This window comes from Phyllostomus hastatus, unplaced genomic scaffold (assembly GCF_019186645.2).
Source record: "Phyllostomus hastatus isolate PE091 unplaced genomic scaffold, TTU_PhHast_1.1 phas_scaffold_216, whole genome shotgun sequence".
In the NCBI taxonomy this organism is placed as follows: Eukaryota; Metazoa; Chordata; class Mammalia; order Chiroptera; family Phyllostomidae; genus Phyllostomus; species Phyllostomus hastatus.
This window is the reverse complement of record NW_025334018.1, coordinates 21,653,587-21,725,675: the sequence shown is the minus strand read 5'-3', so window position 1 is coordinate 21,725,675 and position 72,089 is coordinate 21,653,587.

The following is a 72,089-nucleotide window of genomic DNA, read 5'->3' as shown; positions in this document are numbered from 1 at the left end:
CTGCAAACATTTATGTGCAAGTGTTATGTGACCGCACGATTTCATTTCTCCCGGGTCCATACCCAGGAGTGGAATTACTGGGTCACGCGGGGACTCTACATTTCGCTCTTCGCAGAACTGCCCGAGTTTCCCAAAGCAGTCGCACCACTTTAAATCCCCACCGGCAATGTGGGAGAGTTTCAGGTTCTCCAATCTTCCCCGGCGCCTGCTGTTGTCCGTGTCCCACGTTGTAGCCATCCGGTGGGCTAAAGTGTCTCTTAGGAAGCTTCCAGTTTGCGTTCTCTAGTGACTAATGACACTGAGCATCTTTCCAGGGTACGGTTTTGCCTGAACATGGTTTTCCCATCCATTTGCTAAACACTTGTAAGCTCTATGGTTGAAATACATGTAAAGACAATGATCTCTTTATTTTTGTTCAATCAAATGGATATGATACAAATTGCAAGTGGTATGGGTGAATCAACTCCTCCTCTTACACGCTGTGACCGCCAGCAGCAGCTAGCCAGCAGGAAGGCGGAAAGCTCCTATCTCACCGTGGGGTTCTTCCCTGAGGGTGGAAGGAGAGATAAAGCCCTCTAGGCGGGTTTGGCTGAACGTTGGGGTGCCTTGGGTTGTCACCGTGGCCAGGGTGCGCCACAGCTGAGGCCCTATCAGCGCTGTGTAGTGTGTGAATCTGGTGTCATTAAGAAATGCCCTATCTCAAATGTCACAGATAAAAAGTAATAGCCAGATGTGTGAGTCAGCAGAAACCCAAAGATAGAAAAGAAAAGGGCAGAGTTCAGAATCTGCAAGTGATAAAGAAGGAACCGGTGGTTTTCTGGGATGGAGAGGTGGTAAGACGCCTTCCCGGAGGTGTCTTGAGTGTTGACTCATCACCACGGCTGGGGATGGTGTGGTCTCTATGGCAGGCCTGGTGCCTTGGGATTCTTGTCTCCCTGATCTATATTCGTGTCTTCACCCGCACTTCCTAACATCTCTGAGAACACCTGACCGCCTGGTTTTCGCAATCACAATGTGCTGACATGCATTTTCTCCCGTAAAGGTAGGGACCGGGTGGAGTTTGGGGAGGGGAGGTTCCGTTCCTCTGATATCTGCACTGTGGCTACCGCATTATAGGTAATTGTGGTGTCTTTAAATATTTACCTAGCAAGCTCATTATTTGGGATACCCTGAGTAGTTTTTTTTTCCCATGCGATGCTAATAAGTTGGTTTCTGAGGACGCTGCATATTACGAAATTGAAGCCAGCTTCAAATTAAATATTTGGGTAGGAGGAAAAAAAGGCAGTCCTTTGCAAGTGTACACAACCTGGGTGATATATTATTTTAGAGGGCTTAGTATTTTGCTCACGTATCCAACATTACGAACCGGGAGTTAACATAGAAAAGAGTAAAAACGTTTCACTCTGTGATGTAGTGGAACTTGGCCAAAAGAATAACCAAGGCACGTTCTGTGCAAAGTCCAGCATTTCATTTCCACATACTGGAATTGCGCCACAAGTGCTGGACTCATTTTACTCCTGGTGGTTGGAGACGAGAACACATGGTTCTGTGTTCGGGCCTGTGGGTCTCCTCCATTGGTGGCCCCGGGGCTCGCCTGCTGGTATCCGGCCCCTCATGTCATCCTCTGCCCCTGACCTGGCTGGAAGAACCAAGTGGTGCATTGAAAGACTATGTCTAACGCGACACTGTGACAGTCCCCAAGCCTTCAAGAGTCTGCAGCTCCCACTTCTGCACCCCTTGCTCCTCCAGACAAGAAAAACAGCTCTACTTCCAGAAAGACCGCGTGAAGAAGCGACAGCAGAAACAGAGGCCCTGAGGCTACGTGGAGAGAGGGGCCTGGGCCTCCGCCTCCTCGCTGCCCACAGCGGGCCTCCCGCTGATTCCACCCACAAAAGTGAGCAGCAGTGGGCGCCGCAGAAGAATCTGAAGCTGAGCCTGGCAGGACCGTAGACCTTGAGCAAACAGAACAGCTGAGTCGAGCCAGCCAGCTTTGAAGCAGGCAGGGCGGGGGGTGGGGATCACCAGAAAAAGTGCCTTCTGCGTACCCGGGTCTGCGCGATTTTGCCAAGGGAGGTACATAGAATCGGCACCAGGGTGATGCATGTTTGACTCCTTTCTTGGTTTTTGTCATCCTCACCTGAGGACATTTTTTTTTCATTGCTTTTAGAAAGGAGGGGAGAGAGAACGAAAGAGAGGAAGGGAGAGATAGGAATGATGAGTTGCCTCCCGTGTGCACCCTGACCAGGGATTGTACCCACCCGAGGCAGGGGTGCAACCCGCCCCCTTCGTATGTGCCCTGGCCAGGGATTGAACCTACAGCCCCTCAGTTACGGGATGACGCTCCTGCCAGCTGAACCAGGCCAGCTAAGGCTTGTCTGACCTGGTGTTATTTCACATTTGATGTCATCGTGGTCAGACCACGGAACATGCGGTGAACTCTCACAGCTCACTCTTCACCACGCGGTGCCTTACCGCTGACTGCAGGTGCGACGTCATAGAGACTCCTAGAGTTTGTTCATCCTGCTGAACTTGTTCGACGTCATGCCCACTGCCTAGCAACTCCCAGGCCCCCCTGCACCATCCCCGCTCCCACCATTCTGCTCTGAGTGGGTGAACTGGGCCGTTTTCGAGACCTCCTACAGCCGACGTGTAGCGTCGGAGCTGGAGTATGGTGGTGCGCATGTCGGCGCTGGCGTTTTTGGGAATTATGCTTTTGTTAGCAACATGTGCGGTCCAGCAGAAGGCCTGCTTGAGTGTGGTTGGGGCAATAATAGGGGTGTAATAATTCATAGTTTTAATCTGAATATTACACCTAAAATGTCACATGGTGTGCTTGAGTGTGGTATTGTCATGTTGCAGAATTATGTGCTTATGATTTTGTAATAAAATAGGTTTTGGAATAAAACGGGGGCATTATTTGTGCCATACCCCGTATTTCAGCTCATCATCCAAAAATTGATCATCCAAAAACATACTATGGAATATTAATTATATTTAGCACTTTTGTGGGTGAATGAATTTTTACCCTCTAATACAGGACTTATGAATAAAAGAATTTTTGGAGCGCATTCATTGGCTGGGCCCTGCCCGTCATCACGTGCAGACCTTCCAGGCATTATTTCCAATTATCACAGTAATTGGAGTGAGCGAGGCATTCGGACCTGGCCGAGCGGGGCCAGAGAGAGGGAGCGCTTCGGTGTCGGAGCCCGAGAGGAAGGCAGGGTCGGCACGGCCAGGCGCAGAGGGCAGGGCAGATGTTCCGGGTGAGGTGCGGCCTGCGGGATTGTGAGGACTGGCTTTCCCATCCCATGGGGCGGGTGAAACGGATTTTTTAAAAAGATTTTATGTATTTATTTTTAGAGAGGGAAGGGAGGGAGGGAGGGAGGGAGGGGGGAGAGAGAGAGAGAGAGAGAGAGAGAGAGAGAAACATCAGTGTGCAGTTGCTGGGGGTCATGGCCTGCAACCCAGGCGTGTGCCCTGACTGGGAATCGAACCTGCAACACTTTGGTTCGCAGCCCGCACTCAATCCACTGAGCTACACCAGCCAGGGCTCTGGTGAAGCGGATTTTAAAGAAATCACCCAGAAATAACTTCACCAGGTGTCGCATGATGAAGCCGTGCTTTAGGCATGACGAATTTGGCGAGAATCCCAGGGGACAAAGAGAAGAGGGGAGGGGTTTAACAAAATCATGAGAAATCTAACCGACCTCCAGCATTTTTGCAACTTTTTCCTGGTACTCAAAGGAGGTTTTTTAAAGGCAGAAATAGAAAATAATTGCAATCAATGTCACTAACTACTTTTCTTCAGCAGTCTTATGAAGTATTTTCACATTATGTCATAACAACAAATTTCAAAGACCACCGTGTCTTCTGAGAAGTAAGAAAGCCAGTTCTTGGGTTACGTCACTTTGATGATCATCCTAGGAAGTTTCGCGATACCTCACATGAAGAGACATCTGGATTTGATGGGCATCACCTTTGTCACTGTGGAACAGTGTTGTCCGTGTTGACTTTCCTCAGCAATTTTATTAATTGTTTCCTTAGCAATTTTATCGTGCATGTGTGTGGATATATGTATTTTTGTCATTTCCGTCTGTCATTCTGGAGAAAATTTTTCATGTTCGACTGCACATTAAACAGCAGAGCTTTCTTACATACTTAACTGTCGCTGAAACAAACGTGAACGTCTCTCCTTATGAGGAGAAACACATTCAAGAGAAAAAAAACCAGCCAGGCACTGAAGGAATAATTAAGCCAGTATGAAAAACAAAACAAAACACATTCTGCCCAATTTTCAGTTTAGTTCACAATTTCCCTGGAGTCCCCTATATGCGTACTTCATACTGTGATTTATAATTGCACGGAGGGTAGCCCAGGTACTAAGAGACAGACCTGTTGTCGGGATTTATTACCTGGGTAAGCTTTGTAACCAAAGACTTTGTTTGTGCAGCAGGCCGGCCTCGCGTGTACTGTGCAGTGTGGCTCGAGTCAGTGCTGCAGAAATGGGTCGGCAAGCTCTGGCCGAGTCATATCTCTAGGAGGATGGGCGGGGCCAGGGCTCCTTCTAGAACAGCACCCGGACACTCTGTTCTACACAACTTCGGAGGAATCGATGGGGGGCTTTCCAAAGTAGGCAAACGCTTTTCAGAGGGCTGAGTGCTTAGCTGTACTCCCTGGCGTGGTCTCAGAGCTCATTTAGGGTTCAGTGACGTGGGGTCACCGCACGAGATGTTTCCTGTGGCCCGAACTGACGCGATGGGTGCTTCTGTCACGTTTAGAGTGGGCTGGCAGGTCCCTGGGTCACAGGCACTCTGTTTCCCATGAGGATATGAAGCCGCAAACCTAACTGAATAAAGCGGGTCAAATAGGAATCACAGCAAATGTTTCTAAAACGCTGCATGTATACTTAGGTTTGTCTGCATTGCCATCTATACTATAAAAGGTGGAGATTCTCTTAAAATCCGGAAGTACTGCGTGTTTCTCAACAGCGTTACTCTAAGTGGATCTAATTTCGGCTTTCCGTGTTGTTTGTGATAAAATATTAAAGGTAGTTTTCGACTTGAATTATTTAAATTAGAGATGCCTGTAGATTAATTTCAAAAATTAAAACTCGTAATCAGATGTTAATTCTAATTCTTTTTCCTGTCATATAAGTGTAAGATTGTGTTTTTATCTCTAAGGTAACATAATGAACCGTGAATCTAAGATTTGAAAAACTGTATACTAATGAACTTATAATTCCCTTGTGCATATTGGGAGAGCTTTTTTTTTTTCAAAGCATATCTGAAAGTATAAAGAATCTCTTTTTAGTGTTTGATTAGCAGCAAAATTAGCGAGCTAGAAACATTATTCATAATACAATAGAGACGTTAGAGAAGTTGGAGGCACTCCAACGGGGTATTTGAAAACAGGGACAACTTAATTGTTCTGAGGTTGAGAGACAAATTATTGATTACATTTTCCCGCTGAGGTATTCTCTTTAAAATTAAACTGAAATTGTTTGTACCCTTTGCTAAGAAAACGCTCATCCTGTGCTGTATAAGGCTTGGCACATAGTAGGTGCTCAATGAATATGTTAAAAATGTATGCTACATACAGATATGTCCTCTAATTATAAGCAGCACTGAGCATGCTGCATATTTGAATTTAATGAAAATTATGGTTTACTTGTCTATCTTACGGATTAGACGCAATAAGGAAATATGAATTTTGACACCATCTTTGGTGATTTTATGAAGCAGGTTTTGGATATGTAACATTTTCATTTACTATTTCTATTCTTAGGTGCAAATGTCCGATCTCTAGAAAGTTGAAGGCAATTTTGGGGTGTCAAATGCTGTGTTCTTTTCAATGATGCCTCGTGAACATGTATTTTTAAAACATAAACCTGAGCAATGTAAGGAACAGTATAAAATTGTTTAGATATTAAATGAAATATCCAGAGGAATAATTATCTAGCTCTATTTAGTCCAGTTGATGGTAAGGATTTTCTAGGCAGCATGAGAAATTAGGCTAAAATGTGTTTGTTCTGTGTGTATGAGGAGGAATATACATTTGGGTTAGTGTTCTGTATGTCTTACAATCGATGGAAAAATAAATGATACTTCCTGTGGCTGAGTAAGAGTTTTAGTGTCCCGAGTAGTGTGTGTAGTAGATGAGAAAATGTTCTTGAATTTTCAAAACCAGTCCTGTGGTTGTATAAAGCCAGGAAGTTCTCCATTGGGAGGTGGAAGCATGCTTACAGCAGCCATGGCCGGTTGGCTGATTTGGTTGGAGCGTCCATCTGTACGCCAGAAGGTTGCAGGTTCAATCCCTGGTCAGGGCACATGCCTGGGTTGTGGATTTGAACCCCAGTCAGACAGAGCGTGCTGTGGGAGGCAACTGGTTAGTGTCTCTCTCTCTCTTACCGATGTTCTCTCTCCCCCCCCCTCCCTCTTTCTCTCTCCCCTTTCTCTCTCTCTCCCTAAAGTCAATAAAAACACGTTTCCAGGTGAGGGTTAAAGACAAGAGTGCTCCCAGCCAGCCTGGAGTCGGCCGAGGACCAAAGAGGAGTAGGGATGTCAGTAAGGACAGCCGGGAACTGGCCCGCAGTGCGAAAATGCTTTTATCATTCACTGGACAAGAAAATTACAGAATCAGCGGTGCAGAAAACCCACGCATTTTGTCATGAGTTTAAAAGACGCTGCTAACGAGAAGCAGGGAAAGAGGTTCCGCTTTTCCCAAATAAAGCTTGCCTCGGGAAGAAGGGGCAGGCACCCCGGCTTCTCCCCACCCTACCCCCAAATCTGGGTGCGCCCCTCTTCGAGTGTCTGTCCCTAATCCCACATTCACGCATGTGCAACACCACGGCAAGCGGCGAGAAGGCAGAGAGCCAGTTTCTCCAGGTTCTCAGTCTTGCGAGAAAGCCAGGAAATAACCGCAGAAAGCGAACGAGCACTGATGACCTTTGCCAAATCCCAGCTATCGGGAACAAACAGTGAGTGCTATTATGCGCGGCCGCGATGTAAGGTACACTGTGGGAAGTGTCAAGAACTGGAGCCGCAGAGGAGCGTACAAGGTGCAGAGAATAAAATTTGGGAAGGAGAACTATGATGTTAACAGGCTAAGATTTCATGTAGGTCAGGGGTGTCAAAGTCATTGTCACCAGGGGCCACATCAGCCTCGTGGTTGCCTTCAAAGGGCCGAGTGTAATGTTAGGACTGTGTACATGTAACTGCTCCCTAACTGGCAGCAAGGAGCTGGGCACTGCCACTGGGTAGAAACAAGGTGCCAGGCCAGGTTTCACCCATGGGCCTTGTGTCTGCCTCCTGTGGTCGAGGGAGCCGCACAGCAAAGGCACGGCCGCCAGGAAGAAGGGCCAGATGACGGGGTGGCCCCAACGGAGCCCTCGTGGTGCACAGTGGCCGGAGAGTCCAGACAAGTAGGTTGACCGCAGCGACGGAGAATGGAGGTGCTGCGACATGCGTCAGTCGTTGTCTCCTTAAACCTGTGAAACCACCGGAGTCTCGCCCTCCGCTCCCGGAGTGACACAGTGAGACGTCGGCTTCAGAAGAAAACTCTGGGGGGCGGGGTGGGCGGTGACAATAAAGGCCCGCGGGTGCGGGGACGAGCTGGGGAGTCAGGTGGTAACGACCCCGGCGGTCGGTGTCGAGAATCTGAAGTAGGGCAATAGTGGGAAGGACGGGAAGGAAGCGGTAGGTAGGGTTGCAAAGACAGAACTGAAACTACTGTGTGAGCTATTTGGTGTTAGGACAGAGAACAGAAATAACATTAGTAACTGCTGTTTGTTGCATATTTTTACATCTGTAGGCATGGGGACCATGGTCTGAAATTTTTATTTTTTTTAATGTCATTGCCTAGTATATGTTTCAGAGTAACGCCAACCTTATAATTTCTACAAAGCTGTTTGCGTTAGTTTGAAGCATCAGATGACCAGCCATGAGTATAAAAGGATGTTCTGTCAAATGAGGGAGGAACCATGGCCAAAATCTGATAGAAATCGTTCAGTGTATGGGAAATGTCTAAGCACCATTCTCCCCAGCGGCTTTACATCTGAAAAGGCTGTCGAAAATCCCTGTTGGAAAATGTGCCGGAAGAGCGTTTACTCACCATCGAAACCGACTCACGTGAAGTGGGGTGACATGGTCTCTTGCTGAAGAACGGGGAAAATAAGACAGAGGCCTCGCCTGCATGCAGGGAACACAGAGCAGTGAAAGGAAACAGCCCGTGCACGAGCCGGTGAAGGGGCCGCTTCTGAAACATGACTTTCTGGAGGAACCCAGAGGCACGGTCCAAAGACAATTAGCATTCAGCAACGTGTGCGGGAGTCATTGCCTTTTCCACAACGGGAGGAGCAAGTCGCTCGGAGACACAACCTTCGGATGAAATGGTAAAGGGGATGGCTTAAAATAAGAAAGGTCGTAAAGACGGTAAAACTTATATTAAAAGAGTATAAATCCACTGATGCTCCTGAAAAGATTCACGGAGGCACAGGGGATAGAAACTTGAGAAGGTCAACAGCCAAGAGAAGAAACTGTTCACAAAGCAGCGGAAGACAAGCAATACCGTTTTTAGCTCCTACTGTTTCCGCGAAGCCTGCAAACACATACAAAGAAATCCGAGAATCAGGTCGGCTCCAAGGACCTTTTCCCCAACATGCGAGCGCAGGCGCAGACACACGAAACTCCTATTGACCTCCAGAGGTTTGCAGACTTCCCCAGACTGCACCAGTGCGCAATGCCGTGGATCTGAATGAGCCAGCGCCTCGTTTCAAAAACCGACATTCTATGGGACACGTTCCCCCCTCCCCCCGTCCCGTCACCGGCTGTGACCACAGAATCCCACACGCAAGTCAATGTGGGAAATGCTGAGATGAGCAGTATTAGGCAGATTCCATTACTTCCTTAATCCCCATCCGTATGCAGTGTACCTAACACTTAGCCGCTTAAAAAAAAATGCTTCTTCTCTGCCAGGCACTGTTCTAAGTCGGTGTTCGACACGAACCCATTGAGTAATCCCCATAACAACCCCACGGGGTGGCTTCTGTAGTTTTCCCTGTTTGACTGACACAGACTAAGGAAATGCAGGTTACACAGCCTGCCCAAGTTCACGCCGCCCGTAAACCAGGGGAGCTGGGATTCGAACCATCCGACCCAGTGGCTGTGTTGTTATGAACCACTACAATAAAGAAGGGAAGCAACATATACGTGGACCATGAAACTTTTTATTCTGAGGTGAGCCAGTTAATGTGCCATGGAAGTAGTTTTAGCAAGCCCAGTATGGAAAGTGGAAATGCGGTTAATCAGGCAGATTGAATAATATGTATACGTAAATATGTAACGCTTGTACAGACACACATAGTTACATAGCTTTGAAGACTAATAAACAATACAGGAAATACTTACAAAACTCAATTATTTATTGGGCCACTAAGAACATGTCAACATAATTGTGGGCAGAAAGGGTACATTCTATATTGCTTGACAACAATTCAGTGAAACTAAAAATCATCAAGTACATTAAGTGTATTTAATCATATTATGATATGGTTATAGCCGCTGATGCAGAACCTCAAAATCACAGTTCTTCAGAGAGACAGAAGATGACCTCTCTGTCATAAACAGTCGTGTCCCAAACCATCGGGGTAGGCAGGGCAGCTCCTGGGCGTCGGGACCCTAGCACCTTCTCTTTGCTTATCCCGCACACCGCCGCCCATCCCTTCTGCCCTGTGGGCCGAGGGAGCCGCTCTGTCCAGCTCCCCGCTCCTCCCAGTCTCCGTGTGGGGCCCTGAGCAGAGGAAGACACACCGACGCGTTTTCAGAGGAAGAGTCGGCATCTCGTCCTCCGTCCATCTCTTCCTCTCACATCTCCCGTGGGATTCAGTGTCGTGGGAGCACCTAGCCACCAGAGTGGCGAGGGAGCGGTCTTCAGGTGGGGGACCGTGGGCTCAGCTGAAAACCCTATCACCATATTAGAAGGGGTAACGGCTATCGGGGCCTGGGCCATCCAGAAGTTTCGGCCACTCTAAAAGGAAGAATCCTCTCCACTCAGATAAAAGGTGAAATCAAAACTGTAATCACTGAGGGTTTCAAATGGGGGGGATGCTGCCAGACCTGTTCTCAGAAGAAGATGTTTTGCCTAAATCATTTTATATTGAACAAGACAGAACGAAAATAAGCACATGAATCATTCCCACAAAACATCTAGAAATAATTCTTCAAAATGAGTATAAGAAAAGCATGAAAGAATTAATTAAAGATAACATTGGAGGTTAACGATTTATAAATGAGGAAAAGCAGTTGGATACGAGACAAATGTAAATGCTGGTGCCTTCAAAAAGACCGTTCAGAAAGATAAACTGAAGAAAATACCAGCCAATAAGAAAGAAGCCCTTTACATTGTGTACCAACGAGACACTGTAACCACGGACGCGAAGGAAGGTTAATAATCGCAGACGTATGTCATCCCCAGGCACAGCCGGCAGCAGGGCCCCTGACACAAATAATCAGGACCTTCATTTTCGTCCGTTCACAGGCCCCGGCCGCCCAGAGTGCTCGTCTATACAGTAATTAATATGTGAGTCAGTGACAACAGCAGCAGTGTATCCTGTAGGACGCTGGAAATGGGAACTGCCAGGAGGAGCGGAGGAAGGGACCCGATGTGTCCGTAGCACATTCTACGTCCCGGCGGCTTTCCATCATTTTCTCTCAGTCATGTCAGCTTCGGGGTCCTCTCAGGGGGGGTGACCCAGTTGCAAAGTCAGGGACATGGCCATGCAGGGGGGGTGAGCGGTTTGCTCCGTGTCTGTGAGCTCTTCGTGTAACGTAGTCCCCCTCTGCGTATTTGCTGAAAATGTTGATCAGTCCTTCATTCACATGCATAAGCGTGTGATTTCTAACTTGGGGACCTGGTAGGCAGATACAGAGTTAATGCTCCCTTTTTAATACATTGATCCCTGCAAGGAATACTTCTCAGGCGGCCCATCCCCTTGTTGGTATAATGGACACCTATTTGCAGTAGGCCAACATTCCTGGTGCAAGCAACAAACAAACAAAAAAAGGTTTTAAAAATGCACATGAGCTCCGTGCGTAGACCGTCTGATCTTTCTCTGCTCTGCACTCTGCAGCCCGTGAGGGAATCTCCTCCCCTCCCAGGAGCAGGCCTTTCCCAGGGGCTCCCACCCGGGAGCTGCCCGGGGCCCCTCCTCGGCTGGGAAGGAAGGGACACGGCTCTGGAGTGGGCAGCAAACGCTCCAGCAGAAGCGGGGGAGACCACAGACCGATGACACGGCCACGGCTGTTCCCACTGTCCTGTCATCCCACCTGATGAAAATGAACTCTGGACGGTCTGGCTCTTCCTGCCGGCCGGCACCCTCTGGGCATGCACATGTCATCAGTGTCATTAACCTGTCTTCCGAGGCTCTGCTCTGGCGCAGGTTCGGGTGGCGGACGCCGCCGTTCAACAAGCACCGCACCTCTCGCCCTCCCAGCGGCCTCGTGAGGCGTCTCGGGAGCCAGGCCTGGGTTCTCCGCACCGTCCTCCCAGGGTTCTGCTTCGCTGTCCCCTCCCTGGCTCCCCGCTCCCTCCGTCCCTCCCAGCGCTGGAAGACTCCCACTGAACTGTGGGATGCGGTCTTGCCGTAAAATGGGAATACCCACTGTCTCTTTCAATGAGGCTATTTGTAAACATATTTACCCCCCCTTTCCTCTCTCCCAGTACTGAGTTATATCCCATCGGGATGTCCCTGGAAAACACTGTTGGTTAGCATTTCAGAGTAATTTTGTAACAATGATACGCTCTCCACAGGGTCCCGAGCAATCAGCTTTCTGTTCTGGTTTTGCATTTTTACAGTGTCTTAACTGCCCCGCCCCTCGCAGTGTCCAGTGGGATCGTGAGAAACGTCTCGCCCTGATGGACCCTGGAGTGTGCGGTGCGGCCCGCACGGCCCAGCCGGCCTCAGAAACCACACCGCACACCCACTGCGGCCGCGCTGAGGAGAGGTTAACAAATACATTTTTCATTCTCAAAGTACCCGTGAAGGGGTAAATGTTAAAAAGATCAATTCCATAATAAGCGGAGATGTTTGACATCTGGTTCGTGGGAGGGGATGAAAGTAAGGAAAAACTAGACATGATGTGATTCTGAATTCTTACAAGTTTTCAATATTTTAAACCTAGCATAATTCCATTTTTCCCTTCTCTCTGAATTTCTATTACTCCCTGCAGTTTTTATTCCTTAAATCCTTTAATTATAGCGCTGGACCAGCTGCAGCAACGCGGGCTGCCACCACGGCTGGCCACAGTCCTTCCGGTGTCAGTTTCCCACAATTCCCGGGCCCTCGCCGGGCCGGACTTGCCTGTGACCTTCAGAGAGACAGGGTGGGCACCTGGATGCACTTGGGGCTGGGTGCAGGCGTGGCCTAGACTGGGCTCCGTTTGTGCAGTAACTGAGTTGCACATGAACTTGGCCACTTGCCTTCCTGGGGAGAGGCGGAGTGGGGGAGGCCCCAGCAGATCCTCACACCTTCCACAGCCACGCAGCCTGGGCCACGGGCGCTAGCACCGACGCCCCCACCACCGTGGATTCAGGAGCCGCGGTGGCACCCGCCGTTGGCTGTGCTGGACACTGCTGGGCTCCGGCTTCCGCAGCCTTTACCTGGAGGGTGCAGCTAGCACAGCCCAGAAATGCAGGCAGTGAGTGGGACTTGGGGTGACTATAACCACTAAAAGGAAGGAAAGCCAAGGAGCCAGAAAAGGAAAGTGTGCCTGCTTCCCCCGCCCCTCAGTGGACTGTTCCAAGTAGCAGTAGTGACACGTGGCCCCGCCAGAGGGTCCCTGCCACGGGAAACAGCCAACCCCGATGCAAAGCTGGGCCCGGCTGAGAAATGTCCCCCAGCGGAGCCCAGTCTGTCCGCCTCGCCTGCCTCCCGGGCTGCACCCCCAAGGAAGTGGCGGCCTGGGGTCTGTTTTCGGGGGGTGCTTATCAAAACCACAGGCTGAACCTCTGCTAAAAAGACGTTTCTAAATTCCTTCTCAACTGGTACTGCTAAAACATAAGGATGGATAAAAAAACATTGAGAGAATGTAGAAAAATGTATAGCAGACAAAATTAATTTTTCAACTTACTGTAGTTCCATTAAAGACAGATAAGATACCTTGTACTGAAGAAAGCAGCATAATTAGGAGTGAAGTCGCTATATATGCATGATGACAAAAGAATGAACTTATCAGGGAGTTCTAATAGTTCTTAACTCATACGCACCTAAAAAAAATCTTCAAAATATCTACATCAAATGTGGCCAAAACAAAACAGAGCGACCAATCCCCAGTCAGAGTTGGAGACTCCCATTCCCCTTTTAATTGTTGATACATTAAGCAGAAAGAAATTTTAAAATAGACGTAATTTGAACACACAATTAACATACATTTCCAATAGCAACTTAACAACTTGAAAGAAGCCCAAATGTTCTCTGATTAGGTTTGAACTAAAACCTAGGGGGAAAAATCACTTTGTGGAACACCGTGCGGCCATGATAACGAACAAGTTACAGCCTCACGCAGCAGCGCGACGGGTCGCGGACACACAGCCCTGGGTGAGAAGAGCAAGCTGCAGACCACACAGAAAATGATCCCGCATCACAGACTTCCAAACCTAGAGAGAAATCCATGTGTGACGGAAACTGTTGGAAAAAGTGAAGGAACGACAAACCCACATTCACGATGTTGGTTACCTTCAGGGGTCGGAAGGTGGATAGGGTTTAGGGTAGAGCGCAGGCACAGCCTCAGTGATACTCTGCCTCCTGAGCTGGCTGGAGGGCTCCTGGCTGCTTTGTTTTTATTTTAATCTTCACTCCAGGATATGTTTAAGGAAAGGAGAAGAAGAGGGAAAGGGGAGGGGGAAGGAGAGAGAGAGAGAGAGAGAGAGAGAGAGAGAGAGAGAAACATTGATGTGAGAAAGAAACATTAATCAGCTACCTCCTGCACACATCCCAACTGGGCTCGAACCCAAACCCCACATGTGTGCCTGGACCAGGAATCGAACCGGCAACCTTTAGGTGTGCAGGCAATGCCCCAACCAACTGAGTCACCCAGCCAGGATGGTTCATGGCTTCATCATTATTTTCATGCTTCATGCTTTTATGTATGAAATATTCTTATTGATATATATATATATAATCAAATTTGTGTATATCAATGTTATAGATCACATATTACATAATAAAATATATAAACTTTAAAAGTTGGTTTATAATGTCATGCCTATTCAGCACAGCAAAGTGCATCATTAGTTGCTGATAAGCTTATTTACGAAAATGAGTTTCAACAATTTCATTACCAGGGTTTATTCACTGTAGGTCTTGAGTTTACGTTTGTTTAGTAGTGTATGAGAAAAGATCACATACTACTATTCCGAGCCTCCTGGATTTCAATCAATTAGTTCTTTTTGAAATGATCAACTCTGACTCAACTTAATGGTCTGCTTCCCACTTCACTTCCCCGTTTTCGTCAATACAGAAGGGCTGTAGAGTGTGTCTAGGGAAATCCGGCATATTTTATTTGTTTGTGTTCAGTGGTCCAACTCTCACTTTGAAACTCCCAGTGAACGTGTACAATTTTCTTAATATGGAGGAATATCAGCATGGCTAACATTGAAGTATTCTTTCTTGAATTACGTGTGCTCTCCGTATAGCTGGAGAGCACACCCGTGCTGGCTGCACACCTGTGCCTGCGAACCACCGGGGCAGTCCGTGCCCACAGCTGCTACGGTGTGGGGGATGAGCTCAGGACCCAGAACAATTGCCGGTCTGTTATGCACCCTTGCATCAAGGATATCATAACGATTACTGGCTGACTCCGATCAGACCTTGAACTTGTTCAATTATTAGCTGCGGGACCTTGGCAGGTTACCTATTATCGTTGGCCTCATTTTCTGCATTTTAAACATAGCGGTCATGTTACTGCCCAATTCAGAGGTTCATTGTGAAGCTACAATAAATTAATGCACGTGAAGTTCACGGCACAGTGTGCTTCTTGCTCTTTGGAAACTGTCAGCTGTTGTCATTATTGTGTATGCTTGGGGGAGTGCTTACCACGGGGCACGTTGTTTTATGTGGCGTTTCAGATGAGGTGGTCGCAGTGAAGAGATCCCGTTTATAGGCGGGGAGATGAGACATAAAGAAGCAACGACGGTATCCTTTTCAGCTGCAAGGAACCTAAGATCCAACCAAAAGTGGCATCAATGATAAAGAAAGTTGACGAGGTCGAGGTCAAGTTCAGGAATTCTTTTCTCAGGGTGGGGCGGTGCAGGCGTGGCTCTGAATCCTCTCTGCCACCCTCAGGCCACCTGCTTTCTCCCCGGCTCCCCTGGGTGAGCCCAGCAGTTGCCTGTAGCTTCTCCCACGGATGTCCAAAGGTTGGCTGAAAAGGCATCTCTTTGCCTGAAGGGTGCAGAGAAGTCTTCCCGGAAGATGCTGTCTTGTCCCCCACCTTGGCCTCCCAGGACCCCAGAAGCCACGGGGTGGAACGCTGCTCAGGTAGGTGAGTGACGGACGGCATTTGTCACACTGAGGATGGGAAGCAGGTGTGGGAGGCAGCCTTGGAAAGGTTGGTCGGTAAATAAATATTTACTGTACAACACCTAGTACAGAGACCCATTCTATGAATCTTTGAGGAAACTGCCTCCTAAGAAAGATGGCATTAAGAAGAGAAATAAGTGATCATTTTTATTAAAAAGTAAAAATACTAGTAGGGACATAGGACTGAATGAAATAAGATAAATGTGCATAATTATGAAGTAGTATCCCATGATTTATGGGTAAGCAAATGCTCTTATCTATACATATCTTCTTTTTATCCTTAATTATATTCCCCTCCAGGGAAATCCACTCATTTTATTTTCGGTGTTAGCATACCACATGGTTTGGGGGAGTTCCTTTCTGTGGTTGTTGCCGGGACACTAATATTTGAAAAAATAAGTGGGGGACCCGGAAAAAGTTACACAATTTGCCACGCAGAGGGAAATTGTAATGGTAGGCACGTGGCAGGTGTCGGGAATGTCCTCAGATCCCGCGGCTCGCTGACAGATGACAAGCCTTAGCCACTTCCACACACCAGAGAATGTATCATGCTTCACTTCAAAGCCTCGCAGAAGCTCCAAAGCAGCACTGTGCACATTTTTGAATTGTGAAACTATTGATGATTTATGCCTGTGATATATTGAATCAAAACGGTCATCAAGAGAGAAACCAGTAAATATTTAATGGATTCGTGAACATTAGGCCTATTATTTTTAACTTGTTTCCATTATAGATAAAAGGAATATTGTAAAAACGTTCACAGACATGTTTGTGTGTGTGTGTGTGGGGGGGGTTGTGGCTGAAGACGTCATGCTTTAAAAGGCTGCGAGCTCATAAAAGCTGCAACGCTAACAGCAGCCTCATGCATTATCTCCTCCGACCTCCTCATTGCACGAACCAGGCCCAGGCAGAGCGGAGGGTGAGGGACTCGCCTCGCGCGGTAGCTGCCGCTGCTCCGGGCCCGGCTCTGCGTTCCCGTCTCTCCACCTCCTCCTCTAGGCTATTAGTGTCCTTTTCTTTTTTTTTTTTTTTTTTTTTGCCTCTTCCACTGTTGGAATACACAGCACCCGAAATTTTAAAGCAGGCAAACGATACATCGGACTTGCATTTACAGCAATTCTGTCTGGAATAAAACCTGGAGGGATGGATTATGTTTTAAGTCAGTTGAGCATTTTCCCCCCAGGTTTAGTGGGGTATCATTGGCAAATAAAAACTGGGCATGGTTAAGGTGGACAACGTGATGGTTTGATGCACGGCAGTCCCGTTGTATCTGGGGGACTGGTGGGTGCAGAGCCCCTTGCGGCACCAACACCACGGACGGCTGGGTGCCTTGTGGAGGGCGGCACTGCGCCTGCGGGGTGCGGCCTGTTCCCGCGGGGGGGGTCGCCTCCAGGGCGCCTGCGCGGCACTGCGCCTGTGCGTGGTCTCAGCGGAAGGCGCTGCGCACGGCAAATTCAAGTTTCACCTTTGGAAGTTCCTGGGATTTCTTTGTTCGAATATTTCTGATCTATACCCTTGAGCAAATGTTGTAGATGCAGAACCCAGATATGGAGGGCAGGCCGCGCGTACACACCGTGATGTGGCCTCCGCAATCAAGCTAAGGAACGTTTACCCCCCCCCCCCCCATAGTAGCTGCTGGGATGGTTGTTGGTTTCTTTATTTGTAGAGAAAACAAGGCCTGTGGGCCAACTGTAAGCACGCGATACAGTGTCGTTACCCACAGGCACTATCTGTACGTCAGATGCTCGGAACTCACTCAACTTACAGCGTCAAGACTGCACCCTTGACCCACGCCTCCCCCTCCCCCCCCACCACCCCACGTCCTCTCTGCTCCTAGGAGTTTGACTGTCTCCGAGTCCACGTTTCAGCTGCGCCTCTGTATCTGCTCAAGTTGCCCTGCAGTGAGTGAGGCAGCCGCGCATCTGAGAGCTGGGGGGTCCCAACACCAGCCGCGCTCTGCACCCTCCCCGCTGTTACCCGACAGGGCAGCAAATCGCCCAGAAGAACAGCCGCAGGGACAGTAGAAGAAGAACAGCACGGAGCTCGTGGTTCCAAACCCTTCCCCCAAAGTGCGTCCCGTCCCGGTAGGATCGCCAGTCCCGGACCCCCCCGCCCCCAACGGCAATGCCCACATCATCCTCCGAGTGTGCCCCCACTGGGCTGCTGTGGCTGGGGTCACGACCTGTTTGATGTAAACACGCCCCTTAGGCAATCTCCGCCCGGCCTCCTTACTGCTCGAGCCCATTTTCTGAGTGAGACCGACCAGCTCCTGTCCGCTCGGGGAGCCCTTCCTGCGGTGAACACTGGCCGAGCACGGGGCGTGGCTCTGGCATTCTAGGCAGCTCTGGGGACGCTCCGGCGAGCCAGAGACAGTTTCTTTCCTCGCTGAGCAGTTAGTCCAGCAGAGGAGACAAGCCCCTGGAGGACCCAGCCCAGCAGGCTCGTGGCTCTGATCCAGGAGCTTCGGGGCACGGCAGGCGGATGCGGCAGAAGCACGGACATGACCTCCAGGCCCGGCTACTCCTCCCCTGGACGCTGAGCGCCCAGTAGGAGGTTCGCACGCAAAATGGGCCAGTTTCATTCTTGTCGTTGGGTTCGGTCACCAGTCTTTAGTGTGTCAACAAATTGATTTAAAAGGAAATTTTAAAATCTAGAAGCCTTTCTTCTGGAAACCTTGATTTAACTCTTTTTCTTCTCTACATTTCTGTACTTCCTGGAGTGAGTCTTCACATCTGAACCTAGCTCCCACTGTGGCTGTGGTGCCTCAGAGCATCACTGGCTCCCTGCCCTGGAGTCCCGTAGGGCAGTGCCGACACACGGACACTCTTCCTGCGGAAGCCTGATCCCCGGGTCCGTGAGGAGAGGAAGGAGAACCCGCATCTTCGTGCTTAGCCAGTGCCCTTCACACGCATGACAACTGAACCCGTCATTGCGAGTATATTCCATTCTCCTCCCCTTGCCTCAAAAAGGGGTACATGTGTCTTTTCGTGCTAAAACTATCCTTCACTGCCCAAGTGCCAGGAACTCACCTAACTCCCTAGTGTATTGCCCACGGCACTGTGATGGTGTGTAAGCATTCCTGCGGACTGAAATGGCACACGCCTAGAGCAATCCCTAGTTACTGGGACACTCTACCTCGGGAGAGGTAGGCATGAGGAAGGCCAGTTTTCAAAATTCCGGCTTACCCCTCCAGAGTTGCATATTTTTACCTTGGGAAACCAGATCACAGTTACTATCAGGGACTAGCCTCTGGCCAGTTCAGCCAACTGGGGCAAAGTTTCATCAAAGTGCCCTAGAGTTTCGGACCCAAGAGCCCACGTTCTACCAACCAAACCATTTTAGGTGGCAAGGTGTGTCGCACAAAACTAGTAGTTTGGGTAGGACAAGCCTGCTGCATGGAAGACACCCAGTGAAAAGTCAGTGCCTCAAGGAAGAGTCAAGTTTCAGCCGCCCTCCAGGTCAGAGTCCAAGGTGAAGGGTCCACATTGAGCGTTGACTCTGCTCCACCTAGTTTTTAAGTGACGACGGTCCTTTCGCCGAGCACTCCTCCATTCTCTAGAACGTTCTGCCCGTCTGCATGGTGAATCAGGTGGTCACGGGCCACAGCTCGTGGGAAGGGGAGTGAGGAGCGTGCGGAGGAGGCCCAAGAACAGCGCCCATTGCTTCCCGTCACAGCCCGGAGGTGACAGCCTGCCCTGCGGCCACATGTGTCACCGTGTCACCGCCCCCTCCCGGGAGCTGCGCGACGAGCCCCCACGGCGTTGGCAGGGAAGAGTGGCGCACGGCCACAGGGGCACAGCCAGCGCTGTCCCTGACTCTACTTCAGAAACACCAGAGGGCCTCCCTTTTGCCCCAACGGAAATGACTGACCCTGAACACAAAAAGGGCACGTATTTTTTTCAGGAGCCCAGGACTTCATGAATTTAATAAGCAATGAGGCATATTCCCTTTTTGAAAATAAGTCTGTACCTTTGTTCTGCTGCTACTTAATGAACTGCCCCAAACCTTGGAGGCTTAACCCGGGGGAGCAGCAGACTTGCCCGTGCGGGGGAGATCGTAGGTATTTTAGGTCGAGCAGGGCATGCGGTCTCTGCGGCAACGACCCACCTCCGCCTTTGTGATGAGAAAGTGGCCCTGGACAGTCCGTAAACAAAGGAGCGTGGCTGTGACTCCATAAAACGTTATTTTCAAAGGCACGTGGTGTTCTGGGTTTGGCCCACGGGCTGTAGTTTGGCTGACCCCCAGCTTAAACACAACAGCTACTCTCGTTTTGCTTGTGATTTTGTGGGTGATCAGCTGCTTGCCCAGCTGCAGACAGGTTGTCTGAGACGAAATCCTCTAGAATGGCCTCTCTCGCGCGCCTGGTGTTTGGCTGAGTGTTCGGTGCAGGGGGGCTCAGCTGGGGGGCGGTTCCGCACCCCACGTGGTCTCTCATTCTCCAGGAAGCCCCGCTCGAGCTTCCTCACATGGTGGCCTTGGGACAGCAGGGACCGTGAGCCCTGGGGCGCCCACCGCAGCCTGTGTCGTGCTTGCGAGTGTCCTGCTGGCCACAGCCCGGATCGAAGGGGTAGATGCACTTCTGCTCTTGGTGGGAGAGCAGCCAGGTCACACGGCAGAGGCGTGTGCCTCGGGGACAGGAGGAGTTACTCCGGTCACCTCCGTAAACTGGCCGCCACACAGTCTTTGAAGGAATACAGGACATTGCAATTCAACTCCGGTAGTTTCCTTTCCTACTACAAAGTTACTTAAATACATTTAGAAGTATTTTGAACAATCAAATGATCTTTTACTTTGGGAGCTGCAGAGGAAAATGTGTATGGATAACTTACTTTAAAATACTATAAAGAGCGACACTCCAAGGGCATGGAAATGAAACAAGGATCTTAGGAATAAATAATCCACATTGAAGACGATGTAGGTGAGAGTTGTTAGCTAGATAACCACGCGGAGTTATCTCTGGCCTGTTTAATCTTTTCCTAAATTCCTTTTTCCTGCGGCACCTGCCTTTGAAGTTTCAGGTTGTAGAGACTGCCTGTCATCTTGATAGACGTGGTGGCCTCTGGCCCACAATTTTCTGTCCGAGCTGTCTGAGCAGTGGGGTGTATAGCCGCTGTCAGTCCTTGCATTAACTTATCAAGAAGTTTCAAGAAACTGAATCCCTGGATTTAATCTAATTTAGTGGGTGGTGGGTGAAATCCCCTTGAGCGTTTATACATGAGTCACCGTAGGAAACAGTTTTCCTAAACCAATCATGTACAAGAAATTTACTATCTAAGTATTAGTCCTTATTTATTTTCCTTACAAAAATCTAATCATGTGTTGGAGAAACCATTTCATCTGCAATGTCAGTAAAACAATTTTTACAGATCCCCCTCTCCTGGCATTTTGATGAACTAATTGGAGTGCTTTCCAGTGTGTTGGAAAAGCGAAATTGTTTGATGTTCTGTGTAATATGCTGAATTAAATTACCAGCGTGCTGCCGTCATCGACGTTTCCCGGGTGCTGGGCGTCGTATGAAATCCATCACCATTGAAAGGTCTGCAGCATCCCATGAGGACCTGTCATGTCTGTTTTTTTATTTTCAGATGAAGAAAAAAAAAAGGCCCAACCTAATGCTCAGAAAGGTTAGGGAATTTGCCAAGGTCTAGTGGTGTGCCGGTAAGCTGACACATGGGAAATTAAACCCTGACTTATAGTGCTGGCCAGTTGGGGGGGCTGTAAATAATCACAGCTGGGCGGATTGCAAGCTACCAGCGTGATGTCAGTGCACGCGACGTCGGGAAGAGATGCACTTGATCGGCTATCGTGAGCCGCTGGGCGGTGGCTCTGGCTCGCGGCTGCCACGGTCAGGTGCACAACAGGACGTCAGACAGCCGGGATTGGAGCTTCTGGTTGCCTACAAAGTCCGTCTTCTAAATCGTCATGTACAGCCAGGCCTTCTGCCGTTAGAAACAATTCACCTGACAGGCCACAGGAGTCACCAGTGTGAGTGGCATCTGTCATCCCAGAGATGGGGATGCTTCCCTGCTTTATTTTTGGAAGCTAATCCGGGAAATACCCTCTCACAATCACGCTGTGACCCTGTTGTTGGCCGACCCTGTGTGAGAGGTGCTCCATCACCATTTCCATCCTTCTCCCCTGTCCGTTTTCATCTGCCGCGCCCACAGTTTATGCTAGTGGCATTTCTCATTCATATTTCATTGCCACTGTTCATCTTAAATCTTGGTACCTGGGCCCCAACACATTTCTTTGCTGTTTCATTTTGTTTGCTGCTTTTTTTTTTGTCCTTTTCAGAGTTTCCCACCTGCGCGGCCTTACCTCATGGCATGACTTGTCACAGCCCCTCTTTCCGGTTCTCCCGCACTCGGGATAGGAGTCTCATTACTAAAGGAAGGTGGGCTCACACTTGAAGAGTTATTCAACTGCTCCAACCAGAGTATGCTCATCTGCACACAGAATAATTACAGTACTCACCTGATCAACTTAAAAAACAGGAACTCCAGAAGAAATAAATATGGGCGGTCTCCGATGAGAGTACGGACGATACCTTTGAGAGCGGGTGAAATCCAACATTATTTTCTGCTGATGAAAAACATCATTTGCTGTTTGATGGGAACACATCTCAAAGACTTGGAAACAACAGGGCTTTTGCAAGTGACAGTATTTTTCCACCACACGCAATAAAACTATACTTAGGTACTTTCTTCACATAACACGTTTTATACCAAATATTGTATTTTTTTACCTAAAATAAAGATACTTAAGAATACCATTTATAAGGACCATGAGTGAAAGAATGACAAATGAAAAAATCCATATTTTACTAAATACTTGTATCTGTGTTAAGCTTTTAATTTTATAAATTTTAATTTTAATTTTGCAAATGGGTATGAATGTATATCTGATTGGTAAGAGGGAATTTTGAAAGCATACCTGTGATGGCGTATCAGTGTATGTTTGCCTAAACCAGCCCCAGTGAGAGTTTTAAAACTCATGAGAATTTTCATAATTACATTACATGGCTGAATTGAAGTGAGTGGCTACCCAGCAAAAAATTGTTCTCATACACTTTTATAGAAAAATAACGGAAGACATTAGGTTGATTTTTCTTTTTACAAAACGAGCCCCCTTGAACGTTTCCTTGCCGTGTAAAGACGGAAGGTAGGCCGCAACAGGGGTCACCGGAAGTGGAAGTCCTCACTGTGGATACAAGTAAAGCAGAAATCTTACCTTCTGTCTGCTCCCTCCTGCTGCGGCTCTGTGGCACAGCTCAGCGGTGTCTTGATGTTCTGTGGAAATTATTTTTGTTATGTAGCACATGCTACAGTCTTGAAGAGAGCACAGGATGGTGGATAAGGACATTTTCTTTCTCGGCCTGATGCATTTCCAAGGGCATCCGGGCACATGAGAGTAAAGAGATAAAAAACCCCAGCTAATTGAAAAGACTGAAGTTCCAACGGAATACAGCCCCCAACAGAAACAGCGTTGAACCCTGAATCAGGAGGTAAAGCCAGGAGCCAATGCGGTTTTAAATAGTGGTTCATGATAATTAAACGTCAAACCTAATCTGTAAATCTCGAATCAGCCCGTTAAATGGCACATCGCTGTTATACCCTGGAAAGAAGGCCCGGTTTCCCGTGATCGCGAGAGGACTCTCGGGCTGTGATACGTCGCAGGCTAGAAGGAGATTCTGGGGAGAAAAACCACTCCAAGTTCAAACAGTATTCTTATAAATTCTGAAACAGTATTCCAATAAATGAAACGGACTGACGACGGCACAAACACTGCTTTGGCCTAAAGAAAACAATCTGTTTAACATGATACCTTGTTCCTTGCAGAGCCGAATGGTTCTCCTCACTCTTCCCATGGCTGCCCTCGTTCCGTCTCATCACTTAACTGACACTGTGCAGGTTGGCAAAAGTATGGGCACGTTGGCGTGTTCCCCCTACGATCCCAGAACTCGTGTTTCTTTTCCTCCGCAGAGACTTACATGTTGTTTCTCTTCAAACTTCGGTGTTGCCATAAGGTGTGAGCTCCACTTATTAAAACATGGTAATCGAGAGCTTCAATTTTATTTTATTTTGAGACTGTGGGAGGGGGTTAGATTTGAGTAAAGCTTCGGACAGCCACAAATCTTTCTCTCCTAATTCTGGGCTAGATTATGATCTACCAGGAAAAGAACTTTTGAAATTTTATGATGATTTATTTCATATGCAAAAAAAAGCATTGCTGGTGAATATTAAGCCAAAACATACCCTGGCTTAAACAGATTGTAAAGCAGAAGTGGTGAGAAAGCTAAATAAATAAGAAAGAAAGTACAGAGGAGTCAGGATTCGTCACGAAGTGAAAATGAAAGCTCTAATAATGACAAGATTGTGAACAAAACATTTAGGGCAAATGCAAGATGCATCTCTTGGCTTTCTAAATTTCTGCTTTCTTAAATTTTTTTCTGGGCTTCTCTTTATGTTTAGATTATGCAATCCATCCTAATGAAGGGAAAGCACACAGAATTTATCAGGACGTCTACCCAAATTACGATGCAACACGAACGTTCATTTTACAGACCCTTTGTAGAACCACTGTGTTGTCAGGGTGTTGCATTGAATCGTTTTAGTTTTTCAGTGTAGGCTGCTATAATTCCTCCAACCCTTCTTTATGTAAGCAACCCATTTCCTTACTAAACCTTGCTTTTTATCTCGAATATTTTTATATTAACTCTCACTGGTAGGGAACAGTGGAGAATGTTGACATTGAACTTTTTGTTTTTGGAATACACGGCTCGTCGTGAGCCACATAAATAAAGACGTTAATTGCCTTATCATGCTCGTAGCTGACAGATGGGTCCCCAGGCACAGAGTGGAACCTTTTTTATTTTTTTTTTTTTGACACCTCCCACATTTTGCCAACCCTGACCCTTTTTCCTCGGCAGAGCAGCGTGCGTGGTTCACCGGGGCTGCTGTAATCTCTAGCTTTTAAAAAGCCTACTATTGGAGCTCTTCTCGGAGTCGCCGCCACCCATCGGCCAACAGACACCACGACACGAAGCATCTCACGGGACCAGCTGGCCCCCGGCTCTCCAGTGACTCAGACAAGTGCTCCCGCAGCTCGGCCACCTGCTGGCTCAGTAAGACGACACGGCGCTTGCTGTGCTCTAAGACCCCGGAGTGTCAGCCTCTGACACAAACTGCTTAATTTAGCAGTGATTAAAATTTAGAATTTACTGGAGAATCACACACAAAAAGTTACGGTTCCATTTTTATATTCAAAAGATACTTCTTCAGTACGAAGCAAGCATGCTATCTTCATACAGCTAACGAGCGAAAAGTAATCTCAGACATTTTCTTTCAGTCAGGTATCAGGGCGGTGAAAACACGGTTTGAGAATCGCTGGGCACTCCGTCTCAAACCCGCACCTCCGATTTCTGGGGCGGCTCCAGAAGCCACTGGCACGCGATGAGTGTGCGGATTAGTACAAACGGAAAGCACACGTGTGGTCCATCAGACCTCGGAGGTCTGTGCACGGGGAGACGCACAGAGGGCAGGGGAGGCATGTAGACTCGTTTGCTCTGGGAGGTGATTTAGTATAACTTGCAAGGGATTCCCTCCTCCGGCAGGACCAGACTATAACTAACTATGGAAAATGCCGCCATCAACCCTTTGGGGCCATAGGTTGGGCACGAAGACGTGGAAAGGCAGACCTGTAGGTCATAGGAACCAGGGGTTCCGTAGCACCCAGCCCCACCAGACTACCTCACGTGGCCTCCAGTCTCCCTGCAGACCGAGAGCCCACTGGAGCTGTGGGCACCCGCCCCCCGCCCCGTCTTCCACACACGGCATCTATCACTTCTGATACAAGTGTGTTTGGTGTAATGGGGACAGCCCATTGGAAAGCTAAGTTCCTTGAATAATTCAGAGGCCCATTTATGCCAGCCAGAGCATCTATACACACTGCAAGAAATATGGGATCTATATCTCAGGACATTGAGAGGGAAGGCAGTTTCACGCCCCGGGCTAAGGGATGTAGGAGTCGGGAGGTAATTCCAGCGTTCGGCAGTTTTTATGCCTCCGCCTCAGCCTCAGCGGCCGTCGGACCTTTCATGATCCACTACAATATTTCACGCCTTTCTCTTTCTTCCCTGCCCCGGCCCAGCTTTTACAGCTCACTCAGAACTTCCGCCAGCTCGTATTTCAAGCATGGACAAAATCTTGGGAGGGCGGAGAAAACCCTTTCTTTAGTTAGTAGATCAGAATCCAGAGGCAGAAGTACCCTGATGGGCCCAGCTCGTCTTTCTCGAGTCTGGCCGCAGCGCGTGGGCTGCTGGCCAGCCTACCCTTTGCTTCCAGCCCAACCCCCCATTCAGTCGTGGAAGGCACAGAGCACCTGGGAGCAGACATGGCCGCTCGGGTGGCAGGTGTACTGCACGAGGACGATTCTCTTAGAAGGGAGGTGTCGCAGTTGACACAGGCAGCCCTCAGCATGGGGCCGGGGACCGGAGCTGGTCCCTTTGCTGTTTGCGACCCAGGCGAACCGACAAGCACCTCGAGGAGAACCGTTTCAGGACCCTTGGAGCTGTTTGTCCCTGCAATTCCGTGGCTGTTGTATCTAATAATTAACATTTGGATTTGATTTTTGCATGTATTTTTGTTCATTTTTCGAGTAGCTCACTTATATTATTTAACAATAATGGTTGGGGACAGATTGGGAGTGGGTGGGAAACTGGTCTTTCACTGCAGATATTTTGAGAGGCACTGGTTTGGAAGACTCTGAGATTCTAAATGCGGTCTCCCCCTACCCCAGCCAATTAAGTAAGAATGATTAAATCTTTACAGTCAAGTTATAATCCTCTGAATACCAACTTCCTCGGAAACAAACAGGCACTATAATCCCAGTAACTTACCTTATTATCAAGTTATTATCAGGCATGTCCTATGAGAGAAGTAGAGTATATTCTCAGCATGTTCATCATAAGTATGTCACTGCTTTCCTGCATAAAGTGTAAGATATGGCAATGTAGATTTTATTGCTTGCTTATGTTTTCTTTGCTATCTTTGCAAAAGACAATTAGAGATCAACTGATAAAGATTTACTCAGGATGTGGTCGGGTGTCAACAAGAATTCATTGTATATACAAGGTACATGAAAAGTATTTCAGCAGCATGACATGCTCAGAACTATGAGGAGGAAGTACACATTTTGTTCGCTAATATACATGAGTGTTAAAGACTACAAGTATTTAAAGGAAGGAGAGAGGATTTCATGCTGTCGATAGGGGAGATTTACAGAACAGGTAGGATTTGTACAGCATCTCAGAGACTATAGAGATTTGGAAAGGTGGGAATGAAAATGAGGTTATCCGGTAGGTAGGACCAAACTTTCAAACCACTGTGTATAGTCAGAAAAAAAAATACATATATGAACATGTATAGGTGTTCCAATACATAGATAAATCAATAACTGTAAGAAAATAAATGCAATTAGAAGCAGAAAATAAACTAAATTAAAAATGCTGAAAATTAAATTATAATAGGCAATCTTAAATTTTTGTAGTTTTCCCCCACCTAACCATGATATTTAATTTTTAAAACTGGGATTCTTAAAATAGAATTGCTTCAACACATGAGGTCTGTCTGGAAAAAGTCCAGCCATTGTTAATGTAACAAGAATGGTTTGTGTGACATCGGTGTAACCTGGCAGCCAAGGAGAGTGGACTGGAGTATGCAAGGGTGAACAATGATGACTTCACTGTACTAGTCAGTGGGGGTAGTAGACGCCATTGAGTGAGCATGTGCACTGTGTGGCCGTCACATTCAAAATGTCTGAGCAAGTAGAGCAACAAATCTGCATCAAATTTTGCACCAAGCTTGAACATTCCTCTGCGGAAACTATTCGGGTGATTCAGAAGGCCGCAGCTATGGCAACTGGTGATTGGCAGCTTCATCACAATAACACACCTGCTCACGCATCACGTTTCTCGCAGTTTTTTTTGCAAAACATCAAATCCCCCAGGTGACTCAGCCCTGCTACAGCTCATATTAGGCGCCCTGCAACTCCTGGCTTTTCCCAAAACTAAAATCACCTTCGAAAGGCAAGAGGTTTCAGACTGGCAATAAGATTCAGGAAAATACGACAGGGCAGCTGACGGGGACTGGGAGACCTGTGTGAGGTCCCCAGGTGCCTGTGTGGAAGGGGACTGAGGTGTCATTGTCCTGCGTGCATTGTTTCTTCTTCAATAAATGTCTCTATTTTTCATACTACGTGGCTGGATACCTTCTGGACAGACCTTCATATACATTGTTAACTGTCACATATCTTAAATACAAATGCTACAAATGCAAAATAATTGAACAAATACTTTTGTTGAAGGAAAGCACAATATTTTATAGTAAGTGATAATATTTTAAATCTCATAAACAATTCGAAAATAAAAACACAGTTATGAAAATATTAATATGCGTTCCTGCAGCCACCTGACACCCCAGTTTAATGTAAAGAACAAAAACCTCAAAGACAAGAGCATGGCTTCCACTCATAGGCAACTCTGTCCCTCTAGGAGTTTCATGACTTTATAATATGGTCACGACAATTAAGTCGCCCAGTATGACACAGCATTACGTAAACGTGAGCTGCCGTGTCTGTGGTGCCCCCGCTTAGGAAAGTCCACCTGATACGAACTCCGTTACTTTAAGGCAGAAGAACAATGACGCTGTTGGTAGTGCAATTCAGTGATTTAATTACAGGTTTTGGGGACTTCAGCATTCAACTACGTGGCACTAATTTGCGGCCCCAAGGTACTAGTCACTTTGTGTAATATTGTTTTATTTTTTGTTCTGAAATTTTTTACATCGTAGAATTTAAATGAACAGTGTAATCGTTCAAGCTGTACAAAAAGAGAGAAACCGAGGGAAGGTCTGCCGCCGCGCGGAGGTCCCCGCCGGACACAGGCACCGGGGCTGTGGCGTGGGGCAGCGCCGCCCACGGCCACCACGGTCTGGCAGCAGCGGGTGGAGGCGGCGAGGCCGAGGGTGGGAGCAGCGACTCCAAGCCGTCGCCCCACACAGGGCTGCAAGGGAAGGTGGCGGGGACAGACTGGCCGTGTCTACACCGCCAGGAAAGAAACAACAGCTCTCACCCAACCTAAAGCTGCCGTCCCTGGGAAGGGGAGATGTCACTACGACAGCCTTAAAGCCATCAGACACGAAGTGGGGTTACTCAAAGATGCAGGCAGCGGAGGAAACGCATGGACACAGCCTGGAGCTCCCTCCACTGCGAGCCCCCGAGCACGTGGGCGCCGGAAGCGTTCACGGAGCAGTCGGAAAAGTTACAACAAACCGGATTACATGGAGCTTGGCCTCTGAAGGTTGCATTCACAAAACCAAAGAGTATCATTCTGCTTTCAGTTTGTCTCAAGCAATTAAATTGCCTTCATCTTTCTCATATTTTGATCTTAATAATACTTGTATTAATCGACTCTATGAATAATTATATTAGAAGGTTTAATATTCACATATAAATGCACATTTTTCTTTTTGTATCCAGCATTATAGCATGCTTCTAAATACGTGTATGTAAATGTACAGATAATGTAAATTTTCTCTTCCTCATTACCTTTTCTAGCAATATTCAAATAAACCACCTATAGCGTCAGTCTCACTTTATCCACTAATTGCTGGTGTCCGTGAAGCTCAGTGTTAACGAAGCCGGAGTCCCTGACGTCCCCCGTGGACTCTTCGAGGAAGAGGGGCGTCGAGGAGACAGACTGCGGCTCTCCTGGCGCTGGGCCAGCCAGCCCCCTCCCCCTTCTCAGCCGCGGCCCCCCCTTCCCCCAGCGTCCTCTGCAGGGGGGCAGTCTGACGTATTCCTCCTGCCTGAAGCACGTGTTGGAGCCCGTATCATATCGTAGCAAGAAAAAGCCATCTTTTCTTTTAAAGAGTGTGTTTCTTCAAAGAAAAGTCATGTCCGGTGCTGGTGGTCCCACCTCCACCCCCCCACCCCCGCCCCCGCCACCTCGGTGGCCCCGGAGCCACACCGCTCCATCCGAGGGAGCCAGCCTCCTCCCTGACTCACGGCCCTGCCTGCAGATGAATCCCGCACCACCTTCAGATTTTGTTTTTATTTGACTGACCACTCCCATCGTAGCACTTACTCCTCGTGGCTTCCTCGATGTCTCTTAGAGGATGTCTCTAACCTCCTCTCGGGCGGAGCTCTGGTCTCTCCCTACCTGGACAGCTGAGAGGCTGGCCCTCAGACCATTCTCTCCTGCTCGGTGCTGCCCGCTGACATCAGCCCGATACCTTGCCCACCCCCAAACCCAACCCCCCGCGCACCCAAATGCATCTCCTCCTCTCCCCATAGTTTCCGGTTCCCCGGGCAGCAGGACCGTGGCCTAGAGCAGCCGGGGCGAGCACCCTACCCTCATCACCCCCCAAGCCCATCCTGAGTTTACGAATCGTGTGCACTGTGCCCCCACAACGGCCCTAACCCCTGCTCCTCCTCGGGGTTCTCCCGTGGCCCTTTCATTTAACTGTGGTCTAAAATGTCAAAATAATTACATAACTTGACTCCTTCCATCCCCTTCCTTCCTACTTGCAAAACATAACTCTGATGACGTTTAGAAACTGCCAGTGATTTTTATAAGAATTCTAAATTATTTTTTAAATTTTATTTTACTAACTTCTACTCTTTGGCCACATGTACTTATTTGCCTTATTTTTCATTATATTGATTGGAGTAACATTGGGTAATAGCATTATATAAGTTGTGAGTGTCCAATTGTATTGTTTGGTCTGTACCTCTTAAGATACCTTTCCCCAGTCTTTCTTCCCTTTAAATGGGCCATACGTTTCTTAAGAATTAGGGTTTTGTATTATTTGTCTTTGTGTCCCCTAGACCGTCACACGACTCTTCCTTGGGGGACCCCGATGCACGTGTTTTCATCAGGAACCAGTAAATGGATGGAGTCACGCCCTCCCTGCCCACCCCAGCTCTCCATCCCGAAACGCGGACATCGCAGCCCAGCGAGAGAGCCCTCTCCAGCTCGCCACCAGTAAAGAGGGCGGCTCTCCGCCCGGATGCGTGCAGGAGTCACCGAGGAGCCGGAGGAGCCGGAACGTTCCAGCTCTCTGGAGAGCTTGATGTAATTGTCCTGGGCGGAATTCAGTAACCTATATTTTTAAACGTCTCCCAGGAGATTGGAAGTGTGCCCAAAGTGAAAAACTTTTCAGCTGGAGAGTGAGTGTAAGCTGGGCAAATTTGAATTTTGAATAAGATTGATTTTCATTTATGGCACTTACCTCAACTATCAAATTTACCCAAATGGATCCTTTCACGGTCTGTAGAATCAGATTTTGATAGTTAACAGGCCTACGGCTAATGGAAAATATACGTTGAGAAAAGAACTCCTTTTAATAAAAAATTAGACTCTTAAAATCTATATGTAATTATCTGGGATGAGACTCCTCATGAAGAGCACGTTGCGAGATCAGAAAGCAAACCATCGTCATTTATTCGCAAGCCTTTTACTCTATTCACGCAGTTGTCTATTCATTTAATAAATATTAATATTCGGTTATGTTTTGGTGGCTTATAATTACAATTTTAATTCACACAGAAGGGATTCCACATCAGGCTACTTAAAATTCTGGAGTGTATCGATCCCTAACACACCTCAAGGGATCGTTAGCAGTGTCGATGGCCCTGGGAGCCGCTGGGGGCCTGGCCGTGCCTCCAGGCTCGTTAGGGACACCGGGTCCTTCCCCGAGCTTTAACGAGGACGGGGGACGAAGGACTCGATCGCTGGGAGTCTGTAATGTTCCACTAGTGTGCCTCGCTCTCTTTTCAAACACAGATAAACCAGGTATCTGGAAATACCTTCTAGGTTTGGGACAATCGTTGTTGTCTAACTGACTTTTTGTTTTAGAAAGCAATCGGCTGTGTAGAATACCACCGCTGGCGACTGTGTGACTCACGGGCTGGTGTTTAAATGGTCGTTTTTTCTGAATGTGGCCCCTTTTCCACACCCCTCCCTCTTCTACCTAACTTGACTCCAAAACCGTCCACGTTTCAGGGAAATAGAGAGGTAAAAGCAGGAACATATTGTGTTTGTTTTCCTTTTTTCTCTGAAATCGGTTACAAAAAAAAATCCCAAAACCCTTGGGGGCACAGAGAGGACCCAGAGTACATCGGTACATACGGAGAAGGCAGTTCCTTAAAAACCAAACAGGTGCCACCCTGCCCTCCCTCGCCCGGCGTGCCCAGTGGGGAGGAGGGCAGAGGGGGCCGGTGGGAGGAGGGTCCCTCTCTGCAGAGGCACGGACGGGGGAGGCACAGCGAAGGGGACCCAAAGGGGACCGTCGCCCATGGACCTCGGGAGACGCTAGCGTCACACCAAACACAGTAGTCGCTCCCGCTCCTCAACAATGACGGCCCCCCCTTTCTCCAGCCTACGTTTCTCCACCCGCCCTCCCCTCATCCCTGTTCAGAGAAGACTCATTTCCGGTCATATTGAAATACGGAATGTTAGTTCTTTATAAAAACAGCCACAAGAAGAAAAGCAGGAGCCCCACTATGCGCTGAGCAAGACGCCGACAATGTAAAGGTGAACAGAAACGGGTTTCTGCCCCCAGGGATCTCCCTCTAACTGGCAAGAGAACGCGCTGATAACGGAACACACGGTGGGGAGGACTTGCCAGGATGCGCAGGGCAGGGCAGGGCGCTCAGGGGCAGCGGAAGCGGGCATCAGGGTGGCGCGGAGAAGCAAGTGGAACGCGGACTCTGTCTAATTCCACAGACCGATGACGCCAGGTCTGGGCCGGGTGTGGGGCCATTGCTTCTGCCCTGGAGAACAAACACCCTCGTGGGCTATGGGAGAAGCAGCTCCAAAGGCGTATTTCCAGGTAAAGCAGCAAACGCTAGGACAGAAGGAGGCACGCTGTGTCCTGGGAGCGCACTCGCGGTTTCTGTGGGGCCAGAGGAAGACCTCTCAGGAACGCCTGGGTGCTTCCTGATGGTCCGCACCACTTCCTCCGCCTGGCCTGACTTCCCTCCTCTGGTCTCACCTGAAAACCCCACTTCCAAGGCTCCCTGCAGGTGTTCCCTTCAGTCTGACGCTGCTCCTGGCTCTCCTCCACGCGGGTGGGACTCGCCATGGTGGCCTGCCCCCCGCCCCAGTCCCCGAGTGCCCGCTGCACCCCAGCCTCTGCCTCGCCCTGGCCACTGTTCTGCGGGAGTGAGTGCAGCATTCATTTTACACTTGATTATTTACAAAGTGGTCTTTCTCCCAACCTAGTACCAAGTGACATATCTGCTACATGGGGAGTTTGCCACCATAAAAACCTCAATTTTCTTACAGTAAGCCACAGAAGTCTTCAACACTTGACCCAGCTTACAGCCAGCTGCGCTTGGTGACTTCAGAAACTTACGGTGGCTGAGAATTAAAGCTAAGGATGAAGTTCACATTTAACCAAGGTGTGCGTTCATACAATAGCAGATGTGGGCATACAGTCTCTTCAAAGCATTAATTTATTATTCCAGCAATCAGGTTACACTTCATTCGCATTCCTGTTTCCATTCGGCGGGTTCATGCAGTCACAGAAGCATGAGTCACAGTGACGTCCTCCCACATGACACACGACGCTGCACACGAGGACTCAGTGGAGTTCAGTTACTGTCGGGAGGTGGCCTGTCGCCCATGCTGTCTTCAGTGGACACAGAGGCATTCCCCACTGTCTTCCCTGGGCCCCGCCCTGGACCGCCCATCACACCCAGCCAAACCTCTATCCAGCGCTCACAGCATCGCTGCCCTAGACAGTTTGCCACACTAAACTAACTTTATCAGACGCTGGACAAGGTTAAGTACAAGATGCTGTGCTGTCATCTACCAAAAAACAGTTACAATAAACACTGAAATCTGTGAGGCCTGCCACGGGAATGGCCCCTCCGGGTTGAGCAGTGAGCAGCTTGTACCACGGCTCACTGTGGTACGCATAGTCTTCCTTGTCCTCGACAGAGAATTGTACATTTGATGGGAAAAAAAAGCTTCAAAAATACACTAAATCAGAAATTGGAAGTCTGACCCGGAATGACCTTCTGGAGGGCGGTCCCCTTGTGGGACAGGTTTCCCCAGCTAGTGGAGTGTGCCAGGAAGCCATCTGCAGCAGTGGCCAGCTGGTGTTATTGTGAGAGGCTGCATTTGGCTTCGGTGAATTTTATTTTTTTAAAGATTCAGCACATTTACCCGTTTCATGATGGGTGATTTAAGAGCACACCTGCCCACAGCGTGCTGAGTGTTCAGTGGTTTTTGACCAAAAATCATCCCCAGTGACTTTCTTTTGTTTCCCTGGATGAAAAAGTCCTCAGCAGGAAACATTTTATGGATGTGGAAGAGGTAAAACAAAAAATGGCAGAAGGACTAAAAGGCATCAGAATTGATGAGCTCAAGAACTGTTTTGAGCGGTGAAAAAAATGTATCGATAGGTCTGTTGCATCAATTGGAGAGTACTTTGAAAGTGACTGAAGTTTAAACATGTTAGAATACATATACAGTTTTTTATAAATAAATTCCAGTTTTGGGGGTCTCCCTTTGTGCTACAAAATTATTACAATGAGACCATCTTAATCAGTGAGGAGTCGTATATGGTTTCAATTTGACAAAATGCTGGGAGATGGACACATCTGGCCACAAACAGTGAGGGACTTTCAGGAGTCTGAGTGTAATCATTCTTTTTAATATCTGTTACATAATAAGAGTAGCTGAGAACTTGTCAGGTACAGAATTAGTGGGTTGAAGTGGACCTCAACAAGTCTGCCTGTTCAAAATCCTGTTTCCAGAAGGGACCACCCTTAGATCACCTACAATAAGCAAATATCTATCTTTTAAAAATAAAGCTTAACAATTCACATTATAAGAAAATCTTCCTTATGGTTCATTTAAATCCACAGTGCTTAAAATTTAACCTCTCTTCTCTTGTTCTCTCCATGTGGAAGTCAATGATACAATAAACCCGAAGTGCCTGCAATGTGGTAGACTCTCTGTAGGCAAAAATTTCGAATTCATGAGAACCCTTTTGATGAAAGCATTGAAAATATTTTCAGGCTTCTTGTGTATGGCAAGCTACACTATTAACTTCCTGCAGGAAAATATAGATGACTAATCAAGTAATTGACTACAGTGTCTTTTAAAATATACGGCGATGGCCAAGCATAACTTTAGGTTCTCATTATAACGTACGCTGCACAGGTACACAGTTCGACAAGGAGGTAGTAGCATTGTAACCACCACTATTCAAATATGAATAAAATGGTTTTTTAATTTTTTTTGAGATTTTGTTTATTTATTTTTAGAGAGTGGGAGAGAAACATCACTGGTTACCTCTCATGCACCCCCTACTGGGGACTTGGCCTGCAACCAGGAAAGTACCCGGACTGGGAACGGAACCAGCGACCCTTTGGTTCACAGGCAGGCGCTCAATCCACTGAGCCACACCAGCCAGGGCTGAACACAATGGCTTTTTAAGGTAAATGGCATTTAAGACAAGAGCCTTCATTCTTTTCGAGGAGCTAATCACTCCACAATTACATATTGAAAACCATATAACAAAATTGTTGCTTCAAACAAAATCCTTTTAGGGGAAACTGGTAAAAATAAAATCTGTTTTCAGATCAATAGAGTTTAAGTTGCTATTAAGTTAATGACATAAAGGAAAATAAACTGATTCTGAGGACACATTTAATGTTAATTCAAGTGCCTCTTGCTATATCCTCCAAGTAATTTAAGCTATAAAATTGCCTGTTGACAATCTATTTTTATAAACCTCTTGTCAGGAAAGATTTGCATTGACTCCTAACTTCGATCTAGTTTTTATTTAAACAATAAAATTAGTGTTTATAATATTATTGTCATTTCTACCCCAAACTGAGTTACATTTAACAACGTGTGTTACTGAGTATTGCCACAATGTGTCTTCCTGAAAAACGACACCTTTGGGTGTTTATTTATGAATAAAGTATGGCCTGTAGTATTTCTTTAAGGGAGGACAGGAAACTCTGTGTCACTGCGTGTCTTTACACTTTTTTACTGCACCCTCTTCCTTAAATGTTTTACTTGGAATGTTACTTCCTTAGCAGTTTGAAGTTCTCACTCCTCTCTCTCCTGGCCTTCTTTAACACTGGTAGCGGTTTGCTCTCAGTCTGACTCTTTCGTCCTTTGTAAATAGGGCACTTGTTTCTCCTTCCTCGCTATTTGCTTCCAAGGTTTTCTCTTCACCCCGATGTTCTTCAATCCCATTACAAGCTCCGCTCAGCTTAAGAAGTTTTGCAGTCATCATTTTAAATATTTGGTCTTCCCTATGAACACTATGGCAGAGCTTCTTGATTTGAATACCTTTCCCCTCTCTCTCTCTCTGCCGCCTTCTGCATGCTTCAGTCGTCCTATCCCCCTATTTTCTCTTCATCGATGTCTAGTCTCTTCACAGACTTTCTAGTATTGTTTTATCTCAGTGACTGTGTTATTTTAATTAATTGAAACCCCTTCTTTGGTTTACTTGTGGAAGCCAGGAACTCAGAATTCCGTATTAAGTCTGAATGGAGTAATGCAACTGTCCTGAAACGGCCACCCCGGAGAGGAAACACCTGTGATCAGGACATGAGATGCAGGGGAGAGAGGGGCCTCATTACCTCGGTAAACCTGCCCCCGGTTGGACAGGCTGGTGAACCGTATAGTCTCAACGCGTTTTCCCAGTAATGGGTTAAATGTAAACCAGCCTTTGTAGAGTGATAGAATGATAATGCAACACACTTCGGCTTAATATACAACTTATGTTAAATGTAGACATAGTACACGTGAGCATGACCAGGGTGTCTGCACTAACTGTCAGAAGTTCAAGCTCAGCGATTCTCCAGCCAGAGGCATTAGGGAACACCTGGGGAGAATGTGAAAACACAGAGTCACGGCACTTACCACGGAGGGGGTGACTCAGGGGTCTGGGGAAAGGCCTAGAAATCTGTGTTTTCTCTCTGCCTGCGTGGTGTTGATTCCGGGAGCCCAGAAGCGCCCTTGGGCACGGTGTTGCTGGAGCACAGCCAGACTTGGAAATGGTAGCGACAGGGGAACCAGCTTCCTCTGCCCGACTTGGTCGGCAAGGGGGACAGTGGCGGCTGGCGGCGCAGAAAGACTGTTTCCGAGGGGAGGCGCCAGAGCCGAGCCCCAGAAGACGGAGTCGGGTTTGAGAAAGGCTGATGCTGACGTCATGGCGCGGGGTTTCAAAGCCAAACCCCCGGGAAATATGGTAATGATGCTTGTTCGTCCTTGGCTTCAGTAAAAGGCCGCGTGACCACGTGTGATACGTTTTCCTTTGCAGAGGGTTTCTTTATTAATTAAAATGGGTAGAAAAGGTTAATACTGAGTCTGTTGTGGGCTTTTTAAAAAAGCTTTGCATTGAATTTTGTAGCATGATAGAATGATAATATAATATAATTTAGCTTAATATCTATTTTGTGTTAGATGACAGTTTTATTAAGCATAACCAATAATCATCGTTATTTAGAGTCATAACGACCCATTATAAATGGCCTCATTTTCCCTAATTTTAATTTTACCTCTTAGAGTGTGCCTTTGTAGAATTGCTAAAATGGTTACACTTGGCTTCTTTTATAAATACAATTTTTACAGTCACTCTGGAAACATAAATCATCTACTTATTAGTATTACTATCTTATGTATCTAATAGAAAACTATTTCGGTGTCTTGATTTCTCTTCATTCAACTTTCAGACTATTACATTACCATCCTTTAGGTGTTGGAACCTCACAACCGAGATGAGTGGCCTTTTCTTCCTGGGATGCCAGCTTTCTGATACCTGTGCTGCTTCACTGGATTTATTGGGGGGACACTGGTTTGAAAAACCATACAGGTTGCAAGCGCACAACCCCACAAGACATCACCTGCAGTCTGCATTGTGGGCCCATGGCCTCACGCAAACTCTCCTTCTCTCCCCAGTTTTACCCCTTTGCCCACCTCGGTCCACCCCCCTCCCTTTTCCTCTGGCTGTCGCCACACGCTGTTACTTACTCCCCTCACCTCCCTCCATCCAGCCCCCAGGACCCTCCCCTCCGACAGCCGTCCGTTTGTTCCACGTGTCCAGGCCTCTGTCTCTATTTTGTTCGTCGGTTTGTCCTGTTCCTTAGGTGCCACGTGTGAGCAAGATCCTATGGTGTTACTCTTTCCCTGACTGGCTTGTTTCACTTGCCTAATGATCTCCAGGTCCACCCACGTTGTCGTAAGATTTCCTTCTTTTCTAATGGTCAAGTGGTAGTCTAGCGTGTGAATGGACCACAGCTTTTTCACCTACTTTTTTCGTCCACTGCTGGGCACTGGGGCTGTCTCCAGAACCTGGCAACTGTAAACAACGCTACAGTGAACACAGGGCGCCTACATTTTTTCAAATCAGCATTTCATGTGCCTTAGGATGTACTCCCAGAAGTGGGATTGCAGGGTCATAAGGCAGTTCCATTTCTAATTTTTTAGGACACTCCATACTGTTCTCCACAGTGGCTGCACCCATCTGCATTCCCACCCATAACACACGAGGGTTCCCTTTCCTCCGCGTCCTCGCCAGCACTGGTTGTTCGTGGATTTGTTGATGACGGCCACTCTGACCGGTGTGAGGTGCTGTCTTACTGTGGTGTTGATTTGCATCTCTCTGGTGATTGGTGACATTGAGCATCTACGTGTCCTCTTTGGAATGGGCAGGGTCTAGCATCAGATTAGACAAAAAAAAAAAATGTATCCCCAACAGCCTCTAGAACAACTAGGTTTCCAATCCCCTCTTTAAAAATAATAGCAAGCTAAGGTGGTTTTATGTTTATCAGGCCTTTGAGCTCAAAGTGGATACACTGAGGCAACAACCAGGTTGTGGTTTGGGCCCTAACAACTGTGACCGGAGACGGGAGTGTGGAGAGGCAGAGACAGGCTTAGTTAGTTCGTGGAGACTTCAGGGCGAGAGGATGTTCGCAGTCCCCAGTCTTAAGGCTCCTTTAAATAACCTCAGCTACCTGGGTAAGGACGTCTGGTTTACAGAGCGCCCTCACGTGCGCCCGTCCACAGGGGCCCACACCGTGTGTGTCTCTCAGAGGAAGACCCTGATTTGTCTAAATTTGCACGGAGGGGGCTCAGTGTCAGAGGACGAAGCCACGCCCACGCCGGCCGCCTCGCTGGAGTGGAGGCAGAGCTCTCTTCTGCTTCCGAGTCCTGACAGCCCCAGCGCATCCCACGGGCTCCGGGCGCCCGAGAACAGAGGCAGGAGGTCAGAGGAGCTCAAACGCTGGAGGCTGCAGGTCATCTCAGACACAGACTTCCCAGCTTCAGGGCTTTGTGCGGGGCCGGCGTGCAACAATGGCTGGGGAGTCAAGGCCAGCCGGCTCCTTTCAGCGTGTGTCGTGGGCACGACGGGTGGCCCCTGTCGCTTTGAGTGATAAGACTATTTCATCTGTACGTGATTCAGTGTGGCTTTCTTCTGTGGAATGAATGCGTGCCCGGGTGAGCCAGGGATGTGTCCCCAAGTGCTCAGGGGTGTGTGGGAGGGAACCAGGTCCATTCTCGAATGCAGACGTGGGGCACAGGCCGTGGTGCTGTTATGTAAGCTGGTGAGGTGCCTTCTGCTGCTTATGTGTTTGTTCCCGGTGGGACCCGTGAATGCCAGGACCCAGTTAGGCCCCGGGGTCACAAAGAAAAGGGCACGGTCTCTGACCTTACGCAGCTCATGCTCTGGTTGGGAAGAAAGACACGGACAGTCCGACACGGGAGGTGACGCGATAGAATGCACGGGGGGTCACGGGCACGCAGAGAGAGAGCCTTTGAACCCAACTTCTAGCCGCATTTCATTGTGCTTCATTTACATACACGCATGCCAATGACTGCCTGTTCCTGTCTCTATGTATAGAGCAGGTAGCTTTACTCTGAGTCACCACCGAATTTGCAAACAAAATAGCACCCCCAAGTCGGCTCAAACAGAAAAACCTCGTGGAGAATGGCCGGTCGGAACTCTCGCATTAGCCTTGGAACAGGTGGTCTAATGCGACAGAACGGAGTTATGTTTATAGGGGTCTTGGTAAGCCTGGCTGACGATGGCAGTTTTAAAAGACTTAAGCAAATTGATGAAAGAAACGCTTTTATTTTTAGCCGAACAGATGTTTCGTTTCTGGGTTGTAACCGTCCCTTAAAACATTACGATCACTGGGATGCCGGAACTACCCAAGGATTCCGTCTGTCTAGCACGGTCCTGCAGAGGAGGCTGGCGTGACTGGGAAAATAGGGCATTTCTGTCAACGTGTCCTGTGCCTACCAGGCTCTTGGGCACAAACTGTATTCATCTGAAAAATCCATGTTCTCCCATTTGAGACTTCAGGTCAAGTAGTTACATCCGTTGGCTAATAATATAAGTAAGACAAATCATGCGGATTCTATCAAGTTCTTTGGTCATATTAACTGTATTTTAAATTACTAAACAAGATGATGGGCTGTGCAATAAGTTCTTGCAGCCACATTCTGAAGTTTTCACTCTCTTCGACCCCGCAGAAGCATTTTTTTTTTACTTGAGGATTGAGTTTGTCATCGAGAAAGGAGGGACAACGCCTACTGACTGCAGTTCTCTTGCTAGCTCAAGCACAGGACATTATGTCAGGGACAGAAGGAGAGCCTGCCTCAGGGTTACTTCTGGGCCAAGGACAGTCCCTCTTCACGCTCCGCCACAAACCTGCGCTGGGCCAGGCTTCTTCCACTACAGACCCTTCTCCCAGCGCTTCCCCAGAGGCAGACAGGCAAAAAAAAAGTCCACAACGCCCACTCCATTTCCGTGTTTCGTGGGGCTACCAGAGGCCGGCCCATCCAAAGCAACCACTCAGAATATTCCTTAGGCTGTGTTTTTCCGCTACAAAAAGGTTGCATGTGACACCCTAAGTGTGCATTTCCCCCTCACTCCCACCTAGTTAGGGGGTCGAGTGAGGGCTGGCATTCCGTGTCAAGTGCACACACATGCTGAAGGCTCACCATGAAGAGGGGCCGGGGATGCTGTCTGAAATTGGGCGAGGTGCAGCACCCCCACCCTGTCTGATGGCTGGAGTAACTACAGACCCGTGATTGGGCACCTCGTGCACGGTCAAGCTGAGCTGGTCAGGCTTTGGAGCTAGTACGTCGGGCTAGGGTGGCAGCCTCCCCCGGGCACTGATGTCAGTCCGACTGACTGCGCACCCCCCGGGTTTGTGTTTGGTGTTCTCGCGCGCTCACCAACGGCAGCTGTGACTTCCCCGGGAGGGCCCGGTGAGAGAGCGTGAATGAATGCGTGCCACCCTTTTCTACCGCAGACACAAAACAGTTCTGCGGGTTTGGTCCCCGCAGGCCCCCGAGGCCGTCTTCCCATGCAGATGACAGCGTTTCCTAGGGCGCTGTTTCCGGTGTAAATGACAGAGATCTCACGGAGCCGGGACGGAGGGCGGCGGGCATTGTCTTATTCACGGATAAAGCGCACTTGTGCTCTCCACGGATTTACATGCCGGCTGCTCTGCTGCTGGTGTTATTTGCTGCTTCTATGCTCAGTCTCCCCTCAGACCTGGCGTGCCTGCTCCTTTCTCTAGTGTTCCTCCCCGCGCTAGGTGACTGATTTCCTCTAAGTGGCAGCGTACCTTTTTTATTATTATCGCGAGGATGCTGAGGACTCACCTAATCACTCTTGAGAGCATGCTGGAAGACAATGCGGTTGAACAATGCAGGATGGGTGCTGGAAAGGGGTTACTGAATGATTGTAGTATTTCTAGAAGTCTCGGGAACTGTTTTCTTCTTCCCTTCTCATATTTTTCCTCTAGGTTACTATTTGTTTTTTTTTCATGACAGTCTTTCAAGCTTCTAGCTGGTGATTCCTTTTCTTCCTGTTTGAAAAAATATTCTGGGAGCGTGCAAATGCTGAGGCAAATATTGTCTATTAAAAAACTCGTGACTGGAAGAGCTGATTACTATAGATCTTTATTTTTTAGAATGGAGAGACCTCTACTACACTGTCTGGTTTTATACCGTGGCTTTCCTTTCATGTAGAAGTTTAAAGAATCTCAAGCCACGTGTGCGGCTAATTCAGAAACCGAGTCGCTGGCGTCAGTGAAAGAGCCCAGGCCCAGCGCACACAGCGAGACGGGGAAGCACCGCAGGGGTCCCTTGGGGCCGGCCGTCCGCCATCAGCACGCAACGACTGAGAGTCTGACTTTGCGCCAGGGCCTTCTGTAGGTAGAAAGAGAGTAGGACACGGTATATCCCCTCCCAAAACACACTCTTAATAAAGGCAGGTGACGTGGGGGTGGAAGCACCAACGCACGGTGCTCAGACCTCCTGCAGACACGCGCAGAGCTAGCTGCCGAGAGACCCGCCCGTGCACAGGATGCCCCAGGCTGGCAGACAATGGGCGTTATTTCTCTCTCAGTTCCAAATGCTCTCTGATTGTCGCCACATAAATTTATTAGCTTTTGCGTTGGATTGGTTAATCTGTGAACGGGTTTAAATCCTTATGTGAAAATAGGATGCATGATAAAGTATGATGAATGATAGAATAAAGGGTCACATGGGAATAATCATTGGTAAAAAAAGATTTGAAGCCTTGGCTGGCGTAGCTCAGTGGATTGAGCGCGGGCTGCGAACCAAAGTGTCCCAGGTTCACAGGTTCGATTCCCAGTCAGGGCACATGCCTGGGTTGCAGGCCACAGCCTCCAGCAACCGCACATTGATGTTTCTCTCTTTCTCCCTCCCTTCCCTCTCTAAAAATAAAATAAATAAAATTTTAAAAAAAGAAATGAATTTAAAAAAAGATTTGAAAAGTGGAATTCCACCCTAAGATGGAGAGGTGACTGCAAAATGAGGAATGCACTCGGGAAGCTCGGTAGCGTCGGCCGGGCAACGACCGTGCGATTCACGGCTCTTACTGTCTGTTCCGGTTGCTCCTTCAGGGCAGATCTGACAACAGCGTCTCGTAACCGTGTTGCCACATTCAAAGCTTCTTGCTAGCATGTTAGTAAAGTGCAGCTCAGTCCTGGCGTTTTGGATAAATGTTCAAAAAAAAAAACCTTCCCTGCCAGACATCTCATTAAGCAGGAAACCTCGATAGACTAATATGGAAAAGCAATTCTGCGTCGAAGTTGGATCCACAACATGGTGATTTTTGTAAATAAGGCTCGGAGAGTCTTCTGTGTTTTTTATGGGTTTAATTTTGCCGTCGGAGTGGCGTGCCTCCCCGTCTGCTGTGCCCAGTGGTGGCGCCTGGCCACCACCCTTCACGCCTTCTCAGAGACACGGCGCCGCAGATCGGCGGCACGGAACCACTCCGTGGCTACAGAAGACGATGCGGACGGCGGCTGTTTCTGGGAGGCTTATTCGCCCATGGTGTTCCCACGTAAGTTTTGGTCTCTGATGCAGCAGACACAGCGTCCTCCCCAGTGGGACTGGGCCTTCTAACAGTGACACCACAGCCTTCCCTTTGAAGGCTATACGCCACCGTAAGGGTCCCTGCACATTGCAGCTGTGACTCTCTGGCTGCAGCAGACCCCTGACAGCAGTGTCCGTGTGGTCTTCGTTGTGTCCGCTTGGCATCCACCCCACCCCGGACAGAGACGTGTCTTGATTCATATTTTGGAAGATGCGTGACTTATCAATATTTGATATCCGGTGGAACCTCACTGTCTGTCTGTAAATATGGGCCAGGCGCGGTTGCCCCAGTCCCACAGCCCCATCTGCCGAAACTGGAGGAAGATGACCCTGGGCAGCTCTCTCTCTCCTCTGGCCGGACCGCCTCTGCCCTGGGTCGTGTCGTCATCTTCTCTTGGCTGAACTACACAAATAGCTTCCTTACCCCTTCAGTGATGGAAGTCAAATTTCCCCTCCTCCCCACCTCTGACGTCACTCCCCATGACCTCTCCAGCCCTGGCCTCCGATTGCGTCACCCTGAGCGTCCCTCAGCGCCCGCCTTCACCCCACAGGGAGCCCACATCTCCAGGGTGGCTTTCCTGGGGCGGGCTGGGCCCTGGGAGTGGACGCGAGGCCTGTCTTCCCGTTTCGCTCCCCGGGTGCCTCGCAGAGGGAGTGCAGTAGGTGCCGTCGGGTACAGGCCGCGTCACCGGACAGAGGAGGTCGTGGCTCGGGCCCCCGACGTGCACCTGCGCTGGGGCAGGCGGAAGGTGGGTGGGTCCCAGACCTCTCCTGTCTCGCTCTTCGAAAATTGAGTTGGGTAATTTAGGAAGGCTTCTCACACGCCTGCTCCTGCACAAACGTTAGCTGAGGCGTGTTTTTAAGATAAAGGTTTCTGGAGTCAGAATTTCCAAAGGAACCTGGAGACGCTTTTCTTGTTAAAACAATTGCTGGCGTCGATTCCCCTGTTCAGGCGGGCTTGGAAGGATCTCGCAGGGACAGCGGTCAGTCTCTGGAGACCAGACGGCGACTCGGTGTGGGGGGCGCTGGGCTGTGCAACCCTAAGTTCATTCCCCACCAGGTGTTTCGGGTACTGCGGTCCTAGTGGAGGTCACAGCATGCGCAGGTGATTGACGAGATTTATCCCAGTGCAGATAGGAGGAGTTTGGGGACAGATGACATCATCCAAGGGTCACCGGGTCTAGAGAGCTGTGGCCAACTTTCAAGGATGCCAAGGCAGATCCTGGGGTAATCCCCAAGTCTGTGTATTTGTGTAGCATCTCTTTCTTGCACTCCTACTATGTGCCAGCTCTAGTTTGGGGTGCGAGAACATAGCAATAGCGTAACATGGCATCTCTGCCTCCTTTCGCTGATTTGACTTAAAACTCTGAAAAGGTTTCCCGCATCCTCTGAAGGGGTAACAGTTCTGTTCCTGTCACCAGGCACCAGGTCCCACTCTAGGGGGCCCATTTATATCCTTGACTAAGGAGCTTATTCTGGGCAGAACCCTGTTTCCGGCCACTAAATGCCCCATCAATTGAAGTGGAAATACATAAGTTTTCTCATTTTATCTTCAAACTTGGTATTTCTTCTCCCTTTAATGACCCTCTACGTATCTCAAGGGGCAGGGGCAGGATGGTGGCGTGAGGAGAAGAGCCCCCAGCACACACTGTGAGATGAGGTGACAGATAACAGGGTGTCACAGTGTCTGCCATTTGACACGTCGGGACAGGACAGCCACTGTGCAATCCATCCGCACCGCATGGGGCATGAAGAAACAGAGGTTTGAGGTGGCTGAGACAGCTTGGAGATGCACTCTTAGAGTAACAGGGAAGGGTTTTTGAACACTGTCCACTTTTTAGTACACCCGATGTTTCTGTGACCCGTGGGGGGCTAACATGACGCCCCCCGAGACGGGCACTGTTCTCCGCTACTCCCGTTTTTAAAACAACTGCGCGGTACCCGAGGCTCAGATGTCGTGGTATCTCATTTCTCTGTGGCGCTATTCCCATTTCAAAATACAGACAGACAGTCAAATTGCTACATTTTCACAAGGAAATCCTTTAAAGACAAAGTCTGCTGATTAAACCCAAGGACAAGAAAAGACCGTGTTGAAACAAGTTCAGTTTAAAAATAGTTGCACCCACAGAACCTGACAACAACATAGTGAGGTATGAGGGTTTTGTGTTAAGTGAAAACAGTGTCACAGGTGCGGATGCGTTGGGAAGTGAGAGAATCCTCCACAGGCGCCGGGGGGCCATGGCGGTCCCTGCGGGTGGATTTCCAAACACGCAAGAATAGACTGGCTGCTAACTGGGGATTAAGAAACAAACTCTCACGTAGGTGCAGATTCACACAGAAAGCGCACGAGCTGCCTTGCTCTGGGGCCTAAACTTCCACTTAGAGTCGCTAAAATAAAACATGGAGTAAGTAGTCCTTATGAGCACGGGCTCAAACGCCCACGGAGCCGTGTGCTTGACCCGTGGACGTGCAATGCCAGGATATCAGAATAATTACCCTTTCTGTTTCACTTATCCGAGTGCAGGAGAGTTTTCCTAATCACCACGCCGACAGCACAAGAGAGGGAAAGCGTTTACGAGTCCCCCTTACTGCTCGGGGTCCCTGGGCTCTTGGGAAAAGGACTTCAAACACAAACACATTTTTTAAAGGATTAGATCTGAAAGAGAAGCCCCTCTCTTCCTGCCGGGGGGGGGGTCCCAGCACCACACGTATGTATCTACCCTTGTAATTAGGATGATTCCCAGCTCTCGCACCTACTCCACCATCCACGTGCCTCCTGATTGTGCAGAAGTCCGAGCCATCGGCAGGCACCGGGTGCTTCTGCGTGCTGGGTGGGGCGCTCCGTGTTTTTTCTGAAAGGAATAGTAACATGAGACGATGGGGTTTGGTTTTGTTTTGGGCCTAAATTTTAGCAGGAGATATTTCTGCATCTTGTATGTCAGCTTTCTGCTAGGCTGTTCCTGAGGTCTCCTGTGATCCATGATGGAGGCGAGAGACAAGTCTTTGGGCTCCAAGTCTCAGTCTTATTATACATGCGACCAGCCAGTGCAAATCCGCTCAGAGGGACTTGGGGTTCCCCATTTCCCAGGGATTTTCAGATTCCAGGGAAAATAAACATTTGGGGTTCAAAGCAGCAAACGGAATTTCTGAGTGATCTTTCCTGACATAATTGTTCATGGTTTGGGGGGAAAGAGTTACATGGCTTACGTAACTTGATTTATTTTAAATGTCTTTCAGTTTTTGTTTAAAATAGAATGTTTCCCATTTAGCGTGGGGAAAATAATGGCAATCTCTAGAAAAAGAATGAAGCATGCTGACCAGCTTAACTTTAGAAAGAAATGTTTTTAAAGGAATTAGAGAAGTGAGAGAGAAACACACACACACACACACACACACACACACAGATATATCTGTTTTCCTTAGTGTGTTCAAAATTTAACGATTCTTCCTGTCTGGAAATTGTTACATGTAGCTTTAATCTCTCCTACTACAATGAAACTTCATTTTCTTTTTTATGTCTTGGAGGGCAGAAGGCCCCAAGGGTGTAAGAGAAGTTAAGGAAAAGCTACTTCAACCGCGGCGATTGGGTGGTGTTGACACAACTGCAAAATGAAAGCTATCGCGGGCGTTCAATAGCCCTTACACTTTGGAAATAGTGTCCAGCAGTGGAAAATTAAAAACAACAACAACAAAAAACAGTGCCTGCCTTGTTTTCCAGAGGAAAAGGATCGTGTGTCTGTCTATCTAGGATAGATTACGCCAATTGTATTTCTTTCGAAAGCTTTGGAAAGTGAAAGCGTTTAAAAGAAGTGGCTCGTCATCATTATGGTGTCCGTGAGCAGTGACGCTTCGGCCGCTGATCCCTGCGCTCCTCCCGCTTTATTAAAAGCCCCTTGTGTATTTCTGACACGTTATCCAGCTCACGCCACCATCGTCATCATCGCCTGAATTTGGAAGGTAGCCTTATTGCACCGCGGCCACCCGAGGGCCCGTCTCGTGTTCGGAGATCGAGACCATGTGTCAGGAGTTCCCTTGGCGCTTCGGCTGCCTTCCAGCCCCGGGTGGAGATCGGAGCCCAATTACAGAGAAACGCCCGGCCTGTCTGCCGCCATCCGTCTCCGACTTCGTGGGAGCACTTGCACTGGAAGTGACTTAGAGAAGACCGTTCCACGTCACGCGTCTCCTGAGGAACTTACTGAAGTACGTTGGATGTTTCCCAGGCCCTTCAATGTCCTGGGCAGTTTTGGAGAAAGTGTTGGTGTCAGCAAATGTGCCCTTCGATTGTACCCTGTGTTGTGGGCTGCAAATGGGCGAACAATTGGATTTTCTCAACTCCATAGGCCCTGGGGACTCCATCTCCTGATCAGTTTAAAATACACGGGACATGAAACTATTCATATTTACGAACTGTTTCTAACCTACAACATTACCAAAGGTCCTCAGAAATACATGAAATGTACCCAGTGTATTCATTATTTACTAAAGTTTTATTGCAAGCATCTAATTGATATAAGCATAGTAACCCTGGGTAGACATTATTAAACAGAGAGGAAATACACATATCTTTATTCTGTAACATTCAGAGAACTTATTATCTAGAACTCATTCTTCCCCGTCAATTTTTCCAAATTAATAAATAAATAAATCCTCAGCATGAGCAAATTGGGGGGCAAGGACTTTGTCCTCATTTCACAATTGAGTTGGTACAAATTATGCCATTTCTGAGTTAGGATTCCTTTTGTAACAGTCTCTTATCAAGTACTAATTAAACCTTCTTTCTAACTCTGCAAATAGACTTTGCCATTTTTTTTTTTACATTCCTAATTTGGACTATCGGCTAATTGCAACTCTACCTCTTCTACGAACTGGGTGCGTCCTACGTTTTCTTATAATTTAATAACCAGTTTTGAATGAGTTCATTTTGGCATCACACGGAAATAGTCTAAATGATCTTTTGTTAAGGTGAGTTCCGTTTAAATAACAAAATTTAATTTCAGATATGTACCTCCATTCACCCGTTTAATTAGCTGATACCAATAGCCCCTGGATGGACTCCTAAGTGAGCTATTACAAATTCGAAAGTAGAAAAGTCAACATAACATCCTGATCATATTCTTAATGATACTGATGTATGTTTTACCAGTTTCTACACATAAAGCTACATAAGGCAAGGTAAAGTTGCAGATAAAGCTGTTTTTTAGACAATCACATGCAGTTCCTTCCAGATCATTCAGCAGCTACTCAGAAAACTGCTGTGTTAATTGAATATCATTTTCAATGATAATTATCACTATTACATCTAAAATGATTGCTTGGATATATAGATTAGGTCTCCGGTTGCTTACTGAAGAATCTTCATCTATAAATTTATGAGTATATTTTTGTAAAGATTTTATTTATTTATTTTTAGAGGGAAAGGAGAGAGAAAGAGAAGGAGAGAAACATCAATGTGTGCTTGCCTTTCACGTGCCCCACACCAGGGACCTGGCCTGCAACCCAGGTATGTGCCCTGACTGGGAATCGAACCAGTGACCCTTCTGTTCACAGGCCAGTGCTCAATCCACTAAGCCGCACCAGCCAGGGCTAAATTTACGAGTATGTTTTAATATGAAGTCCATGTTTCAAAGGCCTGAGGACAAAGGAGGTGTGGCCCACAGGTCTACAGGTCTACAGGTCTGGGGAATTCTTTTCTTTCTACACCAAGAGAGGTCATCTGTTTGGAAGTCAAGTCCGAAGCACGCGCTGTGTGAGATTCCCAGAGTGGTCTGGCCCGGAGACTCACCTGGGAGTCTAGCTGCACGTTTATTTGTGAGAAGTTCTAGTGAGGGACGACACCTGCGGGAGCCCACCATGCGCTGTAAGCCCACCATGCGCTGTGAGCCCACCATGCGCTGTGAGCCCTACCTGGAGGGCAGCCCGGGCCCTCTGAGCTGATGAGAGATACACATTAGAACCACCCACGATGCCAGCGGCCAGCTGGCGAGTTACCGGCACTTTCCGGACGCTGGAGTATGCCGGTGGTAGCTGTGTGCTGGGGCCCACACTTCACGGACAGTGAGCGTGGAGGGACAGTCCCTCTCAAAACCGACCTGGCAAAGACACCAGGAACCTCAAAATATTTGCATCATCTGGGGCAGTGAACTCTGTGTCTGAGGATGATCCGTCCCAAGGGACGACTAGATACCGACTGAAAGTCGTGTTGAGAGGCGTCTGTGAGAGTGACGTGTGTCATGCTAAACTCGGGGACCAACTCACCCAACAAAATGGAACCGGGGAAATCAGTGATAATGCACCCAGAGGAGGAAAAGGGGTGACACATAGTTAAAATTCTATGTTTGTTCCTAATACGGAAAACGGTTTTAAATAAATGAGAACTGACAACTTAAAAACCTGCTAAAGAGGATAACACGAGTGTGCGAGGAGTCGTGCACGTTCGCACGTACCTCTGTGTGCACTCACTCCTGCACGTTCCTGTCTGTGTTTCAACTGCGTCACAGCCTCTGAGGAGATCACGAAATGGCCTACTCTTTAAAAGCACACTGACACATTTGCACAATCGCACGCGATGAGATAAAATTATTTTTTAGAATCGTGAAAACCGTGTGAAAACACAGACGGAGCCCCTGGTAGTGCAGGAGAGGAGTGGCTTCGTCCGTTAGCTGACGCGTCGCGGGCCGCCCAGCCCGGGGGACGCTCTCAGGTCGTCCCCACAGATGGGAACGCCCCCACCCCCTCAGGGGTGCCGGGTGGGGGGCGAATGGTAACTTGGTTTGGACGATTATCCACGATGGAGGCCCTTGGCTGAATGTACATTAAAATTTCCGATACTGCCCTTTTGTCAAGCATCAGACACTAAGGGGAAGTTGAGAGTTTTTCTAAAATCCCAAAGAAGGTGTGAAAATAGGAACAGAAACATAACTGTACAGGCATGTGCATCACAAGACCTTTGGAACTCGCCCAACACACTATAAAATTATTTTATTTCCTGCGAAGATCATTTTCGTGTACACTTTAAATGCCTTTTTACAAACAATGTCACCTTTGGAGAACTTGAATTTATAGTATCTGGAAACTAACAGGAGTTTATTTGTTTCATTTAGGGAATGTGAAGGCCACGTCCTGGAGTTGTCTCAGAACCTTCGTCGTGGTTCGAGCAATTCTGTTTGGTTGGCGCCGATATGATGCCGCCAAGCTGGTAACCGCAGACACGGGGCGGGGGGGGATGGTGTCACTGGCCAGCTCCGTCCCAGTAAGAGGCCGTGGAGGAACCACGGTGCCAGGAGATGACTTTTGCTCGTGGCAAACAGCACAGCGAACACCTCTAGTTCCGCACCTTTTCATTGAACACACACAGGTGTGGAAAGATGTTTGTGAATGAACTGCACTGAGTTAATGTGCATGGAGTGTTATTCCCCGCGCCGGGCACCCGGGAGCGCACTGCTCCGCACGTCGCAGGAGCGAGTTGGGAACAATGCCGCGCGGGAGTGAGTGAGTGACAGGCAGGGATGAACCCGGTCCCCCAGCCCCCGCTCGCCCCTGATTCTCAGCCGCACAGCGAAGTCAAAGCCTCAGGTCTGCCGTGCGGCCCGGAAACTGTCCTGTTAAAAACAACACAAAACAAACAAAGCGGACTTATTGACGTACAACCCAATGATACGAAATTTATTTTGATTAACACAATTGTTTAATTTCCAGAGTAAAGTGAATTCAAAGGGTAGGCAAAATGCCATGATTTCTCGTTAAATTTAAGTCTCAGGAAAGTGCCGACGTTTACATGTGCCTGCATCACGGCCTATAATGCGTTTCAGGGTCACAGTAAAATTGCCGGCAGGCCCCCACGGTCGTCCCACTGAGGGCTCAGTCACGATGACGGATTTGCATGCAGAATGCAAATTTCACTTTTGCCATAGCGATGTGGCTTGCAGCACACGTGGCTGTTACATTTTTAATGGATGCTTAGCAACAGAATCTATAGCTTTTGTATGGTCACGTCTACCTTAGGAAAAGAAACACATTCATCAAGAGTTTGGAAAAAATCTGTTCTTTTTTTTATATTGATCGATGCTCATTAATTGTTTTTACCAAGATATGTAAACATCTCACAAGCCTGTCTTCTGAATAAATCATTTGCAAAATCATAGGGAAATAAAGCAAAATTGATGGGACTAGCATTGATCCAATGCTTTGTGATGTCTATTTTACATACGTGGTTTTATGGATAGCAGGAACTGAATAATATGTTTATGTTTGGGTAGAATTCTCACCCATAAGCCAAGTAAGAAACTAGCACTGTGATATCTTTACTTGGGCTGATTTGAAGGTGATGCTGTGTTTGTTTGAACATGATTTTCGAGTATTGAAACTCCCACTAACTATGAATTTTATTGAAAGTCACAAATGCAAACCAATTGAAATACTGATCACTTTTTAAAAAGGAGAGGGGAGGAGGAAGGAAATGAGGAATTGTTTTATTTCCCAGTCAATATGCTGTTGCTGATTAAAAAAAATAGATTCCATTGTATGCTACAAAAGGAGATGACATCAGAGTGTCTTCCTGGTAGCAAGCCGGCTGTACAAACCACACACAAGCAAGAGCTGCATCATAAATACAACACATTGAAACAGTAATGTCTCAGTGCTATGTAAATACTGTGGGCATTGGAAATCCAAAGATAAGCAGAATCAGCAGATAGTGGCAGTTTTAAATTTGCTAAAAATCGATAGAAGGGCAGTAAAATGCAATTTTCTTAAACCAGGCTGTAACTTCCCGTGCGCTGAACCATTCTTGATTTCACAGAGACTTTTTAAATAGGACTTAAGAAAGTGGATCGTTTTATTAGTGGTGGAGCAATACCCATGTGAAATGCTTTGAAGTAATTGACCTTATATTTTTATTAGCTCGAGAGCTTCTATATACATATTTTATGTTCTTTTTCAGAAGTGTAAATAGTATTACATTCTAATTATTATTTGTTTTCCTCCTAATGGCCAGTTGGAAATCAGTACTTGGCGCTCCAGGAAAAAGAATCATTCCACATTGAGTATCAGTTCCTTAGCGTGCACCCTGCTCTTCCTCAGTCTCAGGGAAAGATGCAAATAATGGACGGCGGGCCCCTTTGTACCTAAGTGCTCTTTTTCATGTTTTCTGGTGATTTTGTCACTTCAGAGGACATACCGTTAGCTGAAGGGTCACAAGTCACATCAAGGATTTCATCAGTGCCACCTAAGGGACCTGTGCGTCTCTCGACGCATGGGTGACTGGCATTCAAGGTTCTCCAGCACGTGACTCAGATTCGAAATTTAAGGCCCCTGAGCGTGCTGACGAGTTAAGAAAAGGTACAGAGTTGTGTGTGAACAACGAGACCTGGGTGAACATTTCCCCCCTTTCCTTCCCATTCATGATGGATCGAAAGAGGTTTTTAAGGGAGACATATCAGATAGTCATAGTCAATGTTTTGGTTCCCATCGTGGTGATAAAAAACAATTGCTCAATAAAATACAATTTCCCTTTTCTCTTGTGTCCAGTCCTCCTTTCCCCTTCCAATGCAGCTGTTTACTTAAGCCTTCTTTCAAAAATGAGGCACCCCACCCCACCAAAAACCAAAAACAGTTTCTGAAGAGCCAAGAAGCTTTCGGAGCCTTGGATGGAAGTCTTGCTTATAAAACATACTCTCTTGAAATAATAATGGTAAACAGGAACCTCAGCGAGCGTTAACGAAGGAGGAGGCTTCCTCGAGGCGCCGGCCATTTCCCGTCCCCTCCTCCCTCCCTCCCACGCCGCCTGTGGGTGGGCCCTCGCGTGGCCTCCCGTGCGCCGGCCTGGTTCGGGCCTCGGTATGTACTTCGTGCGTCTCTCTCCATCGCCTCCGCCCTGCGCTCGGGCGCCTCTTGTGGCCTCCCGCATGCCGGGCCTTTCTGCCAGGGGACCGTGTGTGTGGGGCCCTGCAGCAGGGACCCTGTCTGGGCGGCACCATGCAGCAACCTCGTGTGGCCGAGAAAATGGTTTCCCCTTCCCCGTGTTCTGTGAGGTCCTCTGCACTCAGAACACCAGCGTGTTCATGGTACCTGCTTTCCGGCGGGCAGGGCGTGATTATGGAGGCGCCGGCGGCTTTATGGGCCCCGGATGCATGAATTATTCGTGTTCCTTGACATTTTAAAATCCCTGAGTCTATAGTCTATCGCTCTCCTTCCCGTCAGCGACCGTGGGCTTCAAGAGGCCACGCTCGCTCTTGATCAACGATCGCGCAGTAATTCAGAGGTGTCAGGGCCTCTCTGGTGGGTTAAAGAAAAAGGATCGTGGCTGTGGTTTCCGGACTTTATAAGACAATAGCTGACAACACCGTGAAGCGCTGTTAAGTCTCCTGCGCTGCGCCTCGAGCACACCTAGCCTGGTTTTTTCTGAGAGAAAACTACACTTGCTTTTCTATCCTTATTTTTAACAATAAAACAATGCTATTCAAATGGGATTATCATTAGGTTTTAGTGCCTTTTTCTCAAAGCAGTCCCATGGAATATTATAACAGCATTACCTCATACATAATTGAATGTCTGAATATTTATTCTGCAAAAAGTCCGCCGGATTAAAAAGAATAATGAACATATTTGAGTTCCAGAAAGGTCTGGCATGTTCACGAGTCTTCAGTTTTCCAGGAACAAAAACGTGATTCTTGTTAGACTGAGTGTGTCACTGGCATCCGCTTGTCATGGAAAGATACAAGCATTGGAAGCAATCAAAGATGAAAACGTAATTACCAGAGACATCTGCTTTTGTTCAGAGAATTGTGATCCTTCCATTTGTATTTGTAGTCTCAGGATATTTTGCAGTGTGAGGAGCTCCTCACTCCCCCCTAACAGCACAAAGGCCCCTTTCTCAGGCCCCCTTTCCCAGAGCTGGCTGGACCCCAGAACGCATGACTGACCCCCACTGGTTTGCGAGCCTTAATCCTCAGCACTGGGAAAGTACTGGAAGCACCCTGAGGGTGCAGGGGCTCCGAGGACTTAGAACGGGACACGCCAGACCCCGGTGACCGGGGACCCTGGGCCAAAGAGAACGTCGAAGCCCATGGGAGCCCACAGGAGACCGAGGGGAGCTCCCTGCTCCACGACCCCCGTCACCTGCAGAAACCTGCAGCCGCCACCCCTCAGGGCCGGGGCACCCCTCCACACCCGGCCCTTGCCCTCCCTAGGGAGAGGGAGAACAAAAACTTCTCTAGGCACTTCCTCCTCTTTGTGAGTTCTTTCACCGCCCGCCCGTGCCACTGACCACCGTAACCACCCGCACATCTTGAATCTTTAGGCAAACCAGTGCGTTCTCAGAGGAGTCGTCTGCGCCAGAGGGGTTAGATGGTCCGAGGACCACAGTGGACACGTGTCGAGTTCCCTGCTCTCCCTTGGGTACACATCGGCCTGCGCTCTCAGCAGGAAGCACTTTAAACGAGGACGCCCCCCACGCAGCCCGCACCACCCTGACTCTGCCTGTGCGTCTCTGGCACCCGATCCAGGCGGCTGGGGATGCTGCTAGATTGTTGTTTCAGAAACTTGCCGCCTACGGATAGGTCCCCAGCTCGCCCAAGGGTGTACGCCCCAAACCCCAGGGATCCATCGCAGCGACCCTCCTCGGGGACACATTTTGCAGGGTGGCGCACGCTGTGGGCAGACACACACAGCGGCCCGTGTTCAGTCCTCATCCGACTTCTCTCCCGGAAGCACGTGGATCTCTGGGAGGATTCTCTGTGTCTTCCCGTTACCTAACCAACCTTCGTCAGCTTGCTTCCTGGGCCCGTCCCCGGTCCCATGCCTTAGATTTTGTTTTATTTTTTGGTGCTGTATGCGTTTGTTGACCTCGAGAACATGTGTGGGGTGTCCATGTTGTGTACTGACTGCAGTGTGGACGTTTCTGAGGGTTTCAGCGGCGCCCACGGCGCAGGGGCTGTCCCGGAGACCTTGACGGTCAGCGGAGAGGCGGGCGTGGGAGCCTCTGGTTCCCGCTGGGCAGCGTCAGGGCAGCCCTTCTCCCATCCGCTTCTGCCCGAGGAAGCTCTCAGGTCCCCAACACACCACCCACAGGGGTCCCGACCACCCCCGACCCTCCCTGTCTGCAGCGGCATTTCCAGCCTCGCACCGGGCCCCTCTCTCTTCGATGTCCCCTAGGCCTCCGTGTCTCCACTGTGACATTTTTCTCTGCACCGGTGTGCCTCTAACCTCCAAAAAATTAGTAATAACTGTGTATCTACTGGATTCTCATCTTAAATATTGCCATTTGTGTTCACACTTGCCCAAGATCATGACCTCTGAGTCATCCTGGAATGCGGCTTTCTCTTCCTCTTTTATATGGAATCTGTTCAACCAAAACAAAACAAAACAAAACTCTGTTTATGTTCCTCAGAAAGGGCCTCTGACTGTCAGGCCTCGGGGCCACTGGGCTGCACCAGCCTTGCGGCTCCGTGCAGCGGCCGAAGGGCCCAGGATTCGCGCCCCCCCCACCCCACCCCACAGAGCAGCAGAAACAAATGCGGCTTTGGCGTCTTTCAGAATCACTGACAGCGCAGCTGCGCCACTGACTTACTTGTCCTCTGATCTCGGAGAGCCAACGACCCCCCGCTTCCGTTTTCTGCTGGGGAACACGGACAATGTGAACGTCTCAAGCTCGCTGAGAACGGTGATGTGGGATGCAATTCCCCGCATGTGTTAAACACACACAAGTGGCCACCTTCCCACGTCAGTTTGTCCCGGACAAGACGGTAAGGACTAGCTTCCTACTCGATCAGATTCTCCTGCTGAAAACCTTCGACGGCTTTCCCATCGCTTATAAATCAAGCTCACGAGAGTGTTAAAACTCAAATGTACTGTCCGGCCTCCTTTTCTGCCTCTGCACGCCTGGCCCCGGTGCATTACACGGCACCGGGCTTCTCGCCCTGCCAGGGTCTCCGTCCCCGGGAACCCCCCGAGTCTCACACCCCCCGCCTCTGCTTTGGCAACGTCTTCTCTTACCTCCCCTCGTGGTGAAACGTCTGCTCACTTTCAAGACCTGAACCAACAGAACATCCCCTGAAGGTCTACCCTGGCCCACCCACGAGGACAGAGCTATTCTGCCCTCTGCGCGTCTTCGTCTCTTCGTCCACGAACGTGACAGGGTGCTTGTTCCTGTGGCTCTTCCTCGGGGCGCTCGGTGTGCTGAGGAGCAGCAGGGGTGACAGCGGGAATAACGGGGCGCCGATGCCGACGGGGTGCCCCCGCACGGAAGGGCTGTGCCGCTCCCTCCACGATGCCCGCCTCCTCCGGGCCTCGCTGCAGCGCCGTGAGGGAGATGCTGTTTTATCCCCATTCTGCAGATGAGCAAACTGAGGCAGGAACAGTCCGCTGTGAGCCCCGGACGGACTGTTTACGGTCCATGAGCCAGGTGGACGCTACCTTCAGTCCATGGTTTTAAACAGAATGATGTTTCCTAACTATCATGTTGGTTTACAAATCCACTTGAGAATGTGACAGAAGTCATTCAGAAAGTGCCATCGCAGACCCTGCTGCATATCGGTGACTCAGGATGCTCTGAAATCCTTCCGTGGACACCGAGAAGGCCGCTGACCTGAAGAGAAGACCCCTCTCCTTCAGCTTCTTGTTTTCAGGTAACACCCCCATTTCACACGACAGCCCCCGGTCAGCACCGCGACGTGGGGGCACATCACGTGCTCAGGAAGCACCACCCTTAAGCTCCACGGCACGACGCTGGAAAACCACCGGGTGAGGTGGTAGCGCAGCCCCTCGGGAAACGTCCATCTCTCTTCCGTCGGAGACCAAGCTTGTCACGGTCTGCACTAACCGGTCGCGGCATCCCAGCATCGGCCTTTTAAAGCAGTATTGACACGCTCAGGATTTTATATGAACGTCTTAATGAGGTTGGTATGCCTTTCTCATTGCAAAATGGACGTGTGTTCTAGGTACGGGTAGAGCAAGGTGGACTTTAAAGGAAGACTACTCCATCTCCACGACAGAGGCAGGTGGGCAGGGCACCTTCCCTGGTGTCGTGAAGAACGAGCAGCGCTGGTAATAGCTCGCACGAATGCAGATGTGCTTGTTTACCCAGATAATGCAGACCACCCCGGACCCATTTGGACCGGCGCTCAGACATGCACATTACGAATTCATCAGTGGATGCGGGGAACAAAGTTGGGGTGCTACGCATGCGGGCAGCGGAGACTGCGGACTGACTGCCAGTGGACGGAATTTGGTCCCTAAATGCGTTGTTTGTTCTGCATAACATTCTTTAAAAATTTAAGCCGGTATATAAACAGCTGGGTATCTGATTTTCTTTTCACAGGAATCTCTGGGTTTTCAGCTTCTCTTGAAATTTTGGAAGCTCAGACGCCACCGAGCCCACATTCTCGCGTGGTGAGGACTGGCTGCAGCTGCCCGACAGCCGCCCCCTCCCACACGGGGACTGTCCCTTCCCGCGCAGCACGGCCCCCAGCAGACCCGTTCCACCTTCACACGTCCACTGGACCTGCCCCCGCCCCCCTGCGGGCACGTGTAACCCTAGAAGACCGGCCTGGAAATCTGAGTAGTTTATCGGAAACTCGTTTGTAGTGATGGATCAAGTGTCGCAATCAATGCAAGATGAAATCGCCCCTTCGGAAGTGTAGGTGAGAGATAAGTTGCTTCTGCGCAGTCACAGAGGCTGCTAGGACGCCCAGGAAACGGTGTGAATAGGATGACCTCCCAGGTAATTGTTCGGATTCTCACCAGCTGGACGATGGGGAAACAGAAGGCTTGGATTTCAGCCTAGTGGGCCAAGGCACACTGGTCCTTCAGGTGGGCAGGCAGCACGGACTCCAGGTGCCCCGTGAGGAGCGCGACCTCAGATCCAGAGGCCCAGGGTCATTTCAGCATCCGCAGTTAAATGCGATTTTTAGTATTCATTATCTGTAAGAGAGACGGGGGCTGGAGAAGGGTCTGGGGGGACATCCATGTTCTGTTTACTCTCTGTCTATGGGTATTACTTAAACTTGTATGCCACCTTGTAATTAGAAACAATAATTATGAACAAGCAGAATACAAGTGGGCAATATTAGTTTATCACATTTTTACAATCTTTTTGCTATCTAGTCTTCTATCTGATGATGATGATGACAGCTTTAAAATGGCCTAATAAGTGATGGTAAATAGGTGACAGTTATCCTACATCCTCCCAGTCCAATAGGGCCCTGAAGGACGTTTTCTCTTGAAGGGGAAAAAAAACTGTATCACGGTTTAATTGCTTGTGGTGGCTAATGAAGGTAACACTAAATTTCCTCTCCTGACGCTTTGTTGAATCTTAGAGGGCGGAGCGTGCGTGAGAGGGCCGGTTTGGTTCAGGAGGGCTCTGGGTCCCTGCCCGTGTCCGGGGAAAACCCGCTCCAGTCTCCGTGGTGAGTCACTCCTCCCTCCGCAGCTCTGCTCTCGCTGGAGCCCTGCGCTGTCCCAGAAGCACTTTCGCAGGCTGCAGACTCACCTCCGGGGCTGCGACCCGGCCAGGGTCAGGACGCTCACCCTCACGCAAGTGCGGACGAGCGTAGCTCAGGAAGGAGGGTAACTGATTCAGGGCCTTTCTTTCCCATTCAGCAGTCCTTCCGACCGACAGTGAGATTTAAGGATTCTGTAGGTAGGCACCCAGAGAAACAATACCTAGGAAGACCCCCAAAACGTGGGAGTCGTCATCTGTATTAGACCCCGACCGTTCATGGATTTACCGTTTGAAATTGGACTGTTCATGAACTGCCCCCAAAAGTTGGTGACACTTAAAAACTGAATCTTTTTTTGGGGGGGGGCTCAAAAGTTGAGTTATTTTCAACGCCGGCCATTTGGAGAGAACCCCTTAACCAGCACCGGAGTCTGACCACTCACTGGGCGCCAGTGCGGTGCTATTCTCTCGCCACCCCTGCACTCAGAGCACCTGTCTTAGGATAATTAAAGCAACGGCACCCCTGCCACTGCGGGAAGAAAGTGGGCTTCCAGGGCGCTTAGTCCAAATCAAGAGCAGAGGACTTCTGGAGCAAGGATTTCTCGGCTGAAATGGATGGAAACCGCACTAGTGTTTCTGTTTTGGTAGGTTTGGAAACTTCAGATTTCGAGACTGGAGGAAATACCCTCTCAGAATACCCTTTAGTACCAATTCTCCTATTTTCAGTGATGGGCAGGTCTGGGTTTGCTGCAAGGCCAATTTAGTCTTCATTTAGTCAAGCAAACCATGCTCACGGAGCGCCTGCCAGCGCAGATTCGGGGGATTAACAGATGAGAACGACGAAGCACCGTGGCAACGGGGTTCCTTCCAAAGACGCTCCTCGCCGCTCTGAACAGACTCCCGGTTCTGGGGTGAGTGCGGCCCTCTGGTTCCCCACGCCCTTTCCGTTCTGCCCTACCGCCCTTGTGGGCGCCCTTCCTCTGCCTCGAATGGTCTCTGCGCCTAAACGTCATTTTCACTCCCCACTCGGCTCCGACGGTACTGTCTCCAGGAAACCTTGCCGAGGACAGCCGGGCATTTTCCTTGAGTCTCCCCAGCACCCCCCACAGACTTCCCCTGACATCTCCCGTGGCAGGCAGACGACCCACTAACACGCCGGCCCCCGCCCTCGGCTCTCCACCACCGCAACCTTGGCTGACCGAGATGTCCCCGTTTTCCTCAGGACCCCCAGCCCCAGGATGTATCAGACATCTAGAAGAGGAAGCCTTCACTGACTGTCTGATAAGGTGAAGGTCACCAGGTGGGGACAAGTGTCCGCCTGGGTGGAGAGGAGGGCAGGCGGGGGGACACCGCCCTGGGAGGAGGAGGAGGCTGGGAGGCGGCCTGCTGGGCACCTGCACCCCCGGTGAGGAGGACCCACCTCCCTGGAGGACACGGGCCCGGGAGACACGGCGGCCTCGCTCAGCGACCGCGCGATCAGGTTTGCTTCTGGACCCGCCCGGTGGGGCTTTGTCGGAGCGATCCAGCCAGGTGCGCTGCTGCGCCAGAGGCAAGAAAACAGTCACGTCTCCAACTTCAGAAAACGCAAATAAAATATCTTCCTGAGAGACGCATACGTTACCAAATCCACACGTACGTGTAATTTTAGTCGTGTCTATGCAATCGAAAAGAGAAACTGTAATTCTAGGCCACCGACTCGTCTGTATTCTAGCACTAAATCACACAGATACCAGGCGCAGGCAAATGATGTCTTAATTTGATAATTGCTCTAATTATGAAAATCGGGGGAAGCAAGAATTCAATGTTTTTTTTTTAATTTTTTTCCATTTAATGCCCTTTTCTGCCTTCTAACGCAGAACAGAGTCTTTGGTATAGTGTTTTATTCAAGAGGCTTCCTTGATAGTGTCTCAGCGCCTTTACACATTTTCATAAATAAGATTCCCAGGAAAGTGGCGAGTTTTAAGATTGGGATTCTCCCACAATGGCAACATCTCCAAAGAGCAGGCTTTGTCATTTGGTTCTGCCTAAGGGTATGTCTTAAATCGAGATTTTCCCATTATAACCTGAAGAACAGGAAACAGGTCACATAAAGCGATTTCATGGCCGAGTAGTGCTGTCCTTCTCCGCTGAGTGCCGTGATGGCCGAAGTGCCACGCCAGCCTCCTGAGCCGCCCAAGTTCACTAGAGCAAACCCCTGCTTCTGAGGCCCTGGGAGTCGGTGGAGGCAGATACAGGCAGAGAGGAAAAGCCAGTCTTCGAGAAACGGTTAACTAGATGTGTGTACACGCAGGCAGGGAGAGGCAGGGAGCCGGTCTGAGGGCTCGATGACCATGTGGCGGAGGCGATGTGGGTCTCGGGGGTCCGCCACGGGAGGTGGAGGAGGAGGGAAGAGAGCTCCAGGCCAGGTGGACCGCAGGCACCCGACGGGGACTAGTAATGAAGCACCTGACACGTGAGATCCTTGGACACGCCCAGCATGCTCCCGACCGGGACTTTCGCACTGGCCCTTTCCACTCTGGAACACGCTGGAACACTCTGGAATGCCGATCCTCCAGAAAGCAGAGCGTTTTACTCTCCCCTTTCAGTCAGTTCTCCGATCACACGTCACGTAGCACCCCTCATCGGTAGTTTGCATCTCCTTATTCTGCTTTATCTCTTTTTCAGAGTAGTTATCATCGTAGGCTTCTTATCTGCTGCCCAGCAGCACGCAAGGGGGCATGACCTTTGTGCGTAGCTGGACACAAAGTTCCTAGCACGGGGACCCATTCTTAAGGTCTTCTTGCCAAATCCGTGAACATCAAAGATGCACCTGCGAGTGTTAATAGCAAGTACACATACCTGTGATTCCCCTTTACCTCTGTGCCAATTTCAACATCTAACGACTTGGGGCAGGAGACATGTTCAACGACCCTGACCTTGAGGAAGAAGCATGGAGTCAGGGCATGGATGGAGATCTCCATACTCCACTCCTGGGCCTGAAGCAGCAGACTCCCCACTTTCTGAGTAAACCAGGAGCCTCAGACATACGTAGGGCTAAAAGTTCATCTTCCATCTTAAAAGTTAACTGCAACACAAAACTCAGTGACGTTACAGGATCCAGACCCAAAGATTTTTGAAGGAGCTTAGATTGTAAATCATTCCTGTAATACATTATGACTATAATCTCCTTAGCAAGGTTTTCTGAACTAGAAGCTCTGCCCACATAAAACTTTACATTTCTGCCAAGATTTCAATTCTGTAATAAATGCAAATGCAAACCTCTCTGTCACAGACCAACACGTTCACGTGTGCTTCTAATTCGGTGCCATTCCACTGAAATTCTCAAGAAACGTGACTCTGATGCTTGATGTTGTTTGGATCTTTCATATGAGGTGTCCATACAGACCTAGGCATTATCAACATTTCTCTTACCAAAAAAGACCACATGTGAAGGGTAAAATACTATAGTAGTGTACTGATCAGAGTATAAGTAAAAATAAGACTACAGTTAATTTTCACTGAATTGAAACAATGGTTTACCTATATCAAGAATTCTTGGCATATTAATTTTTGCCAAACCCTTAGGAGGAAAATCAGGTGTATTAAATTTCATCTACAGGCAACTAAATCTTTAGTTAGTTGCCAAATAGAGATAGGAGTATTTTTAAATGCTAGGAGTTCTCTTCATTTCTAAAAATAATCAGCACTAAAATGTTATAGGTAGATTATTCTAGAAACAACAGCATAGCATGGCGATAAATTTCAAACTTATTGGATTGCTTTTTTTAAAGTTCTGTTCTAACACTGCTGTTTTCTCTTGAACAAATTGCTTAACCTCTTTGTGCCCATTTTTTAATTTCTAAAACAAACAAAAAAACAAAAAAGGCCTATATAACAGGACGGTTGAGAGAATTTAACAAAATAATTGAATTAAACTAAGTACTATGCTCCGTACATGTTCAATATAAAAATAACTTTGTTAAAATTGATACGGTCTCTGTTTTAAAATAAGTTAGTACATTTTTTTTTTACTTACAATTCACATGGGGATGCTGATTTTGAGAAATGTTGACACTATGTTTGGAGAATGTTTTTGTCGGTTCTTTCTTCCTTGCAGGCTTAAACGTGGAACCATTTATACATGCGTCTAAGATACTGTCTCTAAAGTCACCTCCAGAAGACGCCTCTCTGTTTCCTGTGGCTTGTGTCCTACCCCATTGTGGATGAGGCAGGTACAGCATCCCGCGCTGAAATGTTCTGCAAAAGTCAGCATGGGCCCTAACAGTCTCACTGGTGCAATTATCACTGGGGCTGCCTCTATTCATGGATCATTTCTAGCAAGCACTCCAAGCAGCTTTGTAATAAAATTCTTAGTAGGCAAACGTAACTAATGCAGATAAGGGAAGGTCAAAGCGTGCTTCTATATGTCCTCTCTATACGTTTATTGTGCGCTTCCGAGCCCTGTTGTTTCGGCTGAGCTTTCTGCTGTTCGTACAGTTAGTGGAGTTGGTGCGGCATGCATCCCAGAGGTCCCTTGCTTCGTCTGAGATTGCCCGAGACTTTTCTTAACAAGTAGCAAATAAATGATCTGCTATATTTTATGCAGACAAAATCAAGATTCACCATAGGCTTAGATTAGATTAGAATTTTTCTGAAAGAGAGGAATGTGTGTAACCCAATATTATAATCCAAATAAACTACAAAACCTAGGTCTTTAAATATTTTTTTGTTTTAAATTGCTTTATTCCACTGACATTTTCAAAAGCAAGTATGACCCAAGTCGTAGAAAGTTGTGGGACTTGCACCATAAAGAAATAATAAAAAATACCTAAAGTCTAGGAGTGTTTGCGTTTTTATTCGCACTGATCCGAAACACCATTAAATACAGTTGGCGTTAACTCAATATATTTCCAGATTTCCTGTACACTGCATTCTCGTAGAGTCCTCAGACAGTGGTCGTGACGGTAATACCCGAAGGGAAATTACTGGGGGCATCGGATCATTTACCCGCACTCAGCGGCCCCTTCCTGGGAGCCAGCGCCGCTGCCTCCGGCACCCTTGGGTCCCCTCGCACGGACTCTGCAGAAGCTGCTGTCCCTCCGATGCGTGTCCTTCCGCGCCCATATGGTTCCAAGGAGCGGGGAAAGTATTCCCTGCTTGCTGTGTACCCACACGCGCGCGGCGCAGCTGGCGTGCCATCTGCCACCGCGGGGTTCCTTCCCACTCTCCTCACTCTCGGGGCTTCCTCCGCCTGGAAAACGGTGGCCTGGCCGGCCGACGGGTGTGCAGAGGGCTTCTGGAACATTCTATGCACTCGCCACGAGCGATATTGGACGAGTTACTTAAAGTTCACCCAGGGGTATTCACGAGTTCACTCTCTGGTCATAAACTATCGGAGACTTTATTTGGAGAAAGATCATCTTCTTAAGACTTTTTGGAAGGAAATCTTTTGGATGAGCTCAAGGAAAGAAACAAGAAAACACGTCCCTCCCTCTCCGAGAAGCAGATGGCTACTCTTCCAGTGCTAGTTATCCAAAGTTGTTTCTATTTTTACCCCTCTGTACCAGGGTGACATTTCAGTGGAAACAGCATCCTGACATGCAGACCGTCTTTGTTCCTGGAAGGGCGACCATGGGAACGAGAAAGTGCACGGAGCCGAACCCCTGCGGCGCGGGGAGGCCGCCGGCAGAGCAGCGAGGCCCAGGCCCGGGCGGAGGAAACAGAGTCGGATCCCGGCGAGACCGTGCAGAGGGGACCCGGGCAGAGCGCAGAGCCACGAGGAGATGGTGGCGACGCGCAGGCTTATGGGAAGACGGATAGGCCGCGCGAGATTGTGCCTCCCCACCAACACGTGCCAAGCCTTTAACGCACTCCGGAGCACCCCAGATTCCTTGTTTCTTAATGTATCGTTCTCCAGTCTCCATGTCTCCATGGTCTGGCAAGGAGGAAGGAGTCAAGAGGCTATCTCCCCGCCTCTCTAACTGACTGCTGTTTTATGCCCAGCTGATTTTAGTTTCAACTTGGCCCTGTTTCCCGTTCTCTCGTCCCCTTCATCCATCGATCTGTTCCTTTCCGAGTTACTGAGCTCCCAGAGCTTCGGGGGAGAGAACGGAAAACGTGGAGGGGCCCCCTGCGTATTCCGGGCACCACGAGGGGGTGGGGGGAGGAAGGTATGTGAACCAATACTTACTATAAAAGGTGGTGGGTAGCATCAGGCATTCACAAGGAGGTGCAAAACCCCAGGGAGACCCCTGACTCTGCCGGGCGGACTCCAGGCTCACACAGCTTCGTGTTTTCCTGAGTCACTGTGTGTGCATCGAGATCTCTGCTTTGGTTTACCTTCCACACAGGACCCTCTGAAACGGTGGGGGGGGGGGGTGCCAGCCTGTGGTAGGAGCGGAAGTCCTTCCAGCTGGCTTAGAACCTGAACAGCGAAACTCCTAGCTGATACGGTAATTTTCCATTGCCCTCATCGGTGTAATGCGTGTGTGTGAAATGTTTATGAATGAATCATTCTCTCTTTCTTAATATTATGCAAAAATGGAGAAGATGTTTATGGATCTTACCTGGTGGTGCCTATTCATTTTCTGATAAAGCTTTAATTTTTCATCTTGAGACTGGGGCAAGACTTCAGCTTTGATTGTTTTAAGGTTTAGCTTCCAGGTCAGATTATTATATCTTTTTTCTTTTAATGAGTTTCCTGAGACCTTCTTGAGATCTTCAAGTTTTGCAAAATGCTTGCTCCAGAATGCACCTTCTTCCCAGTGAATTTGGATTCTGCTACTTTTTATCTCAGAATAGGTGCGTTAGCTCCCTAATAAGCTCTAAATTTATTTCAAAATTGATTTTAAATGACAGTTAACTGGCACCTGTGTTCTAGAATCGCACCTAATTGAGAATCAGAGCTGCTGGCGTCGTCTGAAGGCTGAGCGGATGCGTGGAGACGGCTCCATGCGCGGAAGCTCCCTGGAACCCACCGGCCGGGGCTGGTTGTCAACCCGGCCGTGTGATCACCCAGCGGACAGACAAAGGGGGCGAACCAATTCCATTCTGTATTTAATTCTTTTCACTCTGTACCACTCACTTAGGAATATTCGCACCTAAAAAAATTCAGAATAGTCATAAAAAAAGGCAAGTTCTTACTTTATGTCCACAAAACCAATGTAATTCATTTTCCCCTTTTCATTAACTCGGAGTGGCATTAGGTAGGTGTGTTATGCCATTATCATAAATGTGTATGGAAAATTGATAAAAATTAATTTTCATTAAACTTCTCTAATAGTGTTAGAAAAAATTATCTAATTTATTCTCGGGGGTGCAGTGTAAATATTTCGTAACAAAACAAAACAGCCCTGAACGGGCATTCGTGTATAATATAATGACAGGCAACTTTGGTTGAGTTGGTCTTTGAGATGACCCATGAACATTTTTTTCTGAAATGATAGTTCACATGAAAATATGTTGAGGTGTTTTTGACAATTTTTAGCTTTTTCAGCCTTCCCCAGATACTGTGTATAGTTTGGAAATCGAATGCATTCACGGTGAATAAGAAGAAACAAATGAGAAGCAGTTACTACTCCAGTGGCCAAAAAGTGTCAGACTGTTTTATATCCTGTAGGAACACGTTACCCGTCCTCAGAAACTTACTATAAACTGAAAATCCAAGCAGACATCATTGCCCTGAGATGTCCATTTCTTAGCATATTACCCACTAAATTTTTTTAAAATTATCTAAGTACTTCATCCATCCCCACCCTGAATTGAAAGCTGTGTCTTAGGTCTAATTTCTTTCTTTTCCCCAAATCACTGCAACTTTCAAAAATGCTGACCTCCTTGACAAATCTCTGTGCAGAAAGCTGGATTCTTCTTCCCTGAGATAATGCGTATTAATGACACTGAAGGACAAAGCAGAGGAAGCGTTCCTGAAACACCTGCTGTGTCCCCGGGTCTCCGCCCCAGACGGGCAGCCCTGCTTAGCCAACTCCTCATCAGAGGCTGGTGCGTCCTCGCCCGGCGGGAGCGCAGAAATACCCCCTCCCCCTCGCCCGAAATGGGCTTTTTCCAGCTGACTTCTGTCTTCTCAAAGTGTTCACTTCCTCTGTGGAAGTGTACACAACCTGTCATTTTTTTCTCTCTCTTATTTAATTGCCTACTGATCTGTCTCACTATGCCGAAAGTTTCTTGCAGGAATGTTACTTTTTAGCAATATCGGTCTGGTGCCTGGCGCATAGTAGGACTTCAGTAAATATTTTTTTAAATGCGTAAATGAGTGAAGTTGAACTTAACCGTACTTTTTTAAAACCGAATTCCCTACTAGTTCAAAATTGCCACAAGGGACATATTTTTGCCTGTGTTAAAAATCATATATTCTACGAAGGTGTTCTAGGCGCTTACAGTTTATGTAGACGAGTATTTGTTATTTATTTCTAATACAATAATTGTGAAATCATGCTGATATTTACGCAACGGGAATTTGAGAACACAATAACTGCTGAAAGAAATGATCATTCTCTCCACTTTGCCATCATTTATATTTTTGTCGATTTTCAAAGAGGAGGAAATGGTGAGAAAAATCTGTAAAGAGTTTATACACAAAAGGATATCTCAACGAAGGAAAATATGTCAGCTTACTATACCATATTTTGTTCTTTCAACATATTACGAACTTGACATAGGACATAACGGTGTTTGACGTTCTGAGAAAAGTACAGTGTGTTGAGGGAGCTGCGTGTGGTGTGGATGCGAGACTCCGAGACCCACGCTGCGAGCGGCTCCGCTCCGGAAGCGCAGACTCTCGACGTGGAACACGTATATGTGTTGGAAGTGGCTGCTGTGCTACAATCCACTTTTATTCTGGTGTAAAGGGTCATCATTCACTTATCCTCTGCAGCTTTCCCACGCAGCGTGTCCTAACCCCTAGAGATGCTGTGATGAAGTCCATGTATTTACCTGCCTGGTACGCAAATGTGTCCGAGCACAGAGTTCGTGCTGCAGCCCCAGGGGTTTCATGGGAACGCACCCCACACGTGGCTCTCTGAGGGCGATAAACGTGTTTTTCTGCTTCATCAGACCCACTGCAAATGTCCTTTAGGGGCGTACTTGTGCCCACCTTGCTTCACGGCACCCGTTGGATGCTTCTACGTGTGCAGCATAATACATACGCCACGTCAGGCTTCAACTTTGCAGGACTCTGGCCCATACGTCAATGCGTCTGGTCGGAATACGAACTCCCTGCCCCCTCAGCAAGGACCTGGTTCTGCGACTGGAGCCACAAACTCAGATGAGAAGAACCTCAGAAATACCAGAGAAACAGTGCTCAACGGTATTATTCCTGTGATAGATTTTTTTTCAATTTTCTGTCTTAAAAAAAAAAAAGTAATAGACCTCGTTGAGACTACTTAAGATCACAGGAGGCTAACGCTAGTTCTGCCACCTAATTCTGCCGCTGAAGGAACAGAGGTCCCATTCCAGCCGGGGGCCGGAGCCAGGGTAGGACCCAGGGCTGCCAGCTCCCACCCCGGGGTGCTCTCCACGACCCTCGCTGGCCTTGGCGGCTGTGGGAAGGGGGCGTGGGAGCGGCAGTGCAGTGGGCAGAAATGAAGAAGGGTTCCCGATACAGCAGCCTCGGGCTCTTGTACTTCCCGGCCATGTGACTGGGTCGGTGCCAGCCCCTGGGAAACTCAGTTGTCCTTTTTATAAAATGCCAATAAAAATACTCGGCTCACGGGATCATTGGGGGGCGCCCGTGAAAGGACACTCTGGGGCCCGCACACAAGGCCGGCCGGCCGCAGGTGAGGCGTTCTGATAAGGTGCACCTATCAGTCTTCGCATTGTTTACAGTTCGCGTTATTTCTGCAGCTCGGCCTGACTCTGGGGATGAGTCATCTCCCGGCACCGCAGAGGCAGGCGGCCCCTGCGTGGGCCGCGCTCACCTGGCAGGGGGAGAGCCCAGCGCCTCCTTGGCCATCTGTGCCATTAATCAGTGTTGCTCCATCAGGGGGACCCGGGAACGGGCCCAGGCCCTATTCGCAGTTTAACGTGGGGACAACGGATGGCCCGGCGCTGAGCAACGGGGAGGCACCTCCCACGTCCACGTGCAGGGGACTGCGGCCGGAATGGATGCCTCGTGAGCGGAAAGATGCCAGGGGCAGCCCGTGATCAGCGTGCACCGAACGGTGGCTTCGTGGGAATGCCGAGGAGGAGGCGCCCTGGGCAGGAAAACCAGCTGTTTTCACGGTTAGCAGCGACAACGGGGCACAGGGGTGTCCCACCCGGGCCTCTCGGTCTCACCGAGAGCCCAAAGTGTGTTGGGCCTGTTATGTTGGAACAGCACTCTCACTTCAAATAAAGGCATTCCAGTAGCTTAAAAATTAAACAAGTTTCCTAAGATTATCCAGCGATTGAGCAAAGAACGAGAAAGTCAGGGACAAACGGAGGAAGAAGTGCTTTGTAACAAAAATCGCCTTGTGAGGATGATGGTGAGCACTGTGACACACACTCAGTAGGTCAAGCCACGTGTGGGTGGAGCTAGCTGGGACCCACGTGTGACGTGGAAGTTACAGCTTCCAGGAACTTTGTCTTGAAAAAAACGCTGCCACAGTCAGAGTGGAAGTTGTAGGATCCCTAAAGCTGTTTCTCGTGTTGAGGATAAATGGGGATGCGCCCAGTGAACCCTGGCCTCGCCTCAGGCACGAGATTCCGAAACCCAGTCTTTCACCTGTTCCAAGGCAGAGCCTCCGCCCCCCCCCCCCCCGCGTGGACCCGGAGTCCATGAGGACTGAGGGTGAGGGGAGAACTCCGGCCTGTGAGGGTCTGCGCACCAGCCCCCAGGAGCATGCAAGGACCTAGGAGTGACTCCCAAACCACGGCTTCCGCGTGCACACCTGTTGCGTTCCTGCCCTGCAGGAGGGCGCACCCCGAGGCCTCCCTTCGGCAGGGAACCCCGAATTCAGGGCAGTCAGCTGAGCCGCATGGCTTCCCGGGACTGGGGGTCCGTGGCCGTGGGCTCACCGTCCCCATGGAAGCTGTGAAATCGGTGGAATCACAAAACCAGCCTCCTGTTTTTGATGCCCACGGACCTGGGCACCAACAGCTTATCCCATCGCAAATCATCCTCCGTCCAGGCGCCGTCTGGGACGTGGCCGAAGCCGTCCACGGGCCGGCGAGCCTCAGAGTGGCGATTCTGCAAACTCCTCAAGGGAGAGCCTCCCAGATTCCCTTTGTCTCACCCGTGCCAGGCATCGGAATGCCTTTACGTGTACGTGACACAGGATAACGGGGCTGCACGTTTTCTCCGCCACGAGGATTAGCTTTTCATTTCGCACAGCAGAGCACACAATGCCTCACTTCAGGCTGACGGTGGGCACTTCGAGGGGTTTTCATCCCCCTCTCGCGGAAACGTGCGACAAAGTGGCCACTTGCGGAAAGAGCTGAAGGGGATGAGGGAGCAGGAAATTCATAGAAATTGCGTTCACAGTAAGCACGAAAGAAGTGTACTTCACGTACTTTTCTTGTTTCGTAGGTAAAATTTTAAATTTGCTACACCAAGAAATTCACATTGGCAGACTACACTTTTGGTGAAAATTAGATGCCTTGGGGGAAACTATTAGAATAACAATAGACCGAAAACACAATAATCCTCACAAGTCAATATAAATCAAAGACATAGCTATATAAATATATGTATAACATTTAATGATACATAAATAGTTCCAAAAGCATACCACTAAAGGAACTCAAACATTAAAAATTAATGTATTTTTCCAAAATAATTAATTTTGTAGTCACATGGGACTAGCCGCAGAAAGTAAATTATGTGTGTCACAGAATAAAATAAATTCCTTTTCTGAGTATAAAAATTAAATTAGTATAATTTGTATTAAAATAAATGCAAAAAAAATAAATTCATGTAAATATCTCTCCTTACCAAAAAAATGGAGAGAAATCAAAATGAAGCTAATTATTTTAAAGCAAGTTTCTATAAGTATGTTTTTACCATAAGTATTCTTTCTGCTGAAAAACAACATGGAAAGTTAAAGAGAAAAATGCTGACAGTAATTACCAGGTACCACGTATCACTTTGGGGAAATCATTTCAGAATCCTTTAAGTCAAAGTGTATTTTTATCTCTTGATTGAAAATAAGTAGTGGCTTCTTTCACCCCATAGGCCTAGCTTTCTTTAAAATAAACAATATAATTAACAAATGAGGATAATTTAAAATATTGCTTTACATTTTGAAATGTAGCTACATGAATTTAACTAATGTATATGACGAGCCTGGCACGTGGAGTTCCTCTTTAAAGACAAAGAAACTAAGATAAACTAGGATAAGACATAATAAATTGGAACAGATTTCAAATTTGATCTAATGTTTAAGAAAAACAGGGTACCAATGATAATTCTTTATGTGTTACTGTTGTTTCTACACGAGGCTAAGATACTGCGTCACAAGACTGGACATTTTCTAAGGGATTACATTTTTCTAAGGGATATAAAAATAAAAGTTTAATTATTATGGGATGGTCTTTTATCCTGGCCTCCGTTTGATTAGAAACACTTAATCTCCATTAGTTTAGCAATTAAAAATATTTTGGATTGTATCTCTATATTGTAATGCATTACAAGTAATAGAAGTAACACAAGAGGATTTATTATTATTGGAGCACGTTATATTAGAGGAGAATGTTGCAATTAATGTTCCTGCTTTATTAGCATTTTTTGGAGATCTTTGCACTAAAATGTCGGCCCCATAGTTTCATGAATCATTACATAAACATCAGGGAGTGTCATTTGTAATGTACAACAATCCATTCTGATCCAAGAAAACAGACCTTTTTGCAGTTGCCATTTCTGGGTTCTGTCTCATGTAATTTGAGGCCTGGCCTGACATTTACTAGTGAGCCAGTCAGAGCATTAAAGACGATATGTAGCAAAAAAAAAGAAGAAGAAGAAGAAGAACAGAAAGGAAGGATAACAGAAATATTTTTACTCAGTAAACACTGAACACTTCCTGTTTTATATGCTGATTTTAACACCTGCACTGACCTCTGACCCGAGTGTGCTTTCAGTTTCAGTTTTTTCGTGTGTTTCCTTGGTTACCCTTTCCTGCACGGCCAAACATTTCACGTTTTCTTTTTTAAAGGAAAAAGTCCGCTTTATAAATATTATTTGAGAGTTTTAGGAGAGAAAAACAATTCATAATTGAGGAAGATTATGGACTCCTATGTCAGAAACAAGTATCTGAAAATTAAAATGACTTGTTAGTCTTAATAATTACTTAATGGATGTATAGTTGCCATATAATTATAATTGTAAGAGTGTCCTCTTCTAAATAAAAATCTTAGTTCCTAACACAATCCAACACTCATTTTTGAATGATAATTTATAACAGAATAAATATTTCGCTTTCATAATGTGAAATATAATCTAGTACAAACTTTAAACCTACATTATTCAAAAATTACAGTTCAAGACCATAACACATTTTTAGGTCCATAACTGTTTAAAATGTTCTTTATAGATCTGCTTTGATAAGCATATCAAAAAAACTTCCCAGTAACATAAGGTAGCAGTCTGCAAATAAAATGCTTGGGCCTTGTGACTAAATCAATTTTGCAAAACATTTCAAGCATTCTAGAAGAACGATCTTAAA